The sequence below is a fragment of the Acipenser ruthenus genome, chromosome 1, assembly GCF_902713425.1.
Source record: "Acipenser ruthenus chromosome 1, fAciRut3.2 maternal haplotype, whole genome shotgun sequence".
Classification (NCBI taxonomy): Eukaryota; Metazoa; Chordata; class Actinopteri; order Acipenseriformes; family Acipenseridae; genus Acipenser; species Acipenser ruthenus.
Genome location: NC_081189.1, coordinates 111341195 through 111413283, shown reverse-complemented (window position 1 = coordinate 111413283; position 72089 = coordinate 111341195). Strand labels below are relative to the sequence as shown.

The 72089-nt window shown below is 40.8% G+C and overlaps 1 protein-coding gene across 2 annotated transcripts; it reads left to right on the top strand.

The window, feature by feature from the left end:
- Positions 1-32012: 32012 nt before the first annotated feature.
- Positions 32013-63552, top strand: LOC117421058 (T-cell leukemia homeobox protein 2-like). 2 transcript variants are annotated; one of them, XM_034034947.3, is made up of 4 exons: positions 32013-33118; positions 43589-43798; positions 46812-47049; positions 57285-63552. In XM_034034947.3, the coding sequence occupies exons 1-4, from the start codon at positions 32662-32664 to the stop codon at positions 57499-57501; spliced, it is 1122 nt and encodes a 373-aa protein (XP_033890838.1). In that variant the 5' UTR covers positions 32013-32661; the 3' UTR covers positions 57502-63552. The 2 variants fall into 2 exon arrangements, with proteins under 2 accessions (XP_033890838.1, XP_033890840.1); XM_034034949.3 differs by lacking the exon at positions 43589-43798 and having other exon boundaries at positions 32019-33118.
- Positions 63553-72089: the final 8537 nt, after the last annotated feature.

Below are 72089 nucleotides of genomic sequence, written 5' to 3'. Positions count from 1 at the left end.
ACAGCCCAAGAGGGAGGAGTCGGTGCGTCCACAGCCCAAAAGGGAGGAGTCGGTGCGTCCACAGCCCAAAAGGGAGGAGTCGGGGCGTCCACAGCCCAAAAGGGAGGAGTCGGTGCGTCCACAGCCCGAAAAGAGGGAAGTCGAGGCTTCCACAGCCGTAGGACCCAAGCTGCCAGCAGAGGGAGAATGCCTGCTGGTCCCACCTCCACCAGCAGAGGGTGAATACCTGCTGGTGCCGTCCCAAGAGCCAGAAGGGGAGGAGTTACAGGCTCAACCCCCTGAAAATTTTTTGGGGGGAGAAGGGCAGGATGCTGGTGTCCCCCAGCAGCCTCTAGCTATGCTGCTGAAGGCAGCACGGCGCGCACATGCCCAGCCGCCACAGCAGAGGGAGCCAGCACCGCCACAGCCTCCCTCTGAGTGGCCAGCATCAGCCCCATCGCCTCTACCTCCGCCACCTCCACCAGCAGAGGGTGAATACCTGCTGGTTCCACCTCCACCGCAGTGGGAGGACAGCTTGCCCCTCCCACCTCCACCAGCAGAGGGTGAATACCTGCTGGTTCCACCTCCACCGCAGTGGGAGGACTGCTTGCCCCTCCCACCTCCACCAGCAGAGGGTGAATACCTGCTGGTCCCACCTCCACCAGCAGAGGGTGAATGCCTGCTGGTTCCACCTCCACCGCAGTGGGAGGACTGCTGGCCCCTCCCACCTCCACCAGTAGAGGGTGAATACCTGCTGGTTCCACCACCGCCAGGAGCAGAGGAGCTGGAGCTGCCTCTGCCTCCACCACCGCCAGGAGCAGAGGAGCTGGAGCTGCCTCTGCTTCCACCACCGCCAGGAGCAGAGGAGCTGGAGCTGCCTCTGCCTCCACCACCGCCAGGAGCAGAGGAGCTGGAGCTGCCTCTGCCTCCACCACCGCCAGGAGCAGAGGAGCTGGAGCTGCCTCTGCCTCCACCACCGCCAGGAGCAGAGGAGCTGAAGCTGCCTCTGCTTCCGCCACCGCCCGGAGCAGAGGAGCAGGAGCTGCCTCTGCTGCCCGTACCTCCACAGGGAGTACGGTGGCCGGAGCCCCAGAAAGGGGAGCTGCCGGCCACGAAGAAGGGGGAGGAGGTCTGGAGACCACTTTCCCCAGCAGCAGTTTCGCTGCAGGAGTTCTTGTGGCCGGAGCCCCACAGGAGGGAGCTGCCGGCTACGAAGAAGGGGGAGGTCGGGGGACCACCTGCCCCCGCAGCTTTTTCGCTGCAGGACGGGACCAGCATGCTGTCAGCCGTGCCACTACCGGCAGGGGAGCTGACAGCATTGCCAGCCATGGGCCTACTGAAGCCTCCCTTCCCAGCCCGAGACTTTGTCCTGGACTGCTGGATTTTTAAGGGGGGAGGTGGCCGTTGAGGCCATGTGTGCTGCGCACAAGGGGGGGTATATGTGGCAAAGTGCCCCGCCCCTGTGTGCATTTGTGTGTTCTATGTTGTATGTATGCGTGCGTATGTTAATGTTGGTGTATAGTCATTGGTACACGGGATATAAACGGGTCTGTGTTTCACGTGTATTTAAAAAGTGTATATTTGTATTTAGGCACGGGATTGCACATCACTTCACGTGCATTTAAAATATAATATGTGAACACGGGGTTTCACGTAATGAATTCACGTGCTGGGATTCAAGTGAGTAATTAATTAGTAATTGAATCCCAGCACAACAGTATATATAGATGCACGTTTCTGTCACTCGGGGTTGGGTGTTCGGAAGAGGAGAACGGGTGAGAGAGAGAGGAGTAATTAAGATCGTAAAAGTAAAGAGAAGTGTTTTGTTTGTACTCACCGTGTTTGTTTGTCTCTCCGTGCACCGTTTGTTTAGTGTTAATCCGTTTTGTCTGTCTGTTTATTTTGGCTATAGTGCCGTGTCCTGTTTTTGTGCTGTTTGAAACCTTTTATTTTGTTAATAAACGCTGAGTGCAGCCATTGCACTCAGCTCATCACAACCACTGTCTCTGTATTCCTTCCTGCTTCTGGTCTGACGCCACCCACTCTGGCCGTCTTTGTGACAGTGCTTTATAAGATTCTTGGAGAACATTTGCCATTACTGTTATTTGAGTTATATGACATGGTAAAAGCACAGCAGACAGTTAGATTGAGCAAGTTCTACAAATCCCAGTACCCTCCAGAATGATTACAGGTGGCATAAAAGGGAAGGCAGGGGCAGCTAAGTGTACTTTAAACCACCCTAACTTGCATTGAGTGACCTCAACTTCAACCAGCATACCTTTGTTTCGCTCCTGGAATGGTATGAGGCACTCACTAGTTAAGTCAACCCTTCCTACCATTCAGTGTACACCTATCAACACAGTTGTCAAATGTAACACTTAAATACCTTGGTTATCAGTCTGTTAGTCCCTTAAATGCCAGAGATATACATCACTGATTGATCTGTACTTTGGATAGACGTCGATCTTCATTGCAGTATTTTACTCGAACCTCTGTGTTCGTGACTCTACTGTACGTGTGAGAAGAGCTGGCTAGCTAACTAAGGTATGTATTATTTTGCAAAATAATCTCAAGAAGTCTTGTTTTATGTTTAATATACCTTTTGAGACCTCCCTCAACAATTCGATTGACTCATAGATTGATTCATAGAACCCTATGAACACGTTATCACATTACATGTCTGGTCTGTCAAATCACATGGCGAGCGCTGTTTATAAAGTCGTTTTAATTGAGATAAATGTCCTACAGATTGTTGTAAGCAGTTGACACATTTTCATAACTGAATACACCGTACACAAATACAATCATACCGTTGATGCACTGTTGAGCAGCCAGCCAGACAACAATTGCATCCTGTCTTACGGATTTATATAAAGCACCATGATAAACTGCATGTGATTAAACAAAAAGAGTTTCAAATGTGAATGGGATACTATATAATGGTAATGCATTCTGCTTCCTGGCACTAAATTGTATTTATTTCCTATCTCTTATAGCCTAAACGTTTATTAAAAGGTCTATTGACTTGATTAATATTATAAAACAGCAGATGTAAGAATGCTGTTGGACACCAGAAACCCTTTATCTATTTTACTGGCAGCAGAAAACCATCACAGATTAAAGGCAATTTCATCCATCAGTTTGCTCCGAGATAGACATAACTAATCACAAATGATATTATAGCTATAAAGTAATGTCCCGTCATGTTTGGTTTCAGCAGTTTTATTTTTTTAATTCACATCATGCCATGTCTCTTAACTGGCAAGACCATACCACAGAATTAAAGCACTCAATTATATTTTCCTTTTGTTTTTCTTTTTGATTTAAGCTTCAATTCAAAACCACAATGGGCTCGATATGATCTGGAGTCTATTCATATTCTTTACAAAGTTCTCTATTAATAGCATAAAATACTCTCTGGATTCAGCACCAAACAAAAATTGAAAACCTATTGTTACAGCAATTACATTTTATCCATAATCATAAAACACTCAATTATAGTGCATTTAGAAATACTGAAAGAAACCTGTTTTAAATTCAATGACAAATGTTTTGACAATAAGTCTTACTTAATGTCTTCAATGTTGAAATGAGTTTTGGTCAGAATTGAAATCACTGAGAAACAACAATGTTTTTCTAAAAAAGCTATTATATTGGTAAAGTAATACACTGCCAAGCAAGGTGAACTAAACACAGAATACTGGAAAATAAGGTATTCAGTTTGCAGACCAGGGGCTGAGGCTTAGGATACTGCACTGGCACCTTAAAACGTTGATTTAAACAATACGTTTCTATGTAGACCTACTTCTGATGTTTTCTGTTTGCAGCAACATTTCAACTTGGAAATAAACCATTTTAAAATATTTATTTATTTAGCAAGATTTACCCATTGAGGCTGAGGCCTCGCTTCCACGGGGATCCTAGAAAACAATTAAAAAAAAGACAATTGCAATGTATAAAAAACAATTACATGTACAAACAGCACAGTAAAACGTGTGGTTCAGACTTAGTCAGCAGCATACAGAGATCTAAGAATAGTATAAATAAGACACATATATTGTTACTGTGGACTGAAGGAGAAGCACTGGCAGGAGGTTCTAAGCAGTTCTTTAAAACCAGAGAAGGAAAGATTATCAAATTCCATCTTCATACTATGATAGAAACAATTCCACGTCTTCAGGAGTGCCAAATTAACAGAATACCGAGAGCATAAACTATAGCCAATGCTTGTCCTTTCTACCAGAGCACACAAACCTTTAAAAACCTTAAACACAAAACAATACCAATGAAAAAGCCTGGTTCATAGGTGAGAGCCAGCCTAATGACAATCAGAAAGGAGAACATTCTAGAACAAATCTGCAACATAAATTATACAATCATCACACCAGGGTGTAACCATTAATGTGTCCCCCCTGCAACACTGTACCAAGTTGCTTTGTAAGCAAGTCTGGTTTCTCAGGAGTAAAGGATTTGTTACTGCCACCACACCTCCCCCATAGTAAAAACAAGACTTATCCTAAACAGCCTCAGCTTTTAATTCAGCATGACTGTCATTACTGCCAATTATTTGTCAACCTGCGTGTAAATGGGCAGCATTCTCACGGCAGGCCTGCCACGCTGGGCAATTTCCAAATTGTGCTTCTATCAATCTCTTCTGCTCTTTTCTCACTCAAAGAGCCAAGGGTGCCTTGAAAAGCCTATCAATTATTAAATTGGTACTCTTTTTTTTCTCGTAATCCCCATGATGGCTCCTTGTCTAATGTGAGACTGTGCAGAACAGAGACAGTGAGAGGGGGGAGCTGGTAATAATGATGTATCCGGAGGCAATGGAGCTGTTGGTCAGCACATTCTGCCCACCCCCACCTCCCTTCAACTCCCTCTGCTTGCTGCAGTCTCTTCACACACAAACACCCCCACAAACACCCCCCCCCCCCACACACACACACACTCACACACAAACACATACATGAACACACGAACACACACACTTACACATACACTTACACACTCACACACAAACACACACATACATTCACCCACTTACACAAACACACACACACAAACACACACACATAATCACAAATACACAGACACACTCACTTCGCTTTCCAGTCTATCAGAAGAAGCATGGTACTGTATACGCTGTTGTTAAAATAATGGATATTTTGATGGGGACAATCATATAGGAATTCAGCTCTGAAAGACAAAAGCATGTAACTCCTAAAGTTGAACATGAAATACCTTTGTTAGGTCAGGTGCTGGTGCGTCAGCACTGCCCCAATTATCTCCATCCCAGCATTAAGCTGTTAAAGCTCACATTCGGCAGATGTTGGATAGTAACGTCATTAGAGAGAGTTGTAGCCCTTACTCTTCACAGGTGGTGGTGGTCCAAAAGAAGAATGGTACAATCCATCTCTGTATCGATTATAGGTAGCAAAGACCCGGAAAGACGCTTACCCGTTGCCTAGGATAGAAGAGTCATTGGATGCCCTAACTGGAGCCCGATGGTTCTCTCTAGATTTAGCCAGTGGCTATGTGGCAATGTGCTCCGCCCCTGTGTGCATTTCTGTGTTGTATGTTGCGTGTGTTAATGTTGGTGTATAGAGATTGGTACACGGGATATAAACGGGTCTGTGTTTCACGTGGTATTTAAATTGTATCATTGTATTTAGGCACGGGATTGCACATCATTGCACGTGCATTTAAAGTAAGTAATATGCGCGCACGAGGTTGCACATAATTAATTCACGTGCTGGGATTCAAGTGAATAATTAATTAGTAATTGAATCCCAGCACAACAGTATAAATAGATGCACGTTTCATTCACTCGGGGTTGGGTGTTCGTGAGTGGAGAACGTGAGAGAGAGAGAGGAGAAATAAAGTTAAAGATAAAGTGAAATAACAATTGCTACAGCGTGCTGGAAGTGCCAGCACGGTACTTGTTTAACGTTCGTCCACTTGTTTTGTGTGTTAGTACGTTCTGTTTATTTTGTCTCAAGTGCCGTATCCTGTTTTTGTGTTCGCTTATTTTGTTTATTAAATGCTGAGCACAACCAAGTGCTCAGCTTCACCAAGCTCGCTGTCTCTGTTTGTCTGTTCCTTCCGGGTCTGACGTGTCACCACTCAGCCAGCCTTGTGACAGGCTAGCATCAGGTTGTTATGGCAGAGAAAGATAAATCAAAGACTGCCTTTTGCCCCCCTTTTGGGCTGTTTAAATTTAATCACATGCCATTTGGATTGTGTAATGCCCCAGGTATGTTCCAGCAGCTCACATGTGCATTTTTGGAGGCCAGTTTCCAATCATTACAACTGTACTTGAATGACATTGTTGTTTTTCCTCTACTTTTGATCATCAGCATCTTCAGCATCTTGATTTAGTTTTAAGTAGCCTTGTGACGATGTAAAGAAGACCATGGAAGAAGTGACACCTGGTGTAAATATTCCTGAAAGTCTTTCAGTTGTAGTGAAAGAACATAGTCAGGCCTGTGGTGAAGGAGCTGGAGACTCAATCTGCCATAACTGCATTACCCATTCGGTGCAAAGCTGATCTGCAGTCCCTGCAAGTACTAGATCCTGTGATGAGTTCATTTTTGCACTACTAGAAGAGAGGTCAGATCCCTAGTCATACCGAGCGTATGCAGGAGCCCCCAGCAGTTCTGAAACTGGTCCGACAATAGGACAGGATACAAGAGAAAGAGGGAACTCTGTATCAACGGATCCACATGCCAGATGGAGGTCTTTCAGCTGGTTCTCCCTGAGATTGGTCTCCACGATAACCATGGACATCAAGGAATTGAGTGAACAACTTATCTGGTACGACAGAGATAGTATGCAACGTTATATCAAGTATTGGTGCCAGGAATGTAATCGGTGTACTGTCTCCAAAGCAGTTCAGCCCAAGGTTAGGACATTTAGGTTTAATGACCATTGATTTCACATCATTGGAACACTCAAGCGATGGCCGAGAACATGTTTTGGTATTAACTGATGTATTTTCAAAATATACTCAGGCTATACCTACAGCAGACCAACGATGCTGTACAGTCGCTGAAGTCTTAGTCAATTAATGGTTCTATCATTTTGCTGTTCTTAAACGTATCCATTCCGACCAAGGGAGAAATTTTGAAGGGGACCTTATTAACCTTTTAAGGACTGGGATCGTGTTAACACAATCATACTGAAGTGGGCTTCTAGGACCACGATCGTGTAAACATGATAAAAAACTCACTTCGTTTTTTACAGTACAGGCTTGAAACACATATCATTGGATAGGGAAGGGACTGACGTTCACTTCCTGATAGTTTTTTTTTTCATGTGACGTCACTGAGAGGGGCATTTAATTTCTAAAGGGCTGAGAAAGTTTTGGCAGTGTGGAGAGAAAATACATCACAGCCTGCTTCAGAGAAACTTGTAAGAAAGGTAAGAAAGACATGGAAAAATGCTGTAAATCTGATGTATTTGATGGTTATATTAGAACATTTATTCTGTCTCGTGTTTTAATCTCACTCTCTCTCTCTCTATATATATATATATATATATGTAATGTGTGTTTTTACAACATTTCTAAATATCAAGAAATGAGTGGATATACTGTAAAACAAGAAGGTTTTGCGAGCAAGAAATGTTTGCTAATTTCGCGTTTATTAAAAATCCGCAAAATTTATGTGCTGTGAAATATATTATTCATACATGTGCCGTACATTAAAAGAAAAAGAAACGCAAACATTTATTGCAGCAAAAATTGACCTTGAAGGCCAATAGTGAAATTAAGTTGCCGCAAAAAAAATCTGTTTACAGTAAGTAGACACTCATGAACTAAAGTTACCAGGTATTTTTTTTCCTTATTACTGATAATAATGGAATGAATAACTATTATTATATTTATTTTGAGAAAATAATTGAGAGTGGTGTCCATTATTGCTTATAAAGTCCTGCGGGGGTCTGATTTTTACGACCCGCTTCCGACCCGGACGCACTACTACAGGACCCGACCCGAACCCGCAACCCGCTGCACCAAAGTCTTCTTACAAAAAATTGTATTCACATCCATGAGACTTTGTCCCTGTCCACACTAAATAACCAATCTCAAGAACCGTACTCAAAAACATTTTAATGAATCCAGTTCAAAGCGTCCACACTGAAGTAGCGTTTCATGTTTAGTCAGGCTTAATGGATATACACTATTAAAATAGTCTGGTTACAGTTCCTAGCAGTGCAATGAACAGTGGCAATTAATATAATAGTATACAATAGTATCCCATCATGCACTCTGTGCATGGTAGGCTACTACTTATTTTAAAATAATGTGTTATGCTCCATATTAATAGAGGTCCATGTTGTTAAAAAGAAATAAACAGAACGTTTTAATCAGACATTAAAACAGATGCTGAGGCGGTTTATCAACCAAGAACAGAAACATTGGGCTAAGCTCCTCCCCACCTGATGTTTGCAGTGAGAGAGGTGCCTCAGAGTTCGACAGGGTTTTCTCCCTTCGAGCTGCTGTACGGGAGGCAACCCCGAGGTATAATTGATCTTGTGAAAGAAGGGTGGGAATAGCAAAATAAAAGTTCCAAAAACAAAGTCAAGTATGTAATAATGTTGAGAGACCGCCTGGAATTGGTTGGTCATTTGGCGCATGAGAAATTAAAACTGGCTTAGCATTGTCAGGAGAAACAGTACAACAAACATTCTGACTTTTTTGACAAGGAGACATGGTACTGTTGCTACTTCCCACTTCGGAATCTAAACTGTATGCTAAGTGGCAGGGACCAGGTGCTACAGGGGATCGCTAATGTAAACTATGAGATTAGACAACCTGATCGGCTTAATGAAACCCAAATTTCTCATATTAATTTGCTAAAACCCTGGAAAGAAGGGGAGTCCCTGTTTATAGCTAATGACAGTATAGATGAGGATTTTGGTCCCACTGTTAATTCACCAGCTACCATTAACATTCCAATGGGGGAAAAGTTACTTCCTGATCAGAAGTGTGAGCTCCACAAGTTGGTGAAAAGGTTTTGTTATGTTTTTCTAACCTGCCCAGTAGAACTAATATTAATAACCATGCTATTATTACTCCAGCATGTGTCAAGGACAGGGAGAGAATGTACCAGCTCCCCCCCTCCGGGCGCTGGATGCACGGGCTCCCCCCTTCTGGGTGCTGGATGCTCGCGCTCCCCCCTTCTGGGCGCTGGATGCTCGCGCTCCCCCCTTCTGGGCGCTGAATGTTCGCGCTCCCCCTCAGGCACTGGAGCCTGCTTCTTTGCTTTCTTGGCACCGCCCCTCCTTCGGGACCAGCAGTTCCACCTCCTGCCATGGAGGGGGTTGGTCAGGTGGTTTGTGCCCGACCTTGCCGACGGCAAAGCACCACTCTTCCCCTTTGAGGCAGGTGAGGCAGGTTTCCTGATCCACCTGCGGCAATGGTATGGCCTTCAGGTGGATCCACTCTTCCGCAGTCTCCACCTCACCTCGATCAAAGGCCTGCACAAAGAGGGGTCTTCGTATGGGCACACCTCAGGGAGGTGCTCATACTCCAGGCAGGCGAGGCACCACGTAGCCCCTCCTTCCTTCAACTCCCTCTGATGCTCATGCCACCTCTCCATATAGACATCCACTTTATCCATTTTTTTTTTCCTCCAAACACAAAACAAAAAGGCGCGATGGCCAAACAAATAGAAACAAGTATATTTGTTTAAATATAGCAATTGTTAATTTTATATGCTCTCGCACTCTCTCTCTCCGCTCTCCCGTACTCTCCTCTCTACACTTCCCTGAGTGCAGAGAGCTGCAGGTTTATATACCCTGGCAGAGGGATTAACTAGTTGTTAATTATCTTATTACCCCTCGGCCAGAGTCTGCACGCGTTTGGTAAGGATGCATGACTGTCAGCTAGTTAAATAATCAGTAGCTGATCAGCCATGCATCCTCACAGGGTTTTTAAATATAAGACGCAGCGCTTTTATCCGCGCCGCAAACAAAAATACAAATAATAATAAATAGGGGCGGGACACTCCGCCACACATGCCCCCCCTTGTGCGCAGCACACATGGCCTTTTCGGCCACCTCCCCCCTTATTCCCTAAAGTCCCGGTTAGCAGTCCCGGCGCAGGAACAGGGGCAGCAACGGGCCAAAGGTGGCAGCCATGGTGGGATGTCCACCTCCCACCCAAACAACTGTAGCGTCACAGTGGACCACGCACAGGCCGGTTCCTCTGGCCAGAAAGATTTTGGGGGTGGTCTCCAGACATGCCCCCCCTTCTTCATGGCCGACAGCACCCCTCCGTGGTGCTCCAGCCACCCTTTCTCCTGCAGTGAAATTGCTGCGGGGGGAGCTGGTCTCCTGACTTCCCCCCCTTCTTCATGGCTGGCAGCTGCCCATCATGGGGCTCCAGCCACAGTATTTCCTGCAGCGAAATTGCTGCGGGGGAAGCTGGTCTCCTGCCCTCCCCCCCCCTCTTCGTGGCCGGCAGCTGCCCTTCATGGGGCTCCAGCCACAGTATTTCCTGCCGCGAAAGTGAAAGTGCGGCTGGGGGAGCTGGTCTCCTGACCTCCTCCCCCTTTTCCATGGCCGGCAGCTCTCCTTCATGGGGTTCCAGCCATAGTATTTCCTGTCGCGAAAGTGCGGCTGGGGGAGCTGGTCTCCTGACCTCCCCCCCCCTTTTCCGTGGCCGGCAGCTCCCCTTCATGGGGCTCCAGCCACAGTATTTCCTGCCGCATGGCAGGACTGGTAGCGACCCCAGGCAAAACAGGACCCTCAGGAGGCGAAGGTAGCAGCTGCAGACCTTCGGCAGCCAACGGCAGCCGCAGCGGACCCTCGGGGGGCGACGGCAGCCGCAGCGGACCCTCGGGAGGCGACGGCAGCAGCAGCAGCGGACCCTCGGGAGGCGACGGCAGCAGCAGCAGCGGACCCTCGGGAGGTGAACTCGGGAGGGGAGCCCCAGGCCATGGAGGCGGCAGCGGGAGCTCCACTTCTCCCTCGTTCCCTGTAACTGGTGGCTCTCCAGGCGATGCGGAGCAACAGGCAGCCCCAGGCGATGCGGAACAACAGGCAGCCCCAGGCGATGCGGAGAAACAGGCAGCCCCAGGCGATGCAGAGAAACAGGCAGCCCCAGGCGATGCGAGACAGGCCTTCTTGGGCGAAGCGAGGCAGGCATCCTTGGGCGAAGCAAGGCAGGCATCCTTGGGCGAAGCAAGGCAGGCATCCTTGGGCGAAGCAAGGCAGGCATCCTTGGGCGAAGCGAGGCAGGCATCCTTGGGCGGTGCGAGGCAGGCATCCTTGGGCGGTGCGAGACAGGGCAGGAGCAGTTCTTCCCATGATGGTGGATGTGGAACCAGCAGGTATTCACCCTCTGCTGGTGGAGGTGGAGATGGAACCAGCAGGTATTCACCCTCTGCTGGTGGAGGTGGGAGGGGCAAGCAGTCCTCCCACGGCGGTTGAGGCGGAACCAGCAGGTATTCACCCTCTGCTGGTGGAGCTGGGAGCGGCAAGCAATCCTCCCACGGCGGTTGAGGCGGAACAAGCAGGTATTCACCCTCTGCTGGTGGAGGTGGGAGCGGTAAGCAGTCCTCCCACGGCGCTTGAGACGGAACCAGCAGGCATTCACCCTCTGTTGGTGGATGTGGGAGGTGCAAGCAGTCCTTCCACGGCGGTTGAGGCATAGCCAGCAGGCATTCACCCTCTGCTGGTGGAGGTGGGAGGGGCAAGCAATCCTCCCACGGCGGTTGAGGCATAGCCAGCAGGCATTCACCCTCTCCTGGTGGAGGTTGTGGAGGTAGAGGCAGCTCCTGCTGCTCTGCTCCTGGCGATGGAGGTGGCGGAGGCAGAGGCAGCTCCCGCTGCTCTGCTCCTGGTGGTGGAAGCGGTGGAGGTGGCGGAGACAGAGGCAGCTCCCGCTGCTGTGCTCCTGGTGGTGGAAGCAGTGGAGATGGCGGAGGCAGAGGTAGCTCTTGCTGCTCTGCTCCTGGTGGTGGAGGCAGAGGCAGCAGGTATTCTTCCTCTGCTGCTGGAGGCCTGGGCGCTGGATGCACGGGCTCCCCCCCTCCGGGCACTGGATGCACGGGCTCCCCCCCTCCGGGCGCTGGATGCACGGGCTCCCCCCCTCCGGGCGCTGGATGCACGGGCTCCCCCCTTCTGGGCGCTGGATGCTTGCACTCCCCCCTTCTGGGCGCTGGATGCTCGCGCTCCCCCCTTCTGGGTGCTGAATGCTCGCGCTCCCCCTCAGGCACTGGAGCCTGCTTCTTTGCTTTCTTGGCACCGCCCCTCCTTCGGGACCAGCAGTTCCACCTCCTGCCATGGAGGGGGTTGGTCAGGTGGTTTGTGCCCGACCTTGCCGACGGCAAAGCACCACTCTTCCCCTTTGAGGCAGGTGAGGCAGGTTTCCTGATCCACCTGCGGCGATGGTATGGCCTTCAGGTGGATCCACTCTTCCGCAGTCTCCACCTCACCTCGATCAAAGGCCTGCACAAAGAGGGGTCTTCATATGGGCACACCTCAGGGAGGTGCCCATACTCCAGGCAGGCGAGGCACCACGTAGCCCCTCCTTCCTTCAACTCCCTCTGATGCTCATGCCACCTCTCCATATAGACATCCACTTTATCCATTTTTTTTTCCTCCAAACACAAAACAAATAGAAACAAGTATATTTGTTTAAATTTAGCAATTCTTAATTTTATATGTTCTCACCGCTCTCCCGTAGTCTCCTCTCTATACTCAACCCAAGTGCAGAGAGCTGCAGGTTTATATACTCTGGCCGAGGGATTAACTAGTTGTTAATTATCTTATTACCCCTCGGCCAGAGTCTGCAAGCGTTTGGTAAGGATGCATGACTGTCAGCTAGTTAAATAATCAGTAGCTGATCAGCCATGCATCCTCACAGGGTTTTTAAATATAATAATAAAAGACGCGGCGCTTTTATCCGCGCTGCAAACAAAAATACAAATAATAATAAATAGGGGCGGGACACTCCGCCACAACCAGTAACAAAAAATCCTAATTAAATCCATTTTAATTTCAGGTTGTAACACTACAAAATGTGGAAAAGTCCAAGGTGGGTGAATACTTATGCAAGGCACTGTATAGATGGTTCAAACCCTGAAGTGCATAGTTTGTGTACTGGCTTACAGTGTGATGCCTTAGACAACCTGCAATCAAAAATAATCACACAGACCCATTCAATTTGAAGTTTCAATGATTCAGGGCATTATTAGTACTCCTTCAGTTTATTAAATGCTTAAAAATGGATTGAGTGGTTACAGACCATGTTGGACCCAGCTAATAGGTAATCTGGAAGGTCCAGTACCTTGTGAGGTAATCTTCAAACTGATAACATATTTTCCGGTACCATAAAGTCCTTGTTACTTATTAAGATACAATTATATAGAGAGAGATGTTTTTTTAATTTTTTTTTTAATGTATAACGCCAGCTGTTTAATTATTCTAGCCTTGGTCTAAAATATATTTCCTTCTAACAGTAAAAACATACTTTGCAGTGTGTATTTAATAAACTTGTTTCTTCTCATAATTTGCTGCAATAGTAGTTCTGCTGGCTTTATAGTGTTTAAAACACATTTATTACAATATTGTAACATTGTTGCAGTCTCACAAATGTTAACACATTTGTAAGACTGCAACAATGGGACACATGTGACATTTTGTATATTTGCATGTAAGCAATGATCACTGCTCTATTTATTTATGTTGTACTGTTTAGTTCTTCTGTCTCTAAATGTATTTTCTTATGTTGTTTTTTCTCGTAATATATAAACAGGGATGTTTCTAACCCCCACAGGGAAAATATGTATAGCAGCCGCTTAACAATGTATAGTTGCAGTGTTTATGTTTAATAGATTAACCACATTTATTTTGTTGCTATTTGTATATTTTATACACAAAAGCATCACTCTAGTAGAGCTGTTATTCATTCACTGCATTACATATGCAAGATGTTATTTCCTTTTCCTGTTTTGGTTTGGGGAGTAGAGCATTAAGATGGTGATGTACCTGCAAAGCTGGACTGCTGCAAGATACTGTGACTGTACAATAAAGCTGCATCTGCAGATGCTGTTCTGCAAATCTATTTTTCTACTTTATCATAAACGCTATTGAAGACTGTGATGCATCAGACCATGGGTGAGCGTTTGAGCGTTCTCTGACTTAGGGCCAGACCAAATCAAAGTTAGCACTTAGCGAACAAGGACACGAAAGCATTCGCGACAACAAAACGCAATACAAATTCCAAGTGAAACTTGGAAGTTGTCAAAACTATCATGTATTAAGCAAATAGTAAAAAAATAACACTAAACATACTGATATTTGCAACAACAAAAAAAACAGTACATACCTCAAGATGCTCCACTGACCTCATATATCGAACACTTGCACACAACACTGAATAATTTAAAATTAATAATTCACAGTATCAAATATTATTATATGTATTATGCCTATTATCATCATAATATATGTTGTGTTTGTTGCACCCTTAAATGAAACACGCACAAGACAGTTTTGTTCTTTACTACATCTCCACTCTGGCATGCACTTGCCGATTCTTCCTGAGCAACATCCGAAGAATCCGACCCTTCCTCACCAACTATGCTACCCAGCTCCTGGTCCAGGCCCTGGTACTCTCCCGCCTAGACTACTGCAACTCCCTCCTGGCTGGCCTCCCTGCGTCCGCCACCCGTCCGCTCCAGCTCATCCAGAACTCTGCTGCCCGCCTAGTGTTCTCTCTGCCTCGCTTCGCCCACGCTACTCCACTACTCCGCTCGCTCCACTGGCTCCCGATCACCGCTCGCATCCAGTTCAAGACTCTTGTACTAGCCTACAGATGCCTTGACCAGTCTGCACCCAGCTACCTCCAGACCCTCATCTCTCCCTACACCCCCACTCGACCTCTCCGCTCCGCCTGCACTAGAAGACTAGCTCTACCACCGCTACGCTCCCCTGCCTCCAAAGCCCGCTCCTTCTCCACCCTTGCTCCGCAGTGGTGGAATGACCTTCCTACAGATGTCAGGACTGCCCAGTCCCTGACCACATTCCGGCGCCTCCTTAAGACTCACCTCTTCAAAGAGCACCTGTAGAACTCCTCTGTTTGTATCCTGGGACACTATCACCCTTCATGTAAATGTGCTTTATTTTGCTCTTATCAGCCCCTATTTTACTGCATTTAATCCTGTACTTCAGAATACTGTAATGTGCCAAGTTTTTAACCTGTAGTACTTTGTATTTAATCACATCCTGATGTAACTATCACTATTTAATCATATCCTGATGTAACTATCACTATTACCTGCTGTATTATTGAATTGTGGTTTGTCAAACTTGTACTTTACTTGAACAAAAGTTATTGTATTTCTTGCTCTTATTGTATTACATGTATTGTAACGCTTGAAATGTTTTTGCCTACGATTGTAAGTCGCCCTGGATAAGGGCGTCTGCTAAGAAATAAATAATAATAATAATAATAATAATACTTGTTTTTGTACAAGTTTGAGTTAAATGTTTAAAAAAGCAATACATATTATTTCTTTAACACATACAAACATAAACTCTTTTCTACTCACGCCGGATAGCTTTGCGTGGAGCAATGTCTCTTTCAGTGATGGTAAGCATTTCAGATATATTTTCTTTTATTTCTTGTCTTTGTGGTGTCTACGACAAACTTTTTTATTTTTAAGTCCATGGGCACGTAGGCTAGTACGGCTCACTCGCTCGTAAGCTGTAACGTCTACTTTCGTTCCAATTTTTCATTTCTTAAAGGCACAGTGCTCCATTACAATGAACCTCATCAAACTTGAGTAAAGCAAATGTAAACAAACTGGAATACTAATAAAGAATGTATGAATCTTTTAATCACAAAAAGGCCGTGGCTCAGCTCACTCTGTCTCTGCTGCAGATTGAAAGATTTATTTCACATTTACACGTAAACACACACGGGCATTCCGGTAATTAATTAATGTAATGGTTACACACCTACACCAATTCAATTGTGATTATCAGCAGAATTGTAGAAAGGCTACACACCAACTTTCTTCCCTAACAATGGCTGAAATCGAGGCAATTGTGATACTTTTAGAAAGAAGAAGAAAACAATGCCATTAGCACCGGCATCTCATTCCCTACACCTTCAGACCCCATCAGGTCCTAACACAACTTCCGGATCACCTCCTGGTTGATCGTTTTTGGTTCGATCGTAACACTATAGTGTGATGTGCGTCAGCCTCATCTAATGTCTCAGTATGCACGCTACCACCCCCTATCTGTGAAGACAAAGGTCTGTGCCGCTTTGGCATTCTATGCCACCGGCTCCTTTCAAACCACAATAGGGGATACAGTGGGAGCGTGCCAGAGCACCATCAGCAACGTCATAACATCTGTGACAGATGCGCTGATGGCTGCTTCTGACAGATTCAATAAGTTTCCACCTGTTGAAAGCAGTGTACCACCCTATTTGCTATATTTTGGATTTTCTGGAAATGCAGCTGTTTACAGTTAAAACACAGTTGCTTGCAGGGTTGGGGTCAATTCCAGTTTTATTTTTTTATTCAAATTCCTACTTATAAGTAAACTAACCCTGTGCTGTACTGGAATTGTAACTGTGTGGAATAGGCTGTGTTAGATTTGGATTTGCTAATAGAACCGAATTGGAAATGGAAAATAGGAATGGACCCCAAACCTGGTTGCGTGTATTGTTACAGCCTGGTGTACTACAGATTCATTCTCAAGTGTTGTATGTAACGTGCCTTGTTAGATAAATGCTTCAGCCATACTACTGCGACTACTAATAACATCAACAACATATGAACAAAGGTCATATTGTAGGTTATGCTAGCTTTACAATATCCCCACTTGATTCTGATTGTAGAACAATATGTATTCATGTGTTGGTTTTGTTCCCATTAGCGTCTTGTACACATAGATATAACCTATACAGTAATAAACATCTACAAAACAACCCGTTCAACTGCACAAAACATAAACAATACTGTAAACAACGTACAAAATTGAACTCCATTAAATAACTGCGTAGGAAAAACACACAAATAAAACACATCAGAAAACAACAGTGTAGAAAAACACACACAAATAAAACACACACAACGTTAATAAGAAAAAGACTACTACTAATAGTACTAATATATATATTGTAACACATCAGGGAGGGGGTTAGTGTCCTCCCTGAAGAAAACATGTGCGAATGCACATTTTGTTTAATTGTTTCATTATTTTGTTAATTTGTTTATTGTTTAATTATCACCCGCAACTGAAAAGTACTGTAAATTAATGTCAGGTGCAGGGTATATAAGACGTGCAGCTTGGCTGCACGGGGCTGCTGAGTATAAGGAGGCAGATGAGGTGCTCTGCTTCCGAGCAGTCAAAGTGTAAGTGTAAGTGCTGTGTTAAACCTGTGTGGTTTTGGTTTTTATGACAGGTAAACGGCTTAGCCGTCCTGCGAGCTAGTCAGGGACCTGCATAAAACGTGTAGTAAGTGCTCCAAATCGGAGTTAGGTGTTTGTTTGTGTTTTGTTTATTTTTTGTGTGTTTATTAAAAATTAGCGCAACCGCGCTTAAAACTCAATTTCTTGTGTCCTGGGTCGTACTTTTAAAGGGGCAACGAACCCGAGTGAGTGCCGGGCCGTTACAATATATATATATATATATATATATATATATATATATATATATATATATATATATATATATATATTGTAAAACGACTCACCCACTCGGGTTCGTTGCCCCTTTAAGAATACGACCCAGACACGAGAAATTGAGTTTTTAAGCGCTGACGCGCTAATTTTTAATAAACACAAAAGTAAATAAAATACACAAAATAAACACCTAGCTCTTCTGAGCACTAACTACACACGCAGGAACCTAACTATCACAGGACGGCTAAGCCGTTTCCCTGTTCCACAAACTTAACCACACAGGTTGGCACTATACCTTTCTCCTCGGGACTGCTAGGAAGCAGAGCACTCCTTTCTGCCTCCTTCTCTTTAGCAGCCTCGAGCAGACTGCGTGCTCTCCTTTTAAACTCCGCACCTGGGCCTAATTTCCAATAACGCCCAGGTGCGGATGATAATTAATAATAAAACAATTAAACAATTAAACAAAACAATAAAGCAACACAAATCAAACCAGAGCATTTCTATAGCAGGGAGGTTTTAACCCCCTCCCTGCTGTTTCTCATAACCCGCTATTTTACACATCCCCCCCCTTGTCTTTACAAGACACAGGCCACGAGACGGCCACCTACTCCCCTAAAACATAACCACCCACCCTCAAGTCCATAAATGTCCTTTCTTGCCCTCTTCCACGGGCAGGCTTGAGGGTGGATCGGTCCACGTCCCGGCTCAGCCAGGTAAGGACCGCGCACCGGCGACAAGGGGACCCAACGGTTCAACAGGGGCGACCGGAGCGTAGACCGTGGCACTGGAGGATGCAGCAGTGGGCAGAGATCTTCCCCTGGGAACCGGCGCAGTGATGTCCGATCACCCAGGGGAAGCGAAGCAGCGAACAGGGGGAGCAACAGCGACGTCTGGCAGCAGCCCAGCGACGTCTGGGTGCTCGGGAAGAGCGGAGCAGGGAACCAGGGGAAAAGCTGTGGCCAGTGCTGCAAACTCCTGGGCTCTAGGTCCAGCGCAGGAAGGTCCGGGAAGACCGGCCGGGTGTCCTGGAGCAAGGGGTGAGGGACTGGACGCAGCGGTGCCGGACTGGACCGTAGGGGCGGTGGTCGGGGCTGTGGTGGAGGTAAACTTTTCACCTCCCCCCTGGGCTCCGGAAGCGGCGGCTCCTCCCCTCTGGGCTCCGGAAGCGGCGGCTCCTCCCCTCTGGGCTCCGGAAGCGGCGGCTCCTCCCCTCTGGGCTCCGGAAGCGGCGGCTCCTCCCCTCTGGGCTCCGGAAGCGGCAGCTCCTCCTCTCTGGGTTCTGGCAGCGGCGGCTCCTCCCCCTCTGGCTCGGGAGGCTGCGGAGCTCCGCTAGCCTGCTCCCATTCTTGGAGCAGCAGCTCCAATTCGGTTGGCTCCCTTCTCTTCACTGGGGCCAACCCCATCTCTCTCTCCCATCTCCCAAGTTGCTCTCTCTGAGCAACGGCATTTCTTGTGATCTGCTCGATCATCTGTAATAAGTCCATTTTCTGGGTCTTAGGGGCGCCCACACTCTCTGCCACCATATGTAAAACGACTCACCCACTCGGGTTCGTTGCCCCTTTAAGAATATGACCCAGACACGAGAAATTGAGTTTTTAAGCGCTGACGCGCTAATTTTTAATAAACACAAAAGTAAATAAAATACACAAAATAAACACCTAGCTCTTCTGAGCACTAACTACACACGCAGGAACCTAACTATCACAGGACGGCTAAGCCGTTTCCCTGTTCCACAAACTTAACCACACAGGTTGGCACTATACCTTTCTCCTCGGGACTGCTAGGAAGCAGAGCACTCCTTCCTGCCTCCTTCTCTTTAGCAGCCTCGAGCAGACTGCGTGCTCTCCTTTTAAACTCCGCACCTGGGCCTAATTTCCAATAACGCCCAGGTGCGGATGATAATTAATAATAAAACAATTAAACAATTAAACAAAACAATAAAGCAACACAAATCAAACCAGAGCATTTCTATAGCAGGGAGGTTTTAACCCCCTCCCTGCTGTTTCTCATAACCCGCTATTTTACAATATATATATATATATATGCGCACGCCAGGGTTTTGCGTGTGTATTAATTATTTCACAATCAGACTTACCTTTGTTTGTTTTCAGTAGCGTTCTTCATGTTTCTGCCTCTTTTGGAAGGTCTAGAAGGTAAGCTGTAATTGGTCGACAGCTGCTGTTATGTGCCTTCCTACTTTTGTTTCCCAAACAAGCGATATCTGTCTCCGGCCCTTTCGCGGATTGGAAATGGCTAATTTTGTATTTGTGACAAAGAAATGGATATGGAAACTAGTGTAAGCGTGGGTATTTGTTAAGGACACCGATACAGACTTGAATCAGTGAAATGGGTTTTTATTTAACTAGAAATAGGCTTTTTATTCTTGTACAATTACCGTCTCTTGAACAGTTCAACTTTCTCTCACATCGCCATCTTAGATCTCTTCGAACAACAAGACAGGAAAAAGCAAGTAACGTCCTGTCAATGTAATGCAGTAAACTAAACAACTCTACTAGTCCCCCTAGCGAAACCCATAAGGTTCATATTACAAAAATAAAAATGACTGATTCTCTTATATAAAATATAGCCTACGAATAAAACAAAATAAATGCGGTTCACCTAATTATTATTTATTTCCCATTTACCCATTTAATTCAATTACCCATTGTGGCAATGTGCCCCGCCCCTGTGTGCTTATTATGTGTTGTATGTTGCGTGCGTGTGTTAATGTTGGTGTATAGATTGGTACACGGGATATAAACGGGTCTGTGTTTCACGTGTATTTAAAAATGTAGATTTGTATTTAGGCACGAGGAGGGCACAAATCACTTCACGTGCTGGTTAAATGGAATATGTGAGCACGGGGTTGCACAGAATTAATTCACGTGCTGGGATTCAAGTGAATAATTAATTAGTAATTGAATCCCAGCACAACAGTATATATAGAGACACATAGCATTCACTCGGGGTTGGGTGTTCGGTGAGTGGAGAACGGGAAAAAGAATAAGAAGAAGTAGTAGTAAAATCTGCTCACCGTGTTGTGTTTGTCTGTCTGTGCACTGTTTAGTTCGTTTTGTTTGTCTATTTATTTTGGCCTCAAGTGCCGTGTCCTGTGTTTTTGTTGTTTCAAACCTTTTATTTTCTGTTCTGTTTATTAAATGCTGAGCGAAAGCATTCGCTCAGCTTCACCAAACCCCAAATCTCTGTCTGTTTATTTCCTGGCTCGGGTCTGACGCTACCCACTCCGGCCGTCTTTGTGACACCCATTTATACAGTTGGGTTTTTATTGGAGCAATCTAGGTAACGTACCTTGCTCAAGGGTACAGCAGCAGTGTCCCCCACCTGGGATTAAACCCACAACCCTCCAGTCAAGAGTCCAGAGCCCTAACCACTACTCCACACTGCTGCCCCAAAAGTTTGTTTACATTATTATTATTATTTATTTCTTAGCAGACGCCCTTATCCAAGCCGACTTAAAATTGTTGCAAGATATCACATTATTTTTTACATACAATTACATTATTTTTTAAACATTATTTTTACATACAATTACCCATTTATACATTTGGGTTTTTACTGGAGCAATCTAGGTAAAGTACCTTGCTCAAGGGTACAGCAGCAGTATCCCCCACCTGGGATTGAACCCACGACCCTACGGTCAGGAGTCCAGAGCCCTAACCACTACTCCACACTGCTGCGTAATGTGGTAGCTAAGAAAGCCCTCCACGAAAACTGCAATAAAATAGAAACCTACATGACTGGATCTGCATGATTCTGTCAACCCGCTGCCAATTTCTTCAAAGCCTGCCGAGTGTTTGATCCCAATCAAGCCAAACATCTTGACCTTGTATCACTAGGTGTATTTGAGTCTATTCCCATGTTTGTGGACAACACATTAGCAAAAGCAGAGTTTAGAAGCTACAATAAATACAATAAATACACTTTCGCAAGACCGATCAGGGTTTGATTTGGTCCAGGCCTTAATTTACTTATGAATAACACTGTGTAACACAATTTTTGTTCCTGGGTAGTAAGTGTTATTTCCTAATTGCTTATGCCTCAAAAGTATAGAAAATGGCTATTATTCCCCACAAACTTTGCTTTTGTGACTAGGACAGTGATATTTTGAAATTTACCTATTTCCAATGAGAAAACGGGCGAATTTGTGTCTTTTCGTTCACATAAAGTCAGAAAAAAATAACATATGAATCCAAATTAACATGTATTTATACTAAAGTAATACAAAAATGACTACAAAAGATTTAGAAGTGAGTAGTTTTTCGAGATTTACGATTATACTGTAAATCACTTTCACGAATCAGCCCCCAAATGTAGTCTCCCATCATGTTCTCGTTATACTGTCCTTGGTAGCGGCGTTCAAAGTCCAGTATATCCTGGTGGAAGCGCTCGCCTTGCTCCTCCAAGTACGCTCCCATGTTCTCCTTGAATTTATCAAAATGAGCATCAAGGATATGGACTTTGAGGGACATCCTACAGCCCATTGTGCCGTAGTTCTTCACCAGAGTCTCAACCAGCTCCACATAGTTTTCGGCCTTGTGATTGCCCAGGAAGCCCCGAACCACTGCGACAAAGCTGTTCCAAGCCACTTTCTCCTTACTAGCGAGCTTCTTGGGGAATTCATTGCACTCCAGGATCTTCTTTATCTGTGGTCCGATGAAGACACCGGCTTTGACCTTTGCCTCAGACAGCTTAGGGAAGAAGTCTTGAAGGTACTTGAAGGCTGCCGACTCCTTATCTAGAGCTCTGACAAATTGTTTCATAAGGCCCAATTTGATGTGCAGTGGTGGCATCAGCACCTTCCGGGGGTCCACCAGTGGCTCCCACTTGACGTTGTTCCTCCCCACAGGGAACTCGGTCCGCTGTGGCCAGTCCCGCCTGTGGTAGTGCGCCTTAGTGTCCCTGCTGTCCCAAAGGCAAAGATAGCAGGGAAACTTGGTAAAACCGCCTTGGAGACCCATCAGGAATGCCACCATTTTGAAGTCTCCTATGACCTCCAAGCCGTACTCATCATACTTCAAGGCGTCCAGCAAGGTCTTGATGCTGTTGTAATCCTCTTTGAAGGGCACCGAGTGAGCCAGGGGAAGAGACGGGTACTTGTTACCACTATGGAGCAGCACGGCTTTGAGGCTCCTGGATGAGCTGTCAATGAAGAGGCGCCACTCATTCTGGTTATAGGCGATTCCGATTGCCTCGAACAGACTGGTCACATTGTGGCAGAAGCAGAGCCCATCTTGACGGGTGAAGAAGCTGGAAAAAGGTTGGTGACGCTTCCCCTGATCTGCGACTTGCACACTTTCATCCAACAAGTTCCACTGCTTGAGCCTAGACGTCAAAAGCTCGGCATTGGACTTGGTGAGACCAAGATCTCTAATCAAGTCGTTGAGGTCTTTTTGGTTGGGGTAGTATGGGTTTCTCTCCTCAGCTCCACCTCTGAAATTGTCATCTGGATCTGCAACGTCTTCCTCGCTCTCTGACTTGCTGCTCTCTTCTAAAGACGGCTGCTCTCTCTCCGGAGGAGTGGGTACGGGGAGCTCATGGCAGTGTGGCACCGGGGCGATGGATGAAGGAAGGTCCGGATACGTGATAGCAGGTGCATTCTTGCCAGTCCGACGTTTGGAAGGGTCCACCATGCAGAAGTAGCAGTTGCTTGAGTGGTCAGTGGGTTTCCGCCAAATTCTTGGGATAGCGAACTTCATGGCTCTCTTTTCCCCTCTGTACCATCCTACAAAAATACATTTATTTCACCCATGACTAATGTGTAAGAGATTCTCGCAACATTTTTCATATATGATATATTTTTTCAATAACATTGAAAATTGTAAAACATTTTAAAATTAAAAACTTTTACAATTTTAAAAATTTTAACAAATTTTATAACATAAAATTCAGAGCAACAATTGTCCATCTTACCTTCCAGAGTTTTTTTGCAGTGCTCGCAGGTGAAATGAGGTGCCCAGGGTTTGTCTTGATCCCCGACAGGCATGCCGAAATATGCCTTGTAGGCCTCACACATCTTAGCAGATGCTTCCACGGAGTACTTTTTCGCTCTTGTCTTGATAAATTGGCTGCAGACATAGCAAAATGTGTCTGCCGGATTCTTGCAGCCTCTTGATGCCATCTCAGAAAAATGCAGATATGTATCCGCTTAGGCAGCTGGAACTAAACTGAACTCGTGGGCTTAAGGCCCCTGTATTTATACTACTATTTATATTACTGGAAAGTTCTAGAAGTTACTCCAAGTTTACTCAGCACTGAATCTATCTGGAATGTTCTGGAAAATAGGTAAATTTCAAAATATCACTGTCCTGGTCACAAAAGCAAAGTTTGTGGGGAATAATAGCCATTTTCTATACTTTTGAGGCATAAGCAATTAGGAAATAACACTTACTACCCAGGAACCAAAAAATAAAAAATAAATAAAATTGTTACACGGTGTAATTATACACAGAACAAGATCATGTGCCATGGCAAGATACAAGACTTTTATTTAGTTTTTTTTTCCTTTTAAAACAGTCCGGTGATCAGCTATGGCTCATAATCTTAAAAACTATGAGCTTGGTAATGTTGGGATGTGTCACACAGAATACAAACGTGTTGCTGGCTTTGTTTTACAACGTATAAAATAATAGGACCTCGATAATATTTTTGTTTGTTTGGTGAATCTCTTTATGCATATGTCAGCATTATTTTTGGTTATTAATAAACCTGATTTTATGCAACTTTTATAATAGGATTGAAAACGTCTTGGTGCCGCTAAATGCACCACCTGCAAGCCACGACTACTGGTACTACCTAAAATGATTCACTTGTTTTCAGGCGTGACGTGTTTTGAGTTGTATGTTTGACGTTTTCAGGGGTGTTAACCTTGTTCTATTTTAGCGACGTCTCGAGTCCAGTGTGGATGCTGAAAAGCCAACTTAAAACCGTTTGCACCGATAAGCAACCTGCACTGGAGTCTTTATTAATTACTCACGCTACATGATTATAATTCTGGTGACAGGCTGTAACTTCTTTACATCTTATTTGAACGTTGATTACAGTATCTCCGGCCTGTTTTGTGACATGGAATCACTAGCAGGAGGTCTTACGATGTAGGTGCCCTCGGGACAAGCGGCTGTGTCTCCTCCACACAAGGTGGCAGGGCTGACAGCAGGCTGGTGGCCGAGGAGAGGAGGAAATATAATTACTGCTCTTAGCGCTCGGATTGTAAACAGCACAAAGCCAATGATACGGTTAATTACAGGCTCGAATTTCAATGAAGGGTTATACACACACACACACACACACACACACACACACACACACACACACACACACACAAAGTCAGCGTTATTCAATAATCCAGTGAACTAGCCTACAAGACATACTTTCTGCAGAATTCAAATTGAAATGTAGAGCCTACTGCAGAAGCATGAAGCATGTACAATTATTTTTTAAAAGCAAGAATTGCGGAAATGGTTTAAATGGCATATGCACAGTAGGCCTGTTTTTTACTTGTATGTATTTTCTTTATTCATTCTACTCCGTTGCTTAATTAAATAGGACGAGATGTGTCTTGCTTTATAAGATGTAAGCTTTTCAAACATTTATATTTCATTATATGCCCGATTATATCCAAAACTGAAACTAAATAAACACCCCGAATCAAACTGTATATCTCTGCCATAGCTATACTTTATCGTGGTCATAATTTTGATTTAATCAGCTTCACACTATTGGCTAACCATTGCCGCGATACGGCTAAGAAATGGTTCGTTTGCATGCTTGGAAAGGAGGTTACTTTTCAACAAAGGAAGGAATTTAGCAAAGTGACCCAATGAACTAAGATACTCACTGTTTATAGACAAACGTATACAATCCAAAAGTTCTTGCCTAAAGAACGTGTTTGATCTTCAGTAACTTTAAACATATACAACTAAAGAAGAAGAAGAAGAAGAAGAAGAAGAAGAAGAAGAAGAAGAAGAAGAAGAAGAAAGTTAACAACATAAAACTGATGAAGGCTTTTGTTTGCCAAAATACTTTAAGATAACTGTTATAAAAACAAAAAGCGATTCACCCCAATAAAGGGCAGCACTGGATATTATTATTATTAGTAGTATAATCCAACAGATCAGTCAGTGCTTCTAAACGGCGCTTATATTAAAACGGCTCATACTTGAGAATGCTGAATGTGTTTTCCTCTTGCCACATTACATTTTTACAATGTTTACATGTTATATCATAGACCGGAAACTCTAATGTTTATATGCACTTTCTTTCTCTGTATTAGTAACGTGTTCACAGTTCATTGGGTATAGGCTATGTACATCATGTTTTATGTAATTTTTGCTTTCTTTCTATTTCGGTCGATATTTGAATTGAATTTTAAAACTTTTGAAATACTTTACTTGTGCTAGATAACCTGAAGCTACTGGCCTGCTTTATGTGTTAATTTCATGTAACTGCATTTTTAATAAGCGTGCCTCATATTAAACAAATTGCGTAGCCTCATTGTTTGGAATCAAACCATTCTTAACCATTCTTATTTGATATTAACAAGTAAAGATTGAAAGTGTAACATATAAATGACTAGCCGTCCCATTTAAATGAGGGATATATATATATATATATATATATATATATATATATATATATATATATATATATATATATATATATAATTTCTGCCTGTCACTTTTCAATCGCGCCTTGTTTGCGAGCCTTTTAATAGTTAAAGGATGGAGCTAGAATCCGTCAAATCCTTTGAAAATATAAGTCAAATTTGGTTCCTGCAATTACACAGTTTAAGCTAGTTCCAGTAAAGGTTCATTCTTTCTGTAGTATTCATATAAAAACGGTAGGCTATTTAGTTTTAACTGACTTGTTCGGGTCTCTTCATTAATATTAGAAGTAAACGGGTCTAGACATACAGACTGCGCGTTGCCTGGCTGGTGATATTTAAGATGTTGCTTTGAGACAAACGCCTCTCACGTTTTTAAAAGTTACCTTCCATCATGTTTTGACAATCTGGTTACAGGATCAACGGTTTCATACCTGCTTGCACTGATATTGCGACAGATAACAGACCTACAAGGCACTTATAATTTATACATACAACATGTTGGGATTGCTCGCATAATACAATAGTACGTTCATGGATTTGTTCTAGGCTGATTATAAATGAAACATAGAGCGTTTTATGAAAAGCAAACTTTATTTGCTTAATTTCTCAAAACAGACTTTAAAACCTGTTTGTAACTAATGAGTTAAAAGCACATGGATAAAAACTGTTCTAATAGGGCACTTGGATAACTGTTCAATTAAATTAGCCAAATGCATTGCAGAATTAAAGTTTATTATGATTGTTTCTTAATAACAATACTAATACATTATTATTATTATTATTATTATTATTATTATTATTATTATTATTATTATTATTATTATGATTAATGTTCATATAGATAGATAGATAGATAGATAGATAGATAGATAGATAGATAGATAGATTGTGATGTACCAGTGTCAGTGATAACTGCAAAACAAAATTATTAGACATACATTCAAGTGACATTCGTATAGTTTTGTGTAAACAGCACTATTGCCACTTGGTGTTAAGTGAAAAATCTTTATTCTGGAGGCCTTAAAACAGCTCTAGCTGCAAACTATACTGTAGTTTCTCAGCTTTAAGTCGATACATTATGTTTGATTAGTGTTTTATGTGCATAAGACTATCCCCAAATGAGCCACCGTCTCGGTTTCTTAGTTGATGCTCGGCGTTTTCAGAGTGTTCTGTCCAGTTTACAGCGTCTGATTGAGGCAGGAGGCGCCAGGTTTCCCCCGGGAGATGGATAGTCAAGGACTGGGACTCCAAATGCACAATAATGTAATCCTATCTGTGCTGGATTCAACCTAATTACAGCAGAAACAACAACAGGAAGAGGGAGCGTGAGTGGAAATCGTGAATCAGTAATAACGGGCTCATCAATTTAATAATGGAATCTTGAAGTGCGAGTCATTATCAAACGCAGCACAAGGAGATCAAGTGAATGACTACTACCAATCTGTGTCCCTTTTGTTCCCCCAAGCAGAAGTTCATTAATATATCATATTAAACTGTTATAGGCTACTCAGTGCAGCGGTGGTTTGGGGTTCAAACAGTGTTTTAAATATTACTAATCAATTTAGATAAGAACACCCATATCGGACTGCATTTTTAATCACCTATGCGAGTGGAACGTTGGCAACACGTGATTTGTTGTTTTTTAATAGGTTACGTGTGAGTGTGTGTAATTAATTATTGAATCCAGTAAATCTAGTATTTCATATATATATATATATATATATATATATATATATATATATATATATATATATATATATATATATATATATATATCCGTATCATATACGTAGCCTAATGATAATGTTCTTAACCATGTGAAACCAGTGCAATACTGTCAGTAAACCGCGCGAGCAGTATATACTATACTGGTTTCACTACTTCTATGTTACCATAAAATACTCTAGGCCTATGTGAAGTAAAATGCATAAGGCTTTGATGTCCATATTGTTTATGCATTCGATTTTTTCAGTAGCAACTGGACGTTTCATGCTGTGTTAACCCTTAGATGCAGGCCTACGTTAGTCACTTAAATAAATACTCATACGTGTACAAGTTACATTAATAGTAGGCTAGGCCCTACTCGTTTTTCGCTCTTGTTGTGAAGTAGGCCTAAGTAGCATAAATATCATTGTTACTCAATTTATGTATAAAAAGAACATGAATTTTGCAGAAGTGTAGGCCCACCACAAAATAAATAAATATATAGGCTTTAAAAACAAAACGTGACAATATGGGTGTCGTTTACTAACCCGCCCAAATCCAAAACAAAACCCTGTACATGTGGAGGGGCAGCAGGTCGCGGATGACCCGAAGAACAACTGTGACAAATTCGTATTGTCTCTGCCTTGGTAGTAGCCTACTTTATTACCCACCAGATCAGTGTAGCCTCGGGGTACCAATTCATCACGGGATCAGATACCGGCTACAAGCCACCCAGACAGACCCGCAGGGCTATAGCAGTTTCGGGTTTGATAGTATAGTATTAAGAATGAACCAAAAGAAGACGAAAAAAATCAGATCGGAAAAGGGGCCGACTACACAGTGTGAATGGCAAAAAATAGTTTAAATGTAGATCACATCTCCGATAAGTTCTGATAATAATGTATTTCAATATACCTACATTGTTATTTAGAGCCTGTTGTAAGCACGATGCTAAACTGAATACGATAACTTTTGTCATTATCAATTGATACTAATGAATTTTGTTTCATTATCTCGCACAAATAACTATATGTGTGTGTATATATATATATATATATATATATATATATATATATATATATATATATATATATACACACACACACACACACACACCTATCATCGGATTATTTAGCAATTACCATTTACAAAATGTCAAAATTGACATAATGCCTAAAATGAACAAAAACACACGAGCGCTCAAATTTTTAGAACAATGCTAAAAAAAAAAGGATTTTGTATGCTTAGGCCTGCTGTAAATGTTACTTTATATTAATTATTTAAATTTTAGCAGTGCCAATTAATGAAACTAATGAAACAAAACACTAGTTATATAGACATAAGTTGACAACTAGCTTTTTAGTAATGAGAAATAATGAAAATATAAACTAATTCGAATTTTACATTTTGTCTCGCTGTTCAGTTTAATTCCTAATTCACAGCTACAGACGACGAGGAATAACTTGTTAAACACTGGCTGCCAGAAAGATGTCTGAAGCATCGTTTTGCTCTTATAAATATAATCCAATAAAGCACAATGTCGGTCCCTGCCTGTAAAGAATCCAGTTAGGAGTGGTTTTAAATGAGCCGGGTTCCCCAGGAATAACTAGTCATGCCATTCATCAGAAAGGTGATCATTTCATTATGAAATAAGAGCAAAGGAAATAATGAATTATATGAATACAAAATAAGTCTAATATTACTGTCAATGTGAGTCATTAATGAATAGAAAACAAGCATTCAAAATAAAATGAAGCCGACGAAATTGTTGAGAACGATTGGTGCAGAAAAAAAATATAATAATAGGGGCTCTTTATTTCCCGTGAACAAGCCTGTATTAATAACAGCGATTTGTCTTTGTTATACCCAACAGGACTGGTTATATGACTGTTATAGTTATACACATTTGATACTTTAGAGCTAATATGCAGCTGATAATAATCGTTGAAAACGATATTTTATATTCTTCTTCTTCTTCTTCTTCTTCTTCTTCTTCTTCTTCTTCTTCTTCTTATTATTATTATAGTATGTATTTTTGGGGCTCATGACAGTTGATACATACGATCCTTGACACGTCATATTAATTAAGCGTTGGGCTATGGTGTGAGCAAAGACTGATTAGGGGGATTTTGATTAGAGCTGAAGAAATGTTACAGAAATACTGTAGTATTTTCACGGTGACGTTCTATCTATCTATCTATCTATCTATCTATCTATCTATCTATCTATCTATCTATCTATCTATCTATTTGTACTATTTGTATATCAATCTGTTTATCTATAACTTTCTAGTTAGCTAGATAATTAACTTTGCTCGCTTTTTTTAAATATAGACCTACAGTACCAATATTTTTGTACAATCAATGTATACAAATGTAGAAATAAAACCGCAAACGCCTTTATTTACTGTTTCTTGCCCTTCAAAATCTTCCTAATATATATATATATATATATATATATATATATATATATATATATATATATATATATATATATATATATATATATATATATATATACTTGTACTACTGGGCAGTTCTTGTTTGGGTACATATATGCCATGTTACTGCATAACTGTGTATAAAATGCTGTCGATTTATGCACTTTGCCACATTATCCAGACCCACCTTGCGTTTTTATCCCCAGTGTTACTATGCCCATTCTGTTCGATTTAAGTAATTCAGATACGCTGCTTGGAATGTTATACCCTTGCTCATTCCCACCGCAATTGAAATATGAATAAGCCTTCATTATTAATATAGATTCGAATGCACACAATTGATTTTTATACACCCCCCTTGCCACCCGCACGCGCCTGTGAAATGTTTTCGTTCGCACAAAAGCAGAAATAAGTGCGTAATAAAACGGTGACATATTAAATTCGTTTTTCCCGTGTTGCACATTTATTATAACCCGTTTTGCATTGTTATTGAGAAACAGAAGGGCTCTTGCTTAAGGCAGAGAAAAGCTAAAAATTGCTATCGCCAAGCAGAACAGCTGTCGACCAATTTAAAAACAATATGATAGTATAAATAAATAAATAAATAAATAAATAAATAAATAAATAAGGGCAATTTATTTCGCGACCACAGTTCAATAAATGGTATTATTATTATTATTATTATTATTATTATTATTATTATTATTATTATTATTATTATTATTATTGTTGTTGTTGTTGTTGTTGTTGTTGTTGTTAATACTATTATTAGTGTTGTTGATAATACTATTGCCACAATCGCACCAGCAATGAAATTGTCTTTTTGGAGCTGTTGTATCGGCTGCAAAAGTCATTTTTATAATCTGAGATTCGTTCAGTTTGAGTCCGCCGCAGCGGGGAACGGTAATTTCGGGCAATGCCAATCAAATGCCACAAAACCCTTTCGAAACATTTTGTGAATTTGTCGCTTTTACTGTGACGGTGCAGCAGGATCAGCATAAACGATGTCAAGAAGTAAGGGATGCACAGGCTACAGCAGCAGCGGGTTATATTCTACTACTACTACTACTACTACTACTACTACTACTACTACTAAAGATTATTCCTATGAAAAATAAATGTCATGAAGCATTCCTTGCCAAATGTACAGCAGGGAGATAATACATACATATTTAGACATTTTTCGGTTGTAGCATTCATTTTGTGTCAGCCAAAATTGTTGTTGCATTATGCCAAAAATGATAATGTGATAGGCGTTGTTTTTAAACTGCCTCGCGGAATACAGAGCAACCTGCAGTGAAAGGTAAACGGATAATATTCATGCACTAATAACATAACAAAACAACACAAAACAAAACAAAAAACCTTACTTTGGTTAAAACTGCATATCATTGAAGGGTAACACACGTGTTAATACAGAGCCAGATGTGTTTGGGTGGTGTCCTTCATAGCGTCAGACGTTCTTTTAGTTTTAAGCTCCTGGTCTGTTCAGAGGTGACAGCATTGCTATATTCTTCTGTGGCATATTGTGTTTTGAGCATTAGAAGAAAATAACAAAAAAAACAGTACAGAAATAGACCGCTGTATCTTTAAGGACAAAAAAAAAGAACTGGGAAACTCCGCCCATTCTAGAGCACCAATCGCCGTGCGATTCCCGGGGATTTTGGCTGAGGGAGCGTCTCACCTGCGCAAAGTCAGTTTAGAGCATTAAAGAAGGCTTATTGCAGCTGGTACAATTAATATTCTCAGGAAGACACATTAGCTCTTTATTTGGGTTCAACGACAGACACGTATTGATTAGGTTTACCGGAACACTGACTTGTATTCTTGCATACACAGCACGAGCCCCTGTTCTGAAGAATAGAGTCTGCACTTCTCCAGCAATTTGGTACTGCTCAGTTTGGGATTTTTCTTCACAATGTCGCGAGTTCTTTGTATGTATTAATTTTGTTAAAATTATAGACAGTGCACTGTGTGCTGCATGCTGACAATACATTTTGGAATTAATTGATGGATTCGACATTGGAATGGAATATGTACCACGAGTTTTGAGTCTAAAATCAATGGAATTCACATAACAGCCACATTGCGCAATGAACAGTGAGTGCACCAGTTCTGCACTGATGGAACCACTTTCTTAGGAACACAAAATAACTTTTTTTTTGTGGGGGAGCGGAGTGGGGGTACCTATAATTTCCTTGGATATTGCCTTGACATTTATTTATTTATTTTTTTATACTGTGCGTTTGATCTGTCTATGAAACATGGAACACACCGGGATAGAACAAGTGAACCAGGCTCACCAACAGCACGAACCCATCAGCTTTGGAATCGATCAGATATTGAACAACACCGACCAGCAAGCAGGCTGCATGCTGCCAAGCCGGACCGGCGAAGCGGATTACCAGCTGGCCAGCAATGTATATGCCAATGGCTACAACAGTGTGTATAACCCGGCCTGCTCCGTGGCAGCAGGGTTAGCAGGGTCCTATAACGTGAACATGAATGTTAGCATGCATATGAATGTTAATGTGAACCCCGGGGGTGCAGGCGGAGTAATCAGGGTCCCAGCCCACAGGCCAATGCCACCAGCGCCCCATCCACCTCCCCTAACCCACCCGCCAGGCTTCCCTGCCGGCGTGCACACGGCGGGCAACGTGGGGAACTTCACCTTCCCCTGGATGGAGAGCAGTCGACGGTTTGCAAAGGATAGGCTCACAGGTGAGTTCTTTTTAAAGTGTTTTAATTGCAGAAAGATTCGGAATGAGAACAGTTTCATTTTAAACCAGGCACTTCTGATGAAGAGTTTTGGTTTAATGCAAACTTTGCCAGTCTTGGTTGTTGACTAGTTTTTTTGTTGTTGTGTTATATGAAGTAACCTCACCCTGTATTGTGTTTTGATAATAATTCAAATATTTTCGGTCTGATATGAAAACATCGAATTGAATAGGCGAATATCAAAAACAGTTTTGGGCTTCAATACAGATGTTTTTGGTAGAGCTATACACATTTAAATTGATAATATTTTAACTAATGATTAATACCAACGTAAAAAAGTGCCTTATTTGTATGATGATTCTGGAAACTGAAATAGAAATGATCTTAGCGATTACTTTTCTGATGAAAGCATACACATGCGATTTAAAAAGAAAATGTGGCTATGGTTGCGTGCATAATTCGATATAAAGCCCACATGCTGCTGCTGCAGTCCGATTGTGGAATTGAGTGAATAGCATTCAGATGTTAATTATAAAACAACATATTAAAATGTTGCAGTGGGAACTTTGTTACATAATAGAAACACACACACACACAGACACACACACACACACACACACGCACACACACACACACATATCAACAAAGTTCGCAATAAATACATCAATCATGTTAACTAATATACATTGTCTGTAATATTTCTTGGGCCCAAATATTATGTACTTGGTATTTATTAAATTGTGATAGACTACTGTACATTGTGATAGCCTGCTATACACTGTCTTAGCCTATTATACATTGTGATATCCTGCTATACACTGTCTTAGCCTATTATACATTGTGATAGCCTGCTATACATTGTGGTAGCCTATACACTGTTATCCTATTAGCCAACGTGGAGGTCTATATTCAACGCTACGCGATTGGATTCATTTATGAACATCCACTAATAGGCTAATTCAATCCCAAAGTAAGTTTAAGAAAACAAAAACGCATTTATTTATTTATTTATGTTCCAAACCAATTGAAGCACAGTGCCACTAGCAACGTCATATTCAATATGACGTTCAAAAATAATATTTCTGTCATTATTTGTTACGGCTCCAGATGTTAATGTTACATTGTAAATCGTATTACAATTGTGTAAACACCTAAAACAATTTAATTTTAATTACAAATAAGCTGAACATGATAAAAAAAAGCGTATTAACATTAGTAGGAGAATTGGAAATTAAGTAGAGACAAAAGACAAACAGAACTATACGGAAATTTAGCATAGGCCTATAAAAAAACCAAAAAAAAAAAAAAAAAAAACCTTTATAGGAGAGAAAATAAATACTGCCACGACAACTTACACAATCACAGTTTATAGCATTTACAGTTGGATTTATATTTCCAATCTTTATCACTAGTGCTGTTTAAATACCCTTCTGATTGTTATAACACTAAACCTGAATTTCTAGGAAGAGTGGCATATTAAGTTTTGCTGGTAATCGTGTGCATATCGCACATTCTGTGAGTTTAGGCGCGGGACAGCATAAACCACGAAGGAAGACATCTGTTTCAGTCCCACTGAACGAATAAATAAGACATAATTAAATGTATAGATACTGTATGAATGAAGCACACACACACACACACACACACACACACACACACACACACACACACACACACACACACTAACTATTGTTCGTGAAGCACGACAGAACTCAATTAGTCTCACCTGATTCAAAATGAAGCTGGTTTGGGAAAAAAATACTAAAGTTTGCTCGAAAGTTTTGTAAACAATAGGCTAACAGGTGCTGCTTTTTACCAGGGTTAAAAAAAACCCTTAAACTGCAGGTTACTTCGCTATATAGTCAACTAATTCTGAAACAGAATATTTATCATGTAATTAGAATATGAGAGTTAAGGTGTCTTAAGAACTGAAAAGGCCGTCAGGGTCAGAGTATTGAAAAACAAAAACAAAAAAACCTCTTCTGTGATTTACTTTTTTTCATGTTAAATAAACGTTTGCAATGTGATAGGCATTTAATATAGTTCGACTGTAATGTTCATAAAGTCGGGGCTTACATTTCGATGTCATAAACGTAGGCTGCTCTCCATTACATTGGTAAACATGTCATAATAATAATAATAATAATAATAATAATAATAATAATAATAATAATAATAATAATACAGTAAGACGCACTAAATGTTCGATGAACATTAGCGTATAACCTTAGATTAATAAAATAACGCAAAGATTAACATTTGGTTTCAGTATTTTTCATGAAATCTAAGGGTTAGGGATTACATTTTACTCATGTCGCCACTATCATAGATGTTACAAATAACAAAACAAACGACAACTATGTTAAAGGTAACTCGTGTTTTTTTTTTTTTTTTTTTCTTTGTGCTTTTTTTTTACTGTATAGGCTTTGCTCCGGGTCACTGCATAGCACTGCATATTTTAGATTTTTCCAAACAAACTCCGTGAAGTTTAAACAGGAATAACAATGTATTTTAAAAACAAGTAATTTATCTCCGTTTTGCGAAATTAACATATTATTTTCTCTAAGATCAAATTCACTTCCAATTTGGCCGCTAAAGACTCATTTGAAAGCACACAGTTAATTAAATGCTGTATTTATTGGATCACGCACGTTTTTATCTACGTTGTCATCTAACTCAGTCTTCAGAATAATCAGTCAATGATGGGATGTGATTGTATTTACTTTACACACACACACAAACAAAAACAAAACAAAACAAAAAAAACAATAAAAATGCTGTTAATAATGAGAAGGTGCAATGATATTAAGCCAGCCATGTGCTGGGCAGTGTACTTCAGTAACTTACAGCTGTAAACAGGTGGAATCTTGTATTTCTGTGATAGTTGGGCAGGTGGGATCTCTGATGTCCAAGCCAGGCTGAACCAAATCCTCCACATTTTTAAATAAGGGCCAATAGACCTAGGCATAGGCAGGCATTTTTCCATGGTGTCACAGAGACTTATAGAATTCATCTCATATATATTCTACTCAGGTTTCTAGAGAACTCGTTTGTAAGACTTTTGGGGTGTAATTGGGACCCATAGAAACTGCAAACCCAGCTGGTTCATGTTGCAAATAATAAGGTTTCCGTGTTCCCTTTTCCTCTGCAGCATTGGAAATGACAGGGATGAGGATATAATGTGGTCGATTGACTGTGGACCATGGTGAAGCATGGTTTCCATTCACACAAATCAAAGAGCACAGTGGGCTCTATTACAATGATATATACAGTGTTGGATCTAAATACCATGTTTAATTTGTAAAAAAAAATGGGGTGCACTGATCTTTAACAGTCCATGTGAACCTCTTAAGTATATTTTTTGTCTTAATAATTAAGTAAACATTCCAAATTTCTAATATTTGTTTTAATAAACATTGGCAATTTTGAGATCCCTCACTGTTTAGATAAATAGGATATCTTTTCTGGAATTGTACATACTTTTTAACAGAAACATTAACTTACCAATACATGCACTGTGGGTTGGTTTCCTTTATTGGGATACACAAAGGGACTGTATTTATGGACCTGCAGAGACACTATTTAGACCTGACACTGTTTATTATTATTATTATTATTATTATTATTATTATTATTATTATTATTATTATTATTATTATTATTATTATTATTATTATTATTATTATTATTATATTTGGATATTAGTGCTAGAGGAGAGTTTTTGAACATATTAAGTTGCTGGGTAATGTCCTTTAATATTTGAATCTATTTAATGTAACATCTAGTACAGTTCATGAAGATGATTACAAGCTTAAACTAGTATAATTCAGGCAGGCTTGTTACGGAATCATGCTTCTGTTGCAAATATGATACACGTTTATTAAACAAATGAATGTGTGTTAATGGAGGGGGCAGTCTCTAATTAAGCTAACAGTGTCATTTTAAATCAGTTTTTTTTAAAATTAGAACTATTATTACAGTTATAATTTCAGGGTCCCTTTTGTAATATTGAGGTCTTTTTTTTCCACTGGGAAAATATTTCCATATTTTTTTATTTGTGTGTGTCTCTGTGTGTGTGCTCTGTGTGTGTGGTGTGTGTGTGTGCTCGGTGTGTGTATTTGTGAGTCTGTGTGTGTGTGTATGTGTGTGTGAGTCTGTGTGTGTGTGTTTGTGTGTGCTCGGTGTCTGTGTGTGTGTGTGTGTGTGTGTGTGAGTCTGTGTGTGTGTGAGTCTGTGTGTGTGTGAGGCTGTGTGTGTGTGTGTCTCTGTGTGAGTGTGTCTCTGTGTGAGTGTGTGTGTGTATTCAAAAGGGCAACAGCAGAGAAGTACAGAAAGTGAGGATGTCTGTCAACATAACATGTACATTCCACAATAAACCTCTCACTCCTGCAGCTGGGCACTGTGTTTGTCCACAATAAAGATCACAAGCTGAAATTTGAGGCTGCTGCCCTCAATCACATTCCCTCAGGCAGGTTTCAACACAGCTACTGCAGGGTTAGGACTTGGTCGTCCAGTTCTGTTTTGTAAAATGTGCCCTGTAAGCGGTTCATGGCTCATGGGGAAACCTATTGGGAAGTACAGAACCAAATTCTGAATGAATATCTAAATTATGTGTTATGTACAATTTCTTAACAGTATGGCTCATATTCAGAGACTTCCACACTCATCTTTAATATCATGTTAAATATTATTCTGTTTTACCCTTTGCTACATTATTCCTTAGTGAAGCCTTATGTGCATCCTCTGTTATGAAGATATTAAAAAGTGTATTTTGATATATATATATATATATATATATATATATATATATATATATATATATTAGGGCTGTCAAGCGATTAAAAAAATTAATCTCGGTTTTAATTGCATATTAAATCGTTACAATTACTACATCCATTGAATTTAAATTTGTTTTATTACTGATGCTATTGTTTTTATTATCCTTAACTGTAAATAAAATTGTTTAAAATGTATTTATTTATGTATTTATTTAACCAGGAAATGTACCCATTGAGACCACCATCAAAATGTACTAGGGGCAATAATTTAGAAATTACAAATACAACCAACACAATAAAATGTGCGGTTCAAGCTTGATCAGCAGCATACAGAGATCAGAAAACATAATACATAGGATATCTATTTTTAAATGTGATTGTGAACTGAAATAAATTAGTTTTTTTTTTAAATAAAATTATAAATATGTAGCTATAGTAAGCACTTCTAGGAAATGAACTGTTAATTGTGAAGAGAACATACACACAAAAAAAACTGTCATCATATCCAAAAACTGCAAACTAACAATTGTTAGGCTTTACATACTACACGCAAAAAAAGGAGCAACGCAGCCTAACTCATTTATTATCATTATATATATATATATATTTATAAACAATAGCAAGCACTAGAAATGTATCTGAACAGTTCGAATGTGATGTAATGATTTATGAGTAAATTTTTAGCTTTTCATAAAATGGAATTTCAGTCTCTAGAACATAAGAATCTTATATATGTCATTATATTTATTTACAGACAGAGAAATGAAAATGAAGCTCACCAACACTATGACAATATAAAATATTCAAAATACAGGGCTTTTCTCATTAAATATTAAAAACCAGGATGGCTGTATTGTGTTTCAACAAATGAACAATGAAAAAAAAAAAAAAATATATATATATATATATATATATATATATATATATATATATATATATAACCTTTACATATGCATAATGACAGATTGAGGTTTGTAAAAATGTTGCACTCATTAGTGAAGATTAACATTAAACGACTGAGTCAAAGATCAGCTGGGTTAAAATGGGAGTAGACAGACTTATTCCTTTTATATTCTCAGTTTTTTATATACCCGTGACTCCAATGGTTGGGGTAAAAATATTTAACCTTCAACCTAAGAGGAGTAAGAACACACATAAACTAACCCAGTAAGATAAGTACCTGCAAATACATACAGCAGTGAACCTGGTAAATCATTGTAATTCATTTGTAATTAACCCACTTCAGCCAACTGATTATTCACATTTCAATCAAACCCATTTCTGCCAGTTGTCTCTTTTCCACTCTCCAGACCGCACTGCCATTTCTTAATGTTTGCCAAATGTTTGCCATTTCTTATGTGTTTTGTCTCCTATACATATGAAACCTCCCCACCACACCTCTTTTTGTGTTCTCACTTATTTGACTTGTTTGATGTTTCTGTGAAATAGATGCAAAACAAACATTGCAAGGTGGATCTATGTATTAGTTGTCCTTCGATGGGCACAGTGCTTTACCATGAGAATGTTTAACCCCAATACAATCCAAGCCTATGAATACAGACCATCAACTTCATATAGCGCTTCACTGCACCATTGTATTGCCATTGCTTGCCAAGGCATTGCCGTGGGTAGGCTTTTCAACTTCTGTTTATGTTCCAAGGATAACCAAATGTCTGTGTCACAAAGCAGGACTGAACCTGGCTGAATACTGAATAAAACAGATGTTGCTGCCATCCTTCAATATCCCATTTTGAATCTTTTACAGTTATATTTATTAGATTGCACCAAAGGTAATATTCACAATGGGGGAAGAAAAGTCCTGCTGCTGGAAAGTGTTATTAAGTATAAATTATTTTGTTATAGGCTGAGATTTCTCTGAGGCAGCATTCTTTTTTCAATATGCTGTTGCTAAATTGTATTACTTATCTGAATTCTTTAGTATTCTCGATGTGAAGTGCAGAGTTATGTGGAGGCTGAAGCTTTATTTCCTTTTAAATATGGGTCTGTGGTGTTACTGCTCATTAGTGCCAGTGCGCATGGTGTACTTATTAGTGATTCATTTCTAACTCTACACGTTTTCCCCTTGTGGCTAATTTCAACTAAAACGTAATAGTTATTTCATGTTTATAAAACAGATTTATATTAACTATTGACTTTGGTGCATCTTTTAATTAAGAGTAGACCTATAAGTTAAACATTTGCTGACACTGCATTTTTTATATGATTAATTGGTTATTTTATTATTAGTAAGTAGAGTATTATATTACTATTTTATGAATACATCTTCTGTGTCAAGCGTCTGTGTATACAAGTTAATACTTTGTGTGTAGGGAGTCTCTTATTGTTTGAAGAGATCTTCACAGTTTGGTCGAATTCACAAATACAAAGATTGTACTAACTACTATTAAACATAAACTGTTTCTATTTTTTTAAATTTAGAATTGTGCGGCATGTTTCAATGCACAGAATGGCATCTGTACACAAGATACGATGTACTTGAATTTTGACAGATCCTCAATGGTTGCTTTCTTATATGTGATTTATATATGCAAAATAACCTGTAATGGTGAGACTGTATAATATTTTTAAACTAAATTAGAGTCAGATTTATTTAGAATATGTCAGATATATAAAGGAGGCACGTTTCTACAGTAACATGGGAACCGATGATGTTTGCTTTTAATTGCTTACAGGAGCCTGTTTATTATATGTGATGATAAGTAAATTATTCAATTTTCTATTCTTATAATGGGAAAATAAGATTGTTAAGCGTCATATTGTTCTCGTTTGTATGGGTATATTACTTCCTAATTTGGTAATTTTAGGGATTACACTCCAGTTTTTAGTCACAGTTTTCATTGACAGCATGCAGAAGAATTGAATAACTGAATAGGCTTTATACGACTGAGTCGTTAACAAAGGATTCGTACCACAATAGCACTTCCCTGCTACCTTAATCTTGAGGGTGCTTTTCTGATTGCTGAATTACAGGACATATATTAAAGCTCACAAGCATTAACTGTATACCACAAAATTGCTCAAGACACATCCGGAAAAATAAAATGATGTGGATTCATATAATGAGAAACAGGTGTTTCGATGATGAATCTTTATCAAGTTCTTTATCGGGATTCTTAAAATACTATTTTGTATATGCTGAGTAAATAAAACATGACACACTTTTTATGAGACGGAAAGTAAATAAGACATTTGACACCTCTTTTTTTAGTTGCTTATGAAATAAGATCTTGACCGGCACATTTCTAAACTTGCTGTCTGGTCTGGACAAGATCTGGACAATAGTCAACATCCCATATATATATATATATATATATATATATATATATATATATATATATATATATATATATATATAAATATATGTATATATATATATATATATATATATATATATATATATATATATATATATATATATATATATATGTATGAAAGCTAAAGAACATTTGTAGGAGAAGCTGCAAATGGAGGAACCATTGAAATAAGGGATACCAGTGGTCACTGACATTCTACCTGTTCACCTGACTTGTTGTTTGAGCTGATCGTTAAGAAGAGGTAAAGATCGAAACTGATAACAGAAGCTGCTATTTTCTAATCTAGCTCTGGTGATTCATCCTTTTTTTAAATAATTAGCCAATTTTAGAACCACCTGTAACTTGCATTTTGTTTATTATTTTTACATGTTTATTAGTATGTTCCCAAATGTACACACATGTATAGGTCATGATCCTACTACTGAAATGCCATATACATGATTTAATCACAAAAAATATAATTTTGATATCTGATATTTTCTTCATACTGGGTACATAATTCTGTGATTCTAGGGTCAGATTCATCAGGTATTTTTTTAGGAGTCATTTTTCAAATATCTCATATCTCAGACCATGTCAGGAAAATAGTGTATATTTACAGGGTTGCAAATACATGGTAATGTTACTTGATGCAATTAAATGGTAACACCATGACACAGGTTTTTTCACTGTAATTACACACTGCACCAGTCATTGCCATGTAATAGTGTAATGGACAGTGCAGTGTGATGCACTGCCATTATGGATTCTGTTCTCCCTATCCGTGAGATTAAAAGCTAAATGAGGTTAAAAGCTCTATAGCCATGCATGCAGATGAGCTCTGCTCTTTTGCATAGTCATTAAGATGCTTGCTTGTGGTGTGCAAGGACACTGGTTCATGCCGTACCTCTGCTCTGTTACAGTAGCTGAAACCATTGGTAGATCTCCAGTTATTATTTTGTTATTACATGGTTATATACAGCTATGCCCACAAGTTTTGCATCACCCTATAGAATTAACACATTTTGCTTCATAAAGTCGAATAAACACCTGCTGAATAATGTTACGTTAACATATTGAATTACATACCGCTTTGTAGTTTTCCATATGCTTAATGAAAAACTGACAAAAACTACTAATATGGCTTCGGGTAGACTTTTGTGATATCATTTTGTAGTTTCGTTCATTACATAATATTAAATAAAAGATCTAAATGATGTTCATATATTTTTTTTCATATAATTATGTCTCAATCCTAACATTCTAGATGATGCAAAACTTTTGACCATAGCTGTATATAGTGAATGGGAGTGCATGACAGGTATGATTTATGAAATGATTTTGTTTTCTACAATAACTTTATGTGGTCCAAGGCAGTGGAGAGCAAGAAGTATATATAAACCTGTCTAGCCACTACTGTATATAATCTGGTGTTTTAGATTAGTGTAGTTGTCAAGCCCTAGGGATAATTTTAATAATGTTCCTATTTTGCACAAATAAACTCGTAATAGAGTGCGACAGAACCACATTCAAACTCACAAAACATCAATTTGTCATTACATAGCATATTTCTGTTTAAATTGTTTCTTATTTCCTTAGGGGGCAATCACAGATGTTCTCTCGTGCCTTATTGCTCCTGCTGCTCTGCTTAAAAGGAAACATCCTCTTTCTTCTTTCCGCACACTAACCTCCCATTGCTCGCTACGGCTTCTAATCATAAACAGCAGCTTTGTTGTGTTTTACATTGATATGAATATTTCTCAAACATTGAGAGTATTCCAGTCAGTTCTACCTTGAGCTGTAGGGAATTTCGGGATGTATTTGAAGGATTCATACTATAGTAGATTAAGTAGTATTCTTATAATAGTATTCTCACAGGTGAGAGCTAGTATCTGAACAATTCAGCCAGTGAAGCAGACTTAGAGTAACCACTGAAACTGAGTTGATTGAATCAATAATCTCCTTCTGTTTAGTTACAGTAGTGTACCCACCAATGGCCATCCAGGTCCAAACTAGTTCACACCCGTTTTTTGGTCTACTTTAATTAAACACTGAGAGAGATTAAATGCATCTTGAAAGGAAAGCCTTGGACCATACCAAAAATAGTAACTGTCCCTCTGAATTAAGATAATGAATCAGGATACCTCAGATATCCCATTACAGTATTTATAGGCCCCTCACTTCCAATTTGTCTCATTTGTACCATTACAGTCCTGCTTCTGAATGTGCCTGTTAAAACTTACTTCACATACCGGTACGCCAGATTTTAGAGAACATCACCGCAGCTCATGTAATGTATTCAATTAGGCCAGCAATAAGCCGCTGTCCAACCACGGACCTCCAAGTGGCTGGCTGACTGTATTCCCTCTATTATTCTTTAGCGGATCAGACTGTGGAAGGACAAGTCGGAGGCCACTCAACGAGAACAGTGGCTGCATCCCTGTCTGGCCTCCAGTCTGCTCCAGCAGTGGAGATCTGCAGGGCATCTACCTGGGGTTCTGTGGACACTTTAGCCAAACACTATTATCCGCAGCTTGCATTTGGAGACAGTCCACTATTGGACTTTCCAGTTCACAAGGGTGGTCGCCCAGGTGAGTTTGTCATTTCCCTGGATGAGTGGCCCTGTGGCTTGCCTACCAGAAGCACCTTGTTTCCATGAGCAGGTGTCTGGTTGGAGACATCATGATATACTGTAGAGTGCTAACTTGTTTTATCATGTGAACTTGTAGTATCTCCCATCAGATTTTTTACGCTCACCCTTCAGACTATTTCTACACGTATAAATAATAATACATCTCCAATGTAGTTTGACATTTAAATCATTTGTACTACTCCTTTACCTATGTATGATGCTTTAATCATTCTGAATGGATGAGAATTCTCTGAAACTTTTCATTGTTTTTCAAGTCCTCAATCTGCTTGCCCTCTTGCTTTAAGACCTGTGTAGTTTTGCCATGTGTTTTTGTTTTCTGGATTTGAGAAATCCTGTTACATTGTAAGCTTTCAACTCTGTTGACATCGTCTGCTTCATGGTAAAGTATGGAAGCATGTGGAGGCAAAATCCTGAGTACTGAATCATGCATTTGATGATTGTGACAGGGTAGTGTCACGACAGAAGCTGTTACCGGCAGGAAACAGACCCACAGAGACAGAACGCTGCAGCTTTAAGTGCATATGCATTTATTTAACAAAATAAAAGGTTTAAACAAAAGAATAACTATTTGTAGGCTGGGCATTAACCTTCGCTACCACATTGATAAACATTAAAAAAATAAAAAATAAATCACAGCACAAACTCAACAAACAAAGGATTTCTGGATACGTTTATACATGTGGCCACTCCCCAATTAGCATCAGTTACCTAACTGAGGGATGGCCACACCGGTGATTGCTGGCAGGGACAGATTTAACCCCATCCCTGCCAACCTTACATTCCCACACCCACACTATTTCAGCAGGGGCAGCGGCACTGGGCACTCCGGCAGGGGCGGATGTGTGAAGCACTCCAGCAGTAGTGACGCTGCCAGTGGCGATCCTGGCAGCGGGCTGGGCTACTCTGGCAGTGGCAATGCAGGCATTGATGTTGGGCACTCCTGCAGTGGCAGATGCATATGGCACTCCAGTAATGGCGAGGCTGGCAGTGATGCTGGGCACTGGCGATGCTGGCAGCAGGGTGGGGTACTCCAGCAGTGGCAGTGCTGGCAGCTGCAATGCCTCTGGACATGGACATGCGGCTGGCTTTCGCTGTGCTTCCCTCAGCAGGTGTAGCGGCTGCATAGGTTGGCCCGTTGGTTGCCCTGTTGACTCTAGAGCTGGGTTGCTCCCCTTCCGGCTCTGGAGACGGTAGCGGCTCCTCCCCCTTTTGCACTGGAGATGGCAGAGGCTCCTCCCCCTTTGGCACTGGAGATGGTATAGGCTCCTCCCCCTCGGGATGACAGCACCTCCCTCTCTGGCATTGGGGAGGGCACCGGCTCCTTTTCTCACCTCCAGTAACAGCCTCTCTTTGCCTTCTTTCATTTTGGGGCAGGCAGTTTGGTCTGCTCTAGCCTTCGGGCAGGCATCTCCTCCTCTTCCTCTTGGAGGCAGCATACCACCTTGTGCCCAAACTCCCCAAATGCAAAGCACCAATCTTGGTCCTCTAGCCACTGCAGAGGTCCTCCAATCCGCCACCCCACTGGGTTTGGGATGCTTCTGGGTTCCAGCAGATCCAATGATCCTTTTTATTAAACTGCAGTCCTGCTCTGGGTCTCAAGGGGCACTATCCCACTGACACCACATGTGACGGTAGTGTCATGGCCCAGGCTGGCTACCGGCAAGAATTAGACCCAGAGACAGAAAGCTGCAGTTTTAAGCTTGTATGCGCATGTTTATTTAACAAAATAACACAAAACACAGGAGCAAAATAAGCATGGCACAAGTGCCAAAGTAAAAGGTTTAAACAAAAGAATAACTATGTGTAGGCTGGGCATTAGCCTTCACTACCACATTGATAAACACTACAAAAATCACAGCACACCCCCACACCCTCACACCCCCACACCCCCACACCCCCACACCCTCACTCCCCCCCCCAACTCCTCCAACAAACAAAGGATTTCAAGATATTTTTATACATGTGGCCACTCACCAATTAGCATCAATTACCTAATTGGGAAACTGCCACATCTGTGATTGCTGGCAGGGACAGATTTAACCCCATCCCTGCCAACCTTACATTCCCACACCCACACTATTTACAGCTTATGGCCTGCCACAATATTATATATATATATATATATATATATATATATATATATATATATATTTATTTTCATTTATGCTGTTTAAGTAGGGGATATTTGTTGAGATTGAAGTGTTTAATGTGAGGATGGCATGTAGTTATGCATCTTCTCTATTACCAAAAGTGTATGGCCTGCATACTAGAAACATGTGTAGGTTATTTGTAGTGTATGAACATAGTGTTGGGGTATATTATATTGGAAGCAGCAGAGTTTGCTCATCAGAGCACAGAACTAAGAGAAGCGTCTCAAACTGACACACAGAGTAACACTGGCACACACAGCTCCACCCAAGGCCCAACTAAGAAAGATATGTTCCCCTTTTTTATCCAAAGGTGACATTTGCAACATTTGGTGAAAAGAAAACACAGTAATGTTTCAAAACTAGTAAGAAGCAGCTTATTGTAGGTGGATCTTAGTCACAATAGTTCTGGCGTACTGCCAGTTGTATTGTTCTTTCATAAAAATAAAACAATGCAAAGTGCGTACTGGAGTTAAATAGTGGCTTCATAACAGTGGTCTTCTGAAAACTTTGCATTCACACTTTATTTAATGGCTGTTTTTTAAAGTGTTGGTCCAAGATCATTAAAACACAAGAGTAATCTGTAAATCCTCTTTATAAACTGCTGTGAAAGATCAATCAATACCTATATTTATTGCCTGTAGTATCCTATCCTTAGTAAATTCATCACAAGTATTTAAATGGAGTGTAAATTTAAGTTTACACATCTAACCTAATCTGCCTTGTCTCCATCAGTGACATATCTATTTGCCTTCTTTTCTCTTTGCCCTATTAAAGCTCTCTTTTTCCTCTCCTCCCTCGCAGCGGCCTTGTCTCCGTTCTCAATGACCAGGAGGATTGGACACCCCTATCAAAACCGGACCCCGCCCAAGAGGAAGAAGCCCAGGACGTCGTTCAGTCGAGTCCAGATCTGTGAGCTGGAGAAACGCTTCCACCGCCAGAAGTACCTGGCCTCAGCAGAGCGGGCCACCCTGGCCAAGGCACTGAAAATGACAGATGCACAAGTCAAGACCTGGTTCCAGAACAGGAGAACAAAGTGGCGGTAGGGCTCCATCTGCACCCATTTACCAGCCCCAGTATGGGGTTTTTAATGGGACTCAATCTGTTGAGTGACTGTTCTTATGCCAGTTCTTAATCTGGTTTGTGATCCATGGCCTTGGCAAATCACACTCTTGCGCTGCTGGTGCCGGATAAATAATACCAGTATAAAAATATAGTAAGTCAAAATTAGCACCTATTTACCATAAAGACACTGGAAAACCTATACTGATGACACTAAGAACGCATATACGTGCACACTGTATGGGGAAATGAGAACATCACAAATTCCTACAGTAGTCTAGCAGACAGGACAGGGTATGACCTGATTATTATCAACTGGTGGTCAACTCGCTTAAAATGGGCTAATAAGTAATGCTGTCTTTATTTGGGTTTTGTGACAGGATAGCGTCCCGCCCAAGCTGTTACTGGCAGGAATGAGAGACTCAGAGACAGAAGCTGCAGTTGTACACGTTTATTAAGCTTAGTTTTGCTCTTTTTTAATACATAAAATGAACTTGTTTTTACTTGACAAAGCACAAAAAAACCCACAAACTGGTAAATTCCTAGGTATTTCTTTTCAAAACACAACTTGAACCCTAGTTTCTAATGATGAAGTATAACATTCTGCAGCCTAATGAAGTATACATGAAGATCAGTTTGAAGGGCCATGAGTACCACTCCAATGAAAGACTGAGTAATACAAAAATCCTTTTTGACTGCCTGGATTTTCAGATTTCTGTATATTAGCTTGTGTGGAAAATGGCCCTTCATTTATGCACAAAAACCCCAGTTTAAGGAACATGCAATACTAAATGTTTCATTTATTTATTCATAACTGAATTGTAAAAATCCCCTGCAATTGTTCCCTTTATGGAGACTGTGTTTTGCTTAAATATGCCTAAATACCCTATACTATGCAAAAAGACACAGACGCATAGCTGTTTATGAATGCTGGACTGTTGCAAACAGAGACGTTGGTATATAGGGCATATAAAAGCTTACTTTTTCACGTTTTGATTCTCTTGCTATAATAGATAGCCTATGCATGAATGGTGCATTTGCGTTCTGCCAGTGTGTTTAATGAGGGTGTGATCAAATGAAAGGATGAGAAATCCGATTAGAGTAATCCAGTTAACTGTAACGTGTGGCTAATGGAGGATGTATGGTCTGTTTGAAAGAAGATGGGAGGCTGGGACATTCTAAACAAATCTGGCTTTAACCCCTTTGACCCTGCCTAGCAAAAGAAATAATAACACAATCATGTATTCAAGCTTGATTTACTTAATGAAAATAGAAAAACAGTCCTTAACAAAGCATTCCATAAAATGGTCCTTAACGTTTTGTAAATAAGACCCTATTTTACAGATATTGTTTGAAAGTAGAAAATCTTTTATCTGAAAGTGTTCTATTTGCACATCCATGTACAGCATGAACTGTAAGGTGTAATTCTCACCATTGAAAGAGAGAGAGAGAGTATTTATGAATTCCTCACCTATAATTGCTCTCCTAACAATAAATTGATTCTCAAAGATCCCTTATTGGAATGAGCCCATTGCACTGTATGATGTATTGACTGAGAATATTGCCTTACATTATACTGTGCACCAACATTCCATCCTTACTTTACTAATCCAATCAGGAAGCGTATTGATATTTTATTTCTTGGAATTTGTTAACCTAGAAAAAGCTCTAGAAGTGACCCATAGTCTAAAATAATGTCCTGGGAAGTTTATTTCTCTATAGAGATTATAAGAACATAAGAACATAAGAAAGTTTACAAACGAGAGGAGGCCATTCAGCCCATCTTGCTCGTTTGGTTGTTAGTAGCTTATAGATCCCAGAATCTCATCAAGCAGCTTCTTGAAGGATCCCAGGGTGTCAGCTTCAACAACATTACTGGGGAGTTGGTTCCAGACCCTCACAATTCTCTGTGTAAAAAAGTGCCTCCTATTTTCTGTTCTGAATGCCCCTTTATCTAATCTCCATTTGTGACCCGTGGTCCTTGTTTTTTTTTTCAGGTCAAAGAAGTCCCCTGGCTTGACATTGTCTATACCTTTTAGGATTTTGAATGTTTGAATCAGATCGCCGCGTAGTCTTCTTTGTTCAAGACTGAATAGATTCAATTCTTTTAGCCTGTCTGCATACGACATACCTTTTAAACCCGGGATAATTCCGGTTGCTCTTCTTTGCATTCTTTCTAGAGCAGCAATATCCTTTTTGTAAGGAGGTGACCAGAACTGAACACAATATTCTAGGTGAGGTCTTACTAATGCATTGTAAAGTTATTACTTTACTACTTCCCTTGATTTCAATTCAACACTAATCACAATATATCAGAGCATCTTGTTGGCCTTTTTTATAGCTTCCCCACATTGTCAAGATGAACATTTTTCTGAGTCAACATAAACTCCTAGGTCTTTTTCATAGTTCCCTTCTTCAATTTCAGTATCTCCCATATGATATTTATAATGCACATTTTTATTGCCTGCATGCAATACTTTACACTTTTCTCTATTAAATGTAATGTGCCATGTGTCTGCCCAGTTCTGAATGCTGTCTAGATCATTTTGAATGACCTTTGCTGCTGCAACAGTGTTTGCAACTCCTTATATTTTTGTGTCGTCTGCAAATTTAACGAGTTTGCTTACTATACCAGAATCTAAATCATTAATGTAGATTAGGAATAGCAGAGGACCTAATACTGATCCCTGTGGTACACCACTGGTTACCTCGCTCCATTTTGAGGTTTCTCCTCTAATCAGTACTTTCTGTTTTCTACATGTTAACCACTCCCTAATCCATGTGCATGCATTTCCTTGAATCCCTACTGCGTTCAGTTTGAGAATTAATCGTTTATGCAGGACTTTGTCAAAAGCTTTCTGGAAATCTAAATAAACCATGTTGTATGCTTTGCAATTATCCATTGTCAATGTTGCATCCTCAAAAAAGTCAAGTAGGTTAGTTAGACACGATTTCCCTTTCCTAAAACCATGCTGACTGTCTCCCAGGAAATTGTTACCATATAGGTAATTTTCCATTTTGGATCTTATTATAGTTTCCATAAGTTTACATATAATAGAAGTCAGGCTTATTGGTCTGTAGTTACCTGGTTCGGTTTTGTCTCCCTTTTTGTGGATCAGTATTACGTTTGCTATTTTCCAGTCTGTCGGTACAACCCCTGTGTCAAGAGACTGTTGCATGATCTTGGTTAGCGGTTAGAACATAAGAACATAAGAAAGTTTACAAACGAGAGGAGGCCATTCAGCCCATCTTGCTCGTTTGGTTGTTAGTAGCTTATTGATCCCAGAATCTCATCAAGCAGCTTCTTGAAGGATCCCAGGGTGTCAGCTTCAACAACATTACTGGGGAGTTGGTTCCAGACCTAGTTCGGTTTTGTCTCCCTTTTTGTGGATCGGTATTACGTTTGCTATTTTCCAGTCTGTCGGTACAACCCCTGTGTCAAGAGACTGTTGCATGATCTTGGTTAGCGGTTTGTAAATAACTTCTTTCATTTCTTTGAGTACTATTGGGAGGATCACATCCGGCCCAGGGGATTTGTTTATTTTAAGAGCTCCTAGTCCCTTTAACACTTCTGCCTCTGTTATGTTAAAGGAACAGGTCGACATGTCGGACATGTTGTCCGTGTCCTCCTTTGTAAAAACCTGTGAAAAGTAATCATTTAATATATTTGCTATTTTTTTTCTTCATCTATGATTTTGCCATTTGTGTCTCTTGGGCATTTAACCTCCTCTTTGAATGTTCTCTTGCTGTTATAATATTGGAAAAACATTTTGGAATTGGTTTTAGCCCCCATAGCAATATTGATTTCTATCTCTCTCTTGGCTTTTCTAACTTCCTTTTGACTTGTGTTTGCTGTTCCAAGTACTCTTTCTGTGTACTTTGTTTTTGGTCCCTTTTAAATGCTCTGTAAAGTGCCTTTTTTCGCTGAATATTTTTTTAAATCGATCTATTAAACCGTTTTGGCCATTTTCTAGTGCTACATTTAAAAAAAAAAAACCAGCAATCCTTTTTCTGTGGATGTTTTCTGTTTTACTCCAATCTACTTCTGTTAGTCTCTGTTTCATACCTTCATAGTTTGCTTTCCTAAAATTGTAAACCTTAGCTTTAGTCATTACTTTTGGGGTTTTAAAAAATACTTCAAATGAGACCATGTTGTGGTCTGAGTTTGCCAATGGCTCTCTGACCTCTGTTTTAGTTATTCTGTCTTCATTATTTGAAAAGACTAAATCAAGACATGCCTCCCCTCTAGTCGGTGCCTTGACAAATTGCGTTAGGAAGCAGTCATTTGTCATTTCCACCATTTCAATTTCGTCCATCATGCTCCCCACCGGGTTCTCCCATTTTATACGGGGGAAGTTGAAATCCCCCATTAGTATTGCTTCTCCTTTTCTACACGCATTTCGAATGTAATTGTATAACAGATTATTTTGCTCAGCGCCTGAATTTGGTGGTCTATAGCATGCTCCTATTATTATGCCCTTTGAATTTTTGTCCATTATTCTGACCCATATTTATGCATTCACTCAGCCAACATTAAATTATACACATTATTCCCAAATCCTTTAAACCAAGAAGATGTGAGCACTAGGTTCTGAGAATTAACCTGTTTTTATCATTCAGTCTTGCAATTAACAGAACAATCAGCAAAGCAGGGCTGATATTAAATAACTGGTTGGTTTTGTTTAGTCTCATCACTGTGCTGTTGTGGTTGCTTGACTTCATGCCTCAGTGATAGTGCAGTCATTTCACAACAAAGCACACCTTGCACATTCTAAATAACCCCGTAGAACAGTTTACCATAGTTTAAGCTTAGAAAGGTATGGTGGCTCATTGAGGACAACATAAAAATAAAAATGTGTTAACACAAGATAAATTATCATGTGATCTCAACATAAAGGCTTGAAATGTTGATTTCCTGAGATCATTTATCTTGTGATCTCGATATAACACTGTGAACGAGTGGTTTGCAGTGTGCAGGTGTAGTGATGATGCAGTGCTCTGGAATAGACACACAGAAGACAGTTCACAATGAAAAACAGCTCTTTATTGATGCTGGGTTACATGTCAACAACACTTTAAAAAATAGACACAGGCTCTACACTCGAATGTGTATTGCGCCTTGCAAAACAAGGGTTACAGTCCTGAAATAATAAGACACTTGAATAATTACACGCAACACAGGCACGGCCACGTCTCCGGACAGTGGGTGCTCTAGTGCAGGTGTATGGTGAAAGGTCAAACACAGTCAAGACAGTGGTGCAGTGTAGTCCGGGGTTTGGTGCTGGCTTGTAGCAACAGCTCCTGGTTCATGTTAGCTGTCTAGTGAGAACAAAATTAGACTGACAAACAAACAAAACACGAAACACTCACAGTACTTTTAAATTCTCTCTCTCTGGTCCTTGTAATTTAACCATAAACCAAGGAACAGATCACTGGGGCCACTTCCCCTAAATACCCTCTGTCATGCCCTCTTTCAGTGGCACGGCCAATCATGTCTCCTCCAATCCGTGACTGACACATTGCCTACCGCATTAAGATGACAACTTCTGGTATCGTGGCCTCGCCCCCTTCCTGGATGGCAGGCTTCCAACTGAAACTGGAATGAACTGCCAAACCATCCATTACAGGGCACTCTGCTCCGGTTATACCATGCCCTCACAGATCGGGAGGGAGATTGTTGACTAGGATTCATTCACTCCCTGTCACATATCCCACCACTCAGAGTGGAGCCGAAGGAACACTCGGCTGAATCTACTTTCCCCATTACACTCCTCTCTCAGGAAAAGTAATCCGCATTTTGATGATCTTTCCCTGCATGGTGTGTCATAAAGTACATGAAGGGTTGCAGCACCAGATACCACCGAGTTATCCGGGCGTTGCTATCCTTCATCATGCTTAACCATCTAAGTGGGGCGTGGTCAGTGACGAGATTGAATGAATATCCCAGTAGGTAATAGTGTAAGGTTTGCGTGGCCGATTTAATGGCCAGACATTCCTTTTCAATGATAGAGTAGTTATGCTCCCGGGGGAACATTTTTTTTACTGATATAGAGGATGGGGTGTTCTACTCCGTCGACCTGCTGGGACAAGAACGCCCCTAGACCAACATCTGAAGCGTCGGTGTGAATTCCTTATCAAAATCTGGTGTGATAAGGGTGGGGGCTTGGCAAAGCCTTTGCTTAATGGTATCAATTGCCCCTGACATTATCCTGTCCGTTTGATTGAATTTGGTGCACTCTTTTTAGCGAGGTTCACTAGAGGGTTGACCACTGTAGCATACTCTGGGATGAATCAGCAGTAATAACTGGCCAACCCCAAGAGAGACCTCACCTGGGACTTGGTTTCTCGGGATTGCCGCGTCCGTCAAAGCCTGGACTTTGGTGGCGACGGGTTTCACCTGCCAATGTGTCATAACAAATCCCATATATTGTGTTTCTGCTTTGGCAAATGCACATTTACCCAGGTTGGCTGTCAGCCGGGCTACCCTTAGCGACTGCAGGACGGCCATGACCCAAGCCAAATGCTCTCACCAGGTGGAGCTGTAAATAACCACATCATCAATATACGATGCTGCATATTCATGATGTGGGCGTAATACCTGGTCCATTAGTCTCTGAAAGGCAGCGGGTCCACCATGTAGCCCAAACGGCATGGTTGTGAAATGAAACAGACCATCAGGGGTAGAAAATGCAGTTTTCTCACATGATCTGCGGGTTAAGGGGATCTGCCAGTATCCCTTTGTCAGGTCTAAAGTCTGTCGAGAAGCTTGTCAACCCGAGGCATGGGGGAGGCATCGAACTTGGTAATAGTGTTTACCTTACGGAAATCAACGCAGAAGCGGTTGGTGCCATCTTTTTTGGCCACTATCACAATCGGATTGCACCACTCTCTCCTGGAAGGATCAATCACCCCAAGTTTGAGCATCGCCCGCACCTCTTTGTGAACGCCACTTCTTCGACTTTCCAGGATCAGGTACGGTCTCTCTCGAACCGTGATACCTGGGGGAGTGATAATGTCATATTCAACCAGATTAGTTCTGCCGGGCACGTCAGAAAAAACGTTATTGAACTCCTCAATTAACTTACGCAGATCTCTCTGCTGGTCAGTAAGTAACTGTTCCCCCATCGGAATACTAGGGACCTCTAAATCATCCTCTACTTCGCCTGGGGCTATAAATAAGGCCTCCCTTGCCTGCCAGGGCTTCAATAAATTGACATGGTAAATTTGCCTTTCATTGCAGCGATCAGGCTGCCGAATTTCCCTATAGCCTGAATCACCACATATGGCCCCTACCATTTAGCATACAGCTTGGATTCTGATGTGGGAAGAAGCAGCATTACTTTGTCTCCTAGCCGAAAGGTCAGAATATGTGCATTTTGGTTATAATGCTGCTGTTGCCAGTGCTGAGACGATTTTAGATTGTCCTGGGCCAAACGACCGACCAAATCCAGATGATCATGGAGTAGGAGCACATGCTGCACTACATTTTTGGAAAGCCTTTGTGCTCTCCCCAGCCCTCTCTCAACAGATCAAGGATGCCGCAAGGCTGTCGGCCATACAAGAGCTTGAAGGGGGAGAACCCTGTTGAACTCTGCGGCACCTCTCTCACTGCAAACAGGAGGTAGGGAAGCAGCGTTGCCCAATGTTTCTGCTCTTGGTTCACAAATCATCTCAGCATCTGCTTTGATGTTTAATTAAAAGGTTCCACCAAACCGTCCGTCTGTGGACGTATTTTTAGTATTTTATACACCTGCTGTAACGTTTGAGACAAAAAGTTAGTTTCATGATCAGTCAGTATTTCTTTGGGGAGCCCCACTCTAGACATAAGCTGCACTAGTTCCTTGGCTATTGCAGCTGCACTAGTGGACCTCAATGGAACTGCCTCCGGGTATCGCATTGCATAATCTACCACCACTAATATATGCATATACCCAGAGTCAGAGGGTAGCAAAGAGCCCACTTTGTCCATTGCAATGCGCTCAAAGGGAGTGCAAATCATGGGCAGTTAAACCAAAGGGGCGGGGCGCACTCGACCCAGTGCTACTTGCTGGCAGTCTGGGCATGTGGCTACAATAAAATTGAGCCAATATGCGTTCCCTCGTCTTATCGGCTCCCAAGTGTCCTGCAAAGGGGATGTCATGGGCCAGCCTCATGATCTCAGGCCGACACGACGGGGGAACCATCAATTGTGTTACAGGCTGTCCTGTGCCCGGGGCAGGGTTTACCCTATACAGTAATTGCCCCTTGATAATGAAGTGCAGAAATACTAGTGCCCCAGCGCCTTCAACATCCTTACCTTCAATAGATCGGACCTGTCCCCAATCGTTGCTTTGTCCCCACACTAGGTCTGCGCTTGAGTCCCACATGTCCGGTATATTGAGAGGGGCCAGAGTAACATCTGCCCTGGATGGCCCAGTAACCTCACCCTCTCGGTCACACTGCGTACCGACTCCCTTTGAGTGGCGTTTGATACTATCCGAGCTCTCTCCAACCAGTCCCCAGCCTCGTTTCAATGATGCACCTTCCCATTTTTCAATCCGTCTCTTTGTTTGTTTTTTAGGATGAAAAAGGGAAGAAGACAAGTCAACTTGCAGGGGGAAAATCTCACCAATCGTTTCCCCTGCTGTGTCTGCCATGGTTACTGGTGCGGTTGGGTCTGCCTTTTTAATTAATTGTCTATGGCCAGTCCCAGCCCAGAAGTATTGCTAATCTGGAGTTGGTCACATGTATAAAAATCTGCAGCAATGGCTGAACAGGGGGTTGGTTGTTTGAGAGGTGGAACGAGAGTAAGAGAGAACAAGTTAAAACAAAAGTAAAAAGAAACTTATAGGATCAGTAAAGGCGACTACCCAGCCTGACCTAGGTATTGTTTTGTTTTTGTGAGCGTTGTTTTTGTTTAATTATTTTTTGTTTTTAATAAAAACCACACACCAGCACTTTCAACCCACATGTACCTGCCTGTGTCTGTCTGTCAGCTTTCTGGTCTGGGGACGTCACTATTCAGCCATCCTGCCACATATGGTTTCCTTCCTCACTTAGAATAACTGTGAGAAAAAGCTTTGTGGATAGGGCCCAATGTTTCCTTAAAATATTGATTTTTAATCTTGACATTATACTGGAGCATTATAGGACAGCACTGGCCATAACGTGAGATCACCCTTGCTGGGACTTGCATCCTTTCAAAAAGGTGTGCATTATCATATCAAATCTCCATGCATTTCTTATAATAGGTCTTAAGTCATGTCCAGTCCCGCTGTGGGATTCATGTAAGACCATATCATTTTCAGCTAAAAAAGTGTATTAAACTGCTTCTCTTACACTTAATTGGTCTTGTTACTTGAAGCAGTGACCAGGATGTGTTTATGACCCTAGCTTGCTAAAATATTATAACCTGCCTTAATTGGGTTATATCTTATGGCCCTCACCATCTGGGACACATTTATGATAACATTTCAGTGTTCTACACCAGCATGCCGGGCCATTGCATTGTGCTATTCTAAGGCCCTTTCCCATGTGAGATCTCCTTATCGAAGCGATCAGTAAAAAGTTCCTCATGGCTGCTAACTGCTCATGCACTAAGACAGTTTATCAATACACCCTCATCATATTGTCATCCCCTTGAATCACGGCAAGGCACCGTCTTATCATCGTCTTTCTGAGTTACCAATCCGTGACATGTTGTGATTATTTTTCCCTCGCCATCCTTGGTTCTTTATTAATCCCTATAATCTAGTGAGTAGAGGCCTGCGTATGTTCAAAATAATATTGTGTCCCTGCTTAGTCAGTTTTGACCAATGTATGATGATTGCTTTCTTCACTATATTAGGAAACTCAGCTGTCATGATTCTACACTAGCTCTTGTGTGGAGCTACAGCCCCTGTGTAAGTGGCTAAAGTCAAACAGATACTTTATACCATCTGCATTTTCTGAATATTTAATTTCTGTTTTAGAAATTTAGAAATTACCACAAAGGGTCGAGCACCTGTAATTTCTGCCCTTCTCTATACAGGGGACAGAAATCACAGCTGCACACCCTCTCATTTTCCAAACCACCTCAAAACAGTCCCAATGGTTGTAATAGGGCTTTAGTTGGTAAGACTGGTAAATCTAAGAAAAAAAGCACATGCAGTTCATAAAATGATGCAGTCCTAAGCAGTGCAAATACTGTTAACATATGACATACATGGTAACATTACACCTTCTTTCTTGTTCCAGGAGGCAGACGGCAGAGGAGCGGGAAGCGGAGAGGCAGCAGGCGAACAGGTTGATGCTGCAGCTGCAACAGGAGGCTTTTCAGAAGACCCTGAGCCAGCCCATGCAACAGGACCCTCTCTGCTTGCACAACTCCTCCCTGTACGCCCTGCAGAATCTCCAGCCCTGGGCAGAAGACAACAAGGTCACCTCCGTCACAAGCATGGCCTCAGTCGTCTGAGGAAGTGACAGAGGAAGTGATAGAAAATAAAAACAAGACCAGCACAGACCGAGACTGAGAAAAGCACTGGCTCCAGATACACTGCCATTGGGAATGGTTGATCAGGAGGAGAAGGGCTCTTCGTTTCTGAAAGGAACTGTTGCAAAGCAACTGAAGGCCTTTATATAATATGAGTCTCCTGCTTCTAAGAGCTGGAATCCAGCATATACTGAACTGGCTGAAACTTTCACTAGGGTTCAGACTCGTGAGCACCGGAATGTTCATCCGCAAACTGCATGGACATTCTAAAGAAATAGGGCTTTTAATGAACTCAATGGTTTTACTATCCCTACATCTGTATTTTTATAATGCTGTTTGTCCTAACTCAACATCCAGGCATTTCATTACTGTTGTCAAACTCCAGTCAATGCAAAGCTAACAACAACAACGACAAAAAAAAGACAGAAAGTACCGTGGGCAAATCATTTCAATTCTGCTTTTGCCTACACGTTTAGGCTGTCTGTAAACCTGAACAAGTTTTCTAAGGGTTTGGTCAATGTTTCCATTAAGCCTAATATAAATCTACCAAGAGTGGCAAGTGAATAATACCAAAGCTCAACGTCTTTCACACTACAATACAAAAACTATCCAGCTTTTTGTAGAAATATGCAATGCATGTCCCTGATTTTGCTTTTTAGTTGAACTCTCCATATATGCTTTGCTTTCATGCAGGTTCATCGCCAGCCCAACATTTATACTGTGTGAACAGAAGTGACATTTTAACTTTCAGCTTGCAAATGTGCTGTGGGATTATAAAATTCATGAATTGCTTGGTAATCTGTACGATAATATCACATGGGATCATACTAACAAATAAAACTTGCATAGCTGTCTCAAGGCTAAGGTTCCATCATAAACCTGGTTCCTTGTCTTTCGATCGCCCAGGTTCCCATCAGGTCCTTTTCCTTTCTTTCTCGGTTAACCAATGGCAGATTCCATTCAAATGCATGTATCAACCTTTGTGGAAAAATACATTTTCATAGCCGTGGCCAATTCAGAAAAAAGTACCTCATAACCTGACCTATTTCAGGAAGAGCCATCTCATTGGCTGTTAATGACTGCTTCTACTTATGCCTTTGTCGTTTGGGTGTTATGATTAGTCAAATTCGTCAGTGAAACTAAGCCAAATGAGTAGCGGTGTTATAAGACAGCCTGAAACAACCCCCACTAGTCAGTGGATGGCAGCTTTAGGTCCTTGGTGTGTCCTAATCTTCATGTCACATCACAAACTATCCCTTATAACAGTTTACAATGGTAAAAGAATAGGAAAGTATAATAAAACATAGAGTAAAAGGTATGGTAAAGCATAGGTAAGGTGGTAAAGAATACTGAGGTGTGGTAAAGCATATTAATAAACATGACAAACCAGGGTAAACTATGTTAAAAAGCATGGTAACAATGCAAAAATATTGTACAAAAATACCATGGTAAACTTTTATAAGGGTTCATTTAAATGAGATTCATCAAATAGCTCTGTCTAAATTTGTTTTCAAACAATTAAAAGTGCTTAACATGGCTTGCAACCATGTTAAATGTAATTCACAATATGTTGCACCAAGATTGGTCTGTTCATTAATCATCAGTGTAGGAGTCGTAGCCTGCAAATTCTTAAGTATAATGGCCTCTTACAGTATAAATATTTTAATATACAGGATCTGCGTAAGCTAAAATAACGGAACAAAGTTTAATATATATAAGATTTTTAGGGTGCATTGTTGATAAAAATCAGCTATTATAAGTGGCGCTTGAAAAATGTGTTAATATACCAGTATGTTTTCTTCAGGCAAACAGTATCCATTCTCTTTTATTATATTCTTCAATCAAGTTCAGAAGCTGCAGTAACCATGATTTAAACTGTGATTAGGACAAGGGAGTAAATTCATTTGATAATTCAGTCTTTGTAAAGACAGATTCCATTATACCGTTTACCTATCTAACCTTTATTATGAGTAATGAAGCACTGGAATGCTATGTCACTGTTCACAGCTTTTTCGACTGCAAACACAGATTTCATATTTTCTTCTAAAAAAGAGTCATTTGTATTTCTTTGAAAAGCATTCCAAACAGCAAAGTATTTAATTATATATATATATAAATTGCTTGTTCCATCCATTCCTCCTTTTATATTAAGTTTCCAAAGACATTTTGTAGATCACAGAATGTTGATTTTATATCGGTATGTACACAGACTGGAAATGAAAGCACTGACTTTGTTTTTACAAACTAGAGAATAGAGCAGCGAGGACACTACTTTGTATTAAAGAAAAATGGACCCAGACGTTAACCGCTAGAACAAATCTTTTGTATCACTTATAGAATTAACTAATTTTGCTTCATAAAAAGTTGAAACCTGCATTAACAGATTGAATTACATACCGCTTTGTAGTTTTCCATATACTTGAACTGACAAAAATCTAACATGAAATACTGTACTGCTATAATGGCTTCCGGTAGACTTTTGAGGTATAATTTTGTAGTTTCTTTGATTACATGATGTTAAATAAAATATCTAAATTATGTTTATATATATATATATATATATATATATATATATATATATATAGAATGTCACAATCGTTTTGTAGATCACAGAATGGACTTGGTTAGTTTCCAACAACCTGCGCACTTTAGAAATAAACTATAATAAGACTAGACAAACGTTTTGTCAAGTAGTCAAGTTGTCTTCCGTGGTATAATAGCTTTGTCCTAAAAATAAACTTTTATAAGTTTAAAAATAGAAAAACCATTTTGTTTTAGCTCTTCTCATTGGATTGTTTGTCAGATTTATAAAAAAATATTTTTTAATAGTACTGTATACTAGTGTTTAATAGTAGTGTTTGAAATTATGGATGTAACTACACACCTTGTTTCAAGAAAAAAAAAAACTGGCTAATTTTGAAAACATCTAGTGACTTTTAAAAAAGGAAACACCTTTCCAATGCATCAGTCATCACATCTTGTACTGGTGCATGATATACAGAGGGTTAAGCTATTATGGGGTGAGTATTAATTGAAACTAACCAAGTCCACCTTAAATAAATAGTCTAATCATCTTAAACAAAAGTTTCTTTATAAGAAATCTATAATGTACAAGTTCAAGAGTTTGCAGGCAATCACTCAAATACTGTAACAGCTAATATAGGTTTCATTGGTTCACATGGTAGAGATAGAAATGTATATATACACAGTGCTCTACTAAACATATGTGACCACCCCTGATATGGAGCATCTAATGCACCTTACAAAGTCACGTGTTACAAATTAGTAATGATAGCATGTACTGTATAAAAGGTTGAGTCACTGATGATACAACTCAGTTTGACCCCAATGCCTTCAAGAAGACAGCTACCTGAGTTTGAACGAGGTGTGACAGTAGTTAGCCATTTTTAGGGAATCAGAAAGAACAAACATCAAAAAACAGGATCAACCTAAGAAAAGGGAAATAAGTACTGAAATGAATTATCAAGTTAAACAGGCATATAGTGTAGGATGGAGATGAATTGGACTCATTCCCCTATCTTATAGAAGGACTGCCTACTTTCAAGTGCCACCCACTCTAACAGTGGATTCACAAAACACTAAATGAGTAGGGTTGGGTAGTGGTCCAACACCTTTTCCAGGATGCTGTATATAGACTGTGCAGACGATAAATCTGAATTACTGTATAATCCTGCTGTGCTGGTCATTTAGTTAGGGTTACTGAATGATCTGCCATCTATCCAGTTTCTAGCAGCCAGATTGCAAACCACTGTATCACTTTGTTTACTGGATGACTACCAAAAATCAGCTATGCTATTTATCTACTTAGTGCATTGACTGCAGCCATCAATCCTAGTCCCTGGGTAAACAGAAGCTGTGTGCATCATTTTCAGTTGATTTGACTATGTTCATTGCAATGTCATATCAATCAATGTAAAACTGTTCTTGCTTGGTGTGTACATTATTTACATACATGGTGGTACTGTTGGTCACCTTAATGTTGTTATTATTATTTATTAATTCAGATATTTACACTGGGTTTATATTTGCTCAAGGATGTCAGATTCAACTGTGTAGAATTAAAATAGATTTTGAAATGAAATACATTTATTCAAATAGACTTGAGTTGGGTGTGTGAAAGGAGAAGGGGGAGGTGGGGGTGCCACACATCATAATTAGGGCTGATCTGCTTAGTGATAAAATCTGGGGATATTCAGTTGACAATTTTTCTACGTGCCTGTGTGTGTTCAGCCAATGATATTGCATTTTCTGATCACCTGATTTCACTCTCCACTTTGCTAAATAGGAAGTATGGCTACAGACAACTGGATGCATGAGGAAACTTTAGAATTGATCGATTATTTGCATGATACAAAATGTTGTAGTATGTTAGATGTGCAGAATATAAAGACTGCAGTAAAAAAAAGAAGATGAATATAAGAAATTAACAAATATTTTCACCAGTGGAGGTAAAAGTCAAACTAAAGATATATATTTTCCTTCTCTCTGCAAAATATTCAGTTTGGAAGTTCTTCAGTTTGTCTTTTACCTCCGCTGGTCCAAACGAGTATTTCTATGTCAACGTCTTTTCAAAATTGTTCCAATTACTATAGCAGCTACTGAAACATGTTTACTGCAAACAGGCGCCATCATAAAATTGTCAGTTTTCCAGTGTGCCTGGCACATTTAGTTTTTGTTGTCAACTAGAATTAATGATAAAAATTAGTCGTGTATCTCCGGTCTAGGGATCTGCTTATCTACTAATACTGCTTTTTCCAAGCAAGTCTTCAAACTGCCTGACCTCTTCATCAGGACATGTAGGCAGAGCATTGAGGTGACAAATGTGCTGTTCAAGTTAATTCCATACATCCTCTGAGATGAGATTGAGATGTGGGGATTGTGGAGCCCATGAAGGATCTGGCATGCTCTTCAAAGCATTCACACACAGTGAGGCACAGTGGTTGCATTCATTTCTTAAAGGTAGACATCGGCATTAGGGTACAGCATTGTTCGGTGGACTTGATAAGTGAACCTCAGAATTTGTTTGGCCTTCCAAAGTAATCAAGTACCACGTTTTCATGAACCACAGATCTCAGGAACGTGCTTGAGTTACTCCCTCCCACCTCCGTTTCCATGTTTATAAATTACTCGAGTTGGCTCCCAATTTGGGCAGGAGTCTGAATTCTCTGGTCCGATTTCACTCCTCGGGCTGGCCTGAAATCTAAAGTCTGAATTTGGGCTGGGAGGAAATTACATCACTAAATGTCATTCAAAAATGTTGTAAGGGGCGGGAACATACCCTATAACGGGGCATTTTGGCCGGTATTAAATTCGACGGATTGGCTACCTTGGGTAATATTGACATTTTTTTAATTAACTTTTTTTTTTTAATCTAGGACGTTCACAAAGAAAAATGCAACACAGTTTTGCATTTATACTTTTAATTCCAAAAACATTCAAATAAATGTCTACTTAATGAAATATGTCTGTTAAAACAGTATCTCATTTATAGCAACTTATTATACTAGCATCTACAATGTCACTGCAGCAACTTGGAGAACAACAAAAAAGGCTTTCTAATCAGTTACAGTATTTATAGTTATTATATGGCCCTTAATTTTAAATTACTAGTAAACTTTTACGATAAGCATTTGCTTTCTCAGTTTTAAAACTTAGCTATGGTTCACAACATAACACAGTGGAATGATCACAGCATTATGTAATTATGGGCAGTATTGCCACATGTGAAAACTTTAACAATATAAAGCCGAAACAAAAATGCTTAATTTGCTTCCAAATCATTTCAAACTGGTTAATAGACTAGCAAGCACTGGTAAAATCACCTCAGTTTTATATGGTGCAGAACTAATTTATTTTAATGTCTTGTTTTGTTTATGGACTTTGCGATACCTGCACGATGGCTGTCTTCAGTAATCGTATCTACAATGTATCGACAATAATGATCAACCATTTTGTTAGACTTTCTAACAAGTCTGGCAGTTAATTAAACTTTTGTTGAAAAAAAGAACACAAAAATGCTTATTATTATTATTATTATTATTATTATTATTATTATTATTATTATTATTTATTAGCAGACGCCCTTATCCAGGGCGACTTACAAACGTAAGCAAATACATTACAAGTGTTACAGTACAAGATAAATACAATGACTTTGGTAATTATAAAAAAGAACAGTCCTACTACAGTAGCAGGCACAGCTTACACTGCCTCTGGGTTTCTGATCGGATCAGATCAATTTCAGATTTGATGGAAATATCCGGACAACTTTTAATGTTTTCTAGCAAATTGGCTTCATTACTGCCATTCTCATATTCACTTTGACATCTGATACATTATTTCCCTCGTCCAGTGCTTCTTTAACCTGTTCTGCATACCAGTCTGTCAGAGGGCGGGATTAATGACGAAAACAAGTAAGGTGAGAGAGCCATTTTTAGTGAATAAAAAGATTTGAAAACATTAATACAAGTATGAGGCTTTTCTTTGTCAGATGCAATAATCTACAGACTGAGCAAGATGATTATGTGGTGATATAGAGCAAAATATGTAGATGCACTATATGAAACATGCAAAAGAATATCTAGATAGATTTATCTTTTAAATTGTTTACAATTTTACTATAATACCCTCTGCAGCGAATTCACATCTTGACTTTTAACTCACAAGTATTTCTGGCGAAAATCGATAGTATTTGCTGCAGAACTCCCATGAAAACTCGGAAAAGCATGGAGATGCCACCTTTTTCACCAACTCGAGTTCTAGGAGAATTCAGGCCAATTTGAGCGCACTTGAGTCCACTCGAGTTGGCTGTCCATGGAAACGAGGTAAAGGTACCCTGGGTAATCCAGGAGAACATGTGACACATCGGGGCGATGCCACATCAAATCGGGTAGACAGCTCCTAATAAAGTGGCCAGGCAGTGAACAGCCTAAACATCTGTTATATTTCTATTAATATTTTAATAAATATAATAGTGCATTTAAAGTGCTAACTTATAAATAGTAAAAGCACTCTGGATGACCAGATTTTCAAAGCTCAAAACCGGGACACATTGTTAAATAATTGATAAGAGTAATTAATCAATTTAAATATATTTTAATGGTTATTTAAATAGCCATGCTATCACTCTTAGTATTATCTATTTATTTATTTTTAAGCACTCCGGAGTGTATATTTGTGGCTAATTAGTTTAAGCAGTTATATTGTGTTATATAAGTATTGCTAATTTTATATTGAGTTGACTATTAATAATAATAATAATAATAATAATAATAATAATAATAATAATAATACATTTACGTTTTGGCATTTTTTGTTCTTTCTTTCTTTCTTTACTGCATCAGGATGGCTCTATTTATTAATGTTGTTGATGTGACCTGGTGGATTCAGGTGTTTGCAACCTCTTGCTGCTCTGCCTAGTGTCTGGGCTAAATCCCGCCAGAACTGAACAGCTACGAAATGACCGTATTACACACAATTGTAGAATCATATTGAATATAAAGTAAATGAAAACGCATGGTGCACTGAGGAATAAGCACGTACGTCGGTGTTAATCACATTATAAAAACGATGTTCTTGTTTACGCTAGTACCTTGTTTTTTATTTTATTTTGTTTTCACTGCAGGTTCCGTAAACTGAAAGCGGATGTTTACGTTATTTTAACAAAAGGTATTTAGAGTGTGTCGTGCTACATGAAGTGGCTGAAAACCGGGACTTTTTAAAGATTTTGAGGAAAATGTCGGGACACCGGGAACTTTGATGGAAAAACTGGCTAAAACGGGACGTCTGGTCACCCTACTTGTTAAGGCTATTTAAGGGCAGTTCTCCGAAAATTCATGCCACATGATGTAATTTCATCCCAAAAATAACTTATTTTATTACAATGTTTAAATGTACTTGAAACGCAGGTCTGTTTGATTTACACATCATTGACTACTACAATGCATAACTGAAAGGGATTCATTGGGGTCAACCTTAAGAACATAAACATGAAATTTGTTTTGTCATTGTTAACATCCAGACAACTTTTTTACACTTAGAACTTTAAAGTCTGTTTCAGAGCTCTTTTCAAAACAGCCACTCTAGTGCACTAGTGTTTGAGATCTGTCCTCAAAATCATGGCAAGAAGAGCGAGTATAAAAATAAAAATACAGGAAAAAAAACATAACAACATGTGCTCTGGCTTTTCAGTTCTGTACCTCATCATGGATCGTTATTGCTGTGTTACCTGTTTGACAATGTGGGCAATGATCCTTACACTATCAGTGCACTACAGCGGCCATTTCGAAAAAAAAAAAGCTTTGAAAAAGACTTTAAAGTTATAAGTGTAAAAAGTTGTCCGGATATTAACAATGACAACAAATTATAGGTACATTATTTAAACAGTTGTAGAAACACGTGGGGATGTATAACACTATATATTTTGGAACCCCACTATTTACTCTTTAACATTATTAAAATAGACCCAGTACCTGCTGTAGGAATAATAAGCTAGTTCCACTTCTGATATTTTCTTAAAACAATTGCACGGCTCCCATGTGGGAGTTTTGTACAGGTTTACCCCGCTGTTACCCACGGCTCCCATGTGGGAGTTTTGTACAGGTTTACCCCGCTGTTACCCACGGCTCCCATGTGGGAGTTTTGTACAGGTTTACCCCGCTGTTACCCACGGCTCCCATCTGGGAGTTTTGTACAGGTTTACCCCGCTGTTACCCACGGCTCCCATCTGGGAGTTTTGTACAGGTTTACCCTGCTGTTACCCACGGCTCCCATCTGGGAGTTTTGTACAGGTTTACCCTGCTGTTACCCACGGCTCCCATCTGGGAGTTTTGTACAGGTTTACCCCGCTGTTACCCACGGCTCCCATGTGGGAGTTTTGTACAGGTTTACCCCGCTGTTACCCACGGCTCCCATCTGGGAGTTTTGTACAGGTTTACCCTGCTGTTACCCACGGCTCCCATCTGGGAGTTTTGTACAGGTTTACCCCGCTGTTACCCACGGCTCCCATGTGGGAGTTTTGTACAGGTTTACCCCGCTGTTACCCACGGCTCCCATCTGGGAGTTTTGTACAGGTTTACCCCGCTGTAACCCAAACAAGTGCTGTTTGTTTGCAGTAAATCCTCATGCCCTAAGCTTGCAATTGCAGCTGTGGTTGCAAATATCATTTTGACGTAGCCTGCAGCAACCTGTATTGGAAGATGCTGCACTGGAATCATAGACGGAAGAAAGCACTTTTTTCCCGTATTGAAAGCCGATATTGAAACTTACATTTTCTTAAGCTGTGATTTTTGAGAGACCTCTCACCCACCTTATTTTGGCGCCTGCTCTAGTAAAATATTATTGGTGGCACTTGAAATTAAAGCTTAGATGGAGTCATACTACCTGCTAAGTAAACTTATTATATCATTGCAACAAGAAACATAGGCTTAACCAGAAAGTTGAAATAGAAAGCTCAACAGACCACCTCTATGCTAATGTGTAGTAATAACATGTTTTTAAGCTCAGTACAGTAGGTCTGTACTTGTTGTGATACATAGACAGCACAAATATGATTGGAAGGTTTTTTTTTTTTTTTTTTGGAGACCTGGGAATGATCTTGTTTATAAACACTATCTCTCTCCAATGTTGCTGTAAAGCGAACTGAGGCCTGTTGTCAGTTTGCTGATTTGGTGTTTATTCAGTTGCGAGGGCTTCACAGCTTGTTTGAATCCTCTCAACGAGCTGCATTCCTTCAGGTGACACGGCCTCAGCCTGCATTTCCTCTCCAGGCCTGTGGATCTTTTCATCTGCCTGCCCCTGCCGCCATGGCAACGTGACTTGGCCCATTTCTGACAAATTCCTCGTCACTGCTGTTTTGACAACCAGCCTTTGTGTTCTGCTACAGGTGCTTAAAGACCAGTTTCTTTTTTTCAAACGGTTTATGCTTGCTGTCAACTGTGATGTCTGCACCGCACACGCAGAACAGCAAGGAGAATAAGAAGCTCTGGAAACGGCTGGTGATTCATCAAAAAAGTCCAAATGGAAATAGACATCTGTCTGTATTTTGGTCTCATTCCATTTTTAATTACCCCCTTGAGTCATACTTCACATAATGTTAGTCATGTTTAAACACTTTTTAAACATGAAACATTTTTTATATATACTTTAATTTTCACAATTAAAAATGAGGGTAATGAATACAGAGGGGTATATACAATGAATCTAAACAGTGAAGGGTTGAAATACCACTGCACTCTTTGCACTGTATGTGTCCTTACAAGCAATTACAGGCCTGTGATTGATCTTTGTCTCTTATATCCCTTCCTATTGTGGCACCCCTTCTCACTAGGACTATTGTTTTTGACTACGCCACCCCTTAATTCTCCCATATAGGTTGACCCCTTCTTGAGTCCCTTTCAATCAAATGAAAGAATAAAGGAAATGTGTATATGGTTTAAACCTTACCTAACATAGACAAGGTGTCGTTTATTTAAATACAACAATTAATTCAGACAAAATAATGAAAAATAAATGTTTGTTTTTAATACAGCTGTAGAAGGGTGGTAGGTAATTCACTGACACAAGGGAGACACAGATGAACTTGAAAACACCGCACAGGTGCCCAGTTTTATTATGGGTGGGTGCGACAGGGTGGCTGGGCTGTGACGTCAGGACAGAAGCAGTAACTAACACAAACTGACACCAGTACTGCAGATCAAAATAAATGACGTGGCGGCGCCGTTTTATTTAAATAATACAAAAATAAATAAAACGTTTGAACAAAAAGAAACTTGCTCACAGAGCGAAATAAAACAGTTAAACAAAAACAAGTCACGAACACAAAAAATACTAAACAATACAGGTCAGGCTGGGCAGTAGCCTTCACTGACATTCGACAGCCACCTCCCTCCACCCTTAAAAGACCACCCACACTCAAGTCCAGCAATGTCAATTGCCGCCCTCTTCCACGGGCGGGCTTGAGGGTGGGTCGGTCCCTCCGGCGCTGCCAGGGAGGGACCGCGACCCGGGACCCCACCGGGATGACAGGGCCAACTGCAGTGACGACCGGGACACTGGAGACTGCAGCAGCAGGCAGATGTCTTCACCTGGGGACCGGCGTAGCGATGTCCGATCACCCAGGGGAAGCGAAGCAGCGAACAGGGGGAGCTTCAGCGACGTCTGGCAGCAGCCCAGTGACGTCTGGGTGATCGGGGAGAGCGGAGTGGGGAACCAGGTGTGGAACTGTGGCTGATGGTGTAGGCTCCTGGGTTCCAGGTCTAGCGCCGGGAGGTCTAGGCAGACTGGCAGGGTGTCCAGGAGCAAAGGGTAAGGGACTGTACCTGGCAGCACCGGACTAGACCGCAGGGGTGGTTGTTGTTGTTGTGGTGGTGGTGGGCTTCCCACCTCCTTCCCCTTGTCTGTAGCCGGCGATGGTACCTCTTGCTCCCTCGGCTGCCCTTCCTCTGGCTCTCAGGACGGCAGCTCCACCCCCTCTGGCTCTCGGGACGGCAGCTCCACCCCCTCTGGCTCTCGGGACGGCAGCTCCACCCCCTCTGGCTCTCGGGACAGTAGCTCCACCCCCTCTGGCTCTCGGGACAGCAGCTCCACCCCCTCTGGCTCTCGGGACAGCAGCTCCACCCCCTCTGGCTCTCGGGACGGCAACTCCACCTCCCATTTCTGGAGCATCTGGTCCAGTTCTGTAGGCTCCGTCTCCAGCAGCCCTAACTCCACTCTCCACCTTGTTCTGCTCTTCCTGAGCAGTGGTATTTCTATTGATCTTCTTGATCAACTCCTTATAATCCATTATAACTGGGTCATAGTGGCGCCCACACACTTCTGACACCAAATGTAAACCGGCCGACACCACTCACGGTTCTTGCCCCTTTAAAAATTGACCCAGACACCGAAACTGGAGGTTCAGCGCTTCCGCACACTTTTAATAATACAAACAAAATGAAAATAAACAAAATAAACACCTGGCTCTTCCCGAGCACTAACTAAAACAAAAACAGGAACTCTAAACTATTACCGGACAGCTAGGCTGTTTACCGGCTGAAAAACAAACACAGTTTCACAAAGGTTTCACACACTAACTTTGAGGACTCAGGACAGACCGTACTTGACTGCTTCAGGAACAGGGCATACAGGTTCTAATTTAACAATCATTACCAGGTGCAGGGGATAATTAATAATAAAACAATTAACAAATTCAAATTAAACAATAAAGCAAAACAATCAAACAATAAAAGAAACTAACAAAAATGTGCCTGCGCACATGCCCTACGCAGGGAGGATTTTAACCCCCTTCCCTGCTGTCTTACAACTGGTACATACAAACCTGTAAAACCAAAATGTTTTTTTTCTAAAAGTAATAATATATATATATATAATACATTTCATATTAGGCACATAAGTTCTTATCCTACCTGTCATTTCATATGTATCTGAGTGCAGCTTGCCATATTCCAATCAAAATTACTACTTTCAAGACTAAATATTTCCTTCTGATATATTCCCAGTTGCATTTGTGAAACAAAACGAAGGATTGTTTGTCTCCCAGGTACATTGAAAAACAAGAAACTAGGCTTTCACAGAGTTTGCATCTTGATAAACCCACAATCATAGCAATCTGTCTCGTAGTCAGTCTACAAACAAAGGTTTTAAAAAAAAAAAACGTGTGCTAGGAGGAGGAAGCGTGTCTTGTTTGCTACATTTACAAAAACAATAGAATCTTACGTTATAGGCAGATCTAAGTAGAACTGTTTATAACTTTATCATTTTTGCGATTCTGGCTATCAAACACTGTCAGGATATTGAATTCATATATTTAGGAAAAGTCAAAAACGGACATACACATACGATTTACAACGGAAGAGTAATTAACATTTTAAATGCAAAATGGGTCACACTCACCCGTATGGTGGTTCTAGTGTTAAAACCAAGTAAACTGTCTAAAATAATTAAATCAAAAACAAACAAACAAACAAAAAATAACACGTTACCTAGGGTGAACCGGACTAATCAAATTGTCTCTCGTTTCACTGTTCACCCTACAATACCAATAAAACAAAATAAAAGCATTTAGAAACAGGGGAGATCGAGAGATGCTTCATCCCCAAACTCCTCACCCGAGCTGGCACATTAGGTCCTAGCAAGATAGTATATGGTACTCCTAAGGGTCCTCCTAGGGGCTTCCACTGGATCTGGATTCTCAATATCAGGTTTTTTCTGGGGTCGTATGTGTTGCCTGTGGTTCCTCCAACACAAACAGTAACAAATAGTATTATTGTTATTATTATTATTTATTTCTTAGCAGACACCCTTCCCTAGGGCGACTTACAGTTGTAAACAAACAAATACATTTCAAGAATCTGTAGAGTAGTAATCTGTAGAGTCCATTTCTTCATGGGTAGCAGAAACATTTAGACCAGGGTCACCATTCTCCACCATGGACTGGTGATTTTTGGGCAATTGTCTGTGTGCTGGTCATATCACTGTGTGGTGCACCTGTTTTGTTGGTCCTGTTCCATCTGCAAGACAAACACTGTAAATGGCCCTTGCTCACTGGGCCCCCGCACCACAAGATACACGGTTGAATTCCACACATCCTGGATCTTATTCCTGCCATGCACACTGTGATGTTTCAAATAGACCATTGCCCTACCTGCAGGGTAGAATCCCTCACATTCTGGTTGTGCACTCTGCCTCACTGTGCCACAGCATCCTCCAAGTGCCGTTCAGTTCTTTCATAGATGGTCCATAGTCTTTCTTGGTGCTCTCTGACCCAATCCTCGACATCTCCTCCGATTGGTTTGTCCTTGTCTGCTCCCAGCACGAAGGCTATAGGAAGTTGGGGTTCTTTTCCAAACATCAGGTAGTATGGGGACCGGCCTGTTGTCTGATGCTCTGTGGTGTTAAACGCAAACAGCACAGGGGAGAAAATCTGACCAGTGGCGCTTCTTCTCCAAAGGGAGAGTGCACAACAAGTCATGCAGAATCACCGTCGAGCCCTCTTGAGGTGTTGTGGGCTAGTCGATGAAACACCGAGGATGGAAGGTGCCCACTTGAAGACCCCAGAGATGTACCCTACTTAGCTAAATCCAGACGGTTGTCATGCTGATGCTCTGGGGAGACCACACTGTGGTTGATCCCCGGAGCCAGCATCACAGCCGTTGTGTGTGCTGATGCACTAGGGAGGTAATAAGCTGATCCCTGGAGCCAACATTACACTTCAGCCATCAACACCAGACAGAAGGATATCTACATCATCATATGGAGGGAAGCGCAAATGGATGGAGACACAGATGGATCACATTAGTTTACTGTAGAGCTACGTCTTAGTTGGTGCTTATCTTGGCGAGAGCCGAGTTCAAATCAGCATGAAGTTTTAACATCTACTCTCGTGTAATGGAAATCTTGAACCGTTCACACTGACCGTTTCCTTGTGGATGGTAAGGAATTGTATGGTTCTTCTGGACCCCATACAACTGGCAAAGCTGCTGAATCAGTGCACTCTCAAAATGTATTCCCTGGTCTGAGTGGATCCGCAGTGGCACCCCGAACCGGTAGAA

Coding starts and splice junctions, on each gene's coding strand:
- LOC117421058 (XM_034034947.3), top strand. CDS start 32,662: ATGGAACACACCGGGATAGAACAAGTGAACCAGGCTCACCAACAGCAC. Junction 43,799..46,811: donor TCACAAGGGTGGTCGCCCAG/GTGAGTTTGTCA, acceptor CCTCCCTCGCAG/CGGCCTTGTCTCCGTTCTCA. Junction 47,050..57,284: donor AACAGGAGAACAAAGTGGCG/GTAGGGCTCCAT, acceptor TTCTTGTTCCAG/GAGGCAGACGGCAGAGGAGC.